Source organism: Emydura macquarii, unplaced genomic scaffold, assembly GCF_026122565.2.
Source record: "Emydura macquarii macquarii isolate MOO-44397 ecotype Brisbane River unplaced genomic scaffold, CSIRO-AGI_Emac_v2 contig_1045, whole genome shotgun sequence".
Taxonomy (NCBI): domain Eukaryota; kingdom Metazoa; phylum Chordata; order Testudines; family Chelidae; genus Emydura; species Emydura macquarii.
In genome coordinates this window covers 7,835,704-7,907,792 of record NW_027131182.1, presented here as the reverse complement: position 1 = coordinate 7,907,792, position 72,089 = coordinate 7,835,704, and the positions used below count along the sequence as shown (strand labels likewise).

Genomic DNA, 72,089 nt, shown 5'->3' with positions numbered 1-72,089 from the left:
AGTAGCAGGAAAGCAATTGTGCATTGTGGCGTTGCCCTCTATATATAGTGCAGTAACCCTGCAGAGTCTGATCTGGTTTTCTCCTTAGTTAAAAATCTGTTTCATTCTAGCTGATGGTGGAATTCATACTGAATCCACTGTTGGGAATTACGGCTTGGGCTATGCTCTGGGCTTGGATTTTCAGGCAGTGGCTCCTGGCATGAAGTTTGCTCAGCCAATGGTCTAGAGCAGATGTACTTGCAACCAGCCAGAAAAGTATCTGTCATTTAAAACCCTCAACCTTCATCTCAGGTCAGGAGAGGCTCTTGTATCACCTAACAAATCTGCATCCTTTATTCAAAAATTAGAATTTAAATTCTATTTGTCATACTTTTTATGGGTTTGTAGGATATATTTTTTTTGTTTGAAAGAATTGGTGCAAACAGCTGTGCAAACAGGATAACAACTGTGTCATTTTTGTGCTACCTGATTTCCACACCACACATTTAAAGTGTGACTTAAGTTATTAATCCTGTTGCAATGGCCTCTTCCAGCTGGATGCTACAAGAGAAGGAGGTGCACAGTCTCTAAGACATGCCTCGCAAAGTCTATACGAGAATTACTACTGTCGGTCTGAAGAACTTAAGAAAAAGCATGAAGATGATAAACAGCGGATGCAGGTACAGCACTCTCCTGTGTGTGGAAAAGGCCAACCTTGGAGCATATAGGGATCAAATGTTCCTTCTGTCCAATGTGCTGGCAACTCCATAATGTCAACATAACAAATCAGTACCTTGGATATATAAACAGAGGCCTAATTTTTTTCAAACATGACTTTTAGGGCCCAACTTAAGATTCCTTAAAGGGGCCTGATTTTCAGAGGATTGCTCAGCACATTCTAAAAACCAGGTACCTTTAAGGTATTGGACACCCAGTGTGGAGGCATCCAAAATTACTAACCACTCTTGAAAGTGTAGGTCAGGGCTTCTAATGCAGATTCCCATTGTCTTATAAGCTTATCTTTAACTACAGTACAATAGAAAAACATGGAAAGCTTAAAACAAAAATCTTGTTCTATTTTTCCTGACTTCAAGTGTCCAGTCTCAGATTTGTTGGGTACAGTGCTCAAAATGAGGCAAGTATAAAGGGGTAGAATTTGCCCTATCCTCTCACAGCTCACTATTGGGGAAAGAAATGTGGATCTTTCTTGACTACGAGTGGTCAGGATTTCCCTGGGTGGAGGGGCCCACACGTGTTTGATTCCAGGACTGGCTACAGCCCTGAAGAATAGCAGCAAAACAGTTTTGCTGAAAATGGAAATCATCATCTTCATTCATTTTGGGGTTTTTTTGGCATTTTTTTTCTAACCACAGACTTGCAAACTTGAGCAAGAAAAAAAATTCAAACAAAATCTAGAAAATGTCAATTGTGTAACTGAAAGACTTGAAGAAAAGTACAGCCGGATTGGAGATATGGAGAAACTAGTGCAACGGATGGAAGAGGTATGCTCATACAGCCCATTCATGTTTCTTGATAAGCAATAGGAGTCTTTCCTATGCAAGGATCAGGGCCACAGTCTATGAGGCTATTACATGGATTTTATTAGTATCTGTTGTACAATACTGAGGCCTGACCTTGCAGGCCGTTGGCCATGTGGATAGTCCTTGCTCACTTGCATATTCCTCTTGATCTGGAACAGATCCTGTGAGTAAAAATGTTAAGGTTCTCTTTGGAATTACAGTAAATATCAGTTTCAATTTTATTAGCTCCTACCTCTTAAGTAATAGAACTACAGCATAAAGGATATTCTAAGCACACTTTATTGTCAGTCTCATGTTACTTTAAAAAGTTTTTGGCCCAAATCCTCGACTGGTATAAAAACCCCCTTGATTTCAATGAGGCCATCTCAATTTACATCAGTTGAGGATCAGGCCCTTTAAATGTAAATGAAATGAGGGTTTGGTTTTGTTTTCTTTCAGTTATTTAAACACTAGATTTTAAATCAGTTAATTTATGGTGGTTAGATTAAGTAAATTAATTCTAATTTATGAGGCTTGAAATGTCTTGGTTTCCAATGGTTTCTAAGCAGAAACACCTTCAATTCCTATTCTTGCATTGTCAAAGGACCGTGTATAGCAATATGCTATTAATTGCCTCCCTTTTGTAGTGAATTCCTTTCCAAAATCCTTCCTAAGTTCTCAGCTGATTCAAAAGCAGTGAGTGTTTCCAAGAACAATTTTCCAATTGTAATAAATAGTCATTAGCGAGTGAAAGGTATTGCAGTGAGCATATTACGTAAAATTCAACTTTCCTCATGTGTTCTGGAGTGATTAAGAATGCAGCAAGACTACATATCACTCATACTGCTCCTGCCAAAAAGTCAGATGAAAAGCATTTAAATGTGATGCGCTTTTGGGATATTTTTCTCACTTGTCGTGCCACTCTGTGGTATGATCCTGCCACAACTAAGCTGCAGCCTGTGATGGGGAAGTAGGCAGGGCTGCAGAGGGGTTCTGCAGCTGTGGGAGTTCCCCCCAGTAATTATGAATGAGTCGTGTAGAGATAATCGGGTGAGGGAGCTCATTCTGCAGTGGCTGCTGCAATGTCATTTAATAGGGTGTCACCATGTGCACTCTCTCTCCCCCTCCATGTCAGATCAATTCCAGTACCCCACGAGTGCAGAAGCAGGAAGGTGGGCCATGTCTCCACCCTAACCGCACTCATCTCTCCATCAGCGCTGCTAGATTCTCTCCTTGTTCTTGTGTTTAGGGTCAGGAGGACTGGAAATGTGGCTGGCTTATGTTCCTGTGGCCAAGGATTGGGACAGCTCCTTCTGCCCTCCCTTCACTTTCCCTGATCCCTATCTTTGCACACCTGTGCAGGGTCAGCCACAACAACTCATCTGCAGATATTTTTAATGTACCTTTGAACTCCTTCCTCCCCAAGCTGTGCTGTCCCTTACTGTGCTCCCCAAAAGCATTTCTCAATGGTGTTCCCCAGCCCTGCCCTCTGTCACATGCAGGCAATCCTGCAGTAGGTTGCGTGGGTGTAACTGAATGCAGTATTTAGCCTCCAATTTCTTACCCCATGCACTGAGGCTTTCAGAGGTGCCTCCTGTAGCTCACCTCTGATGGGCTAGGCTGACAGCAGCAGGTGTGTGTGTGTTGCACTGTGGAGCTGGCTGAGGAAACGTGCTGTGGGTAGAACACGCAAAGCCTCATTTTCGTGGCTACATGCACCACAGCTAGGATCCCCGACAGCCAGCTCCATAAGCAAACACATCAATTTGTAAACCTTGTTTGACTCAAATCACGTGCTCCTAAAATACTTAGGGTGAAATCTTTGCCATATTGAAGTCAGTGGTAAAATTCCTTTTGACTTCATTAGGGCCAGGACTTCAGCCTTATAGACTAAGAAGATACATCATGGGGTGGCTTTATGTATTAGTATACCCTTTAAATTTTCCACTAGCAATTATTGTACTCGGGTCACTAAATAGTTAGAGGTGGGTTACCAACATTTGTTACTTAAAATGTATTCAACTGGAAATTTTCTTCTTAATCTCTTGACCCTCAAATCCATCTTTACAATGCAAATTGCCATTGTCCTTTTAGTATAGTTCCTGGAGCAGAAAGTCTTTAAACACATATCAGTCAAAAAGCTAATCTAATTTACTGACCGGCTTTCCTTATTTTTTTTAAAAAATATAAGATTTCTAGCCTTTTAAATTGAAATAATTCTTTTCACTGTAAATCAAGACACAGATGCTCCCTGGCCAAGTCAGAATGACGACAGATCTTCGCAAGGGGATGAGGGTATACCTTTAGGTAAATTTCCAGCTGGTTACAGCTGACTTATCTCTAGTGGTTTTGTCTGGTTTTGGATAGTGATTGGAACTCTAGTCAATCACTTCATATAAGTTATATATGTACATTATTACTACTTCATTGTTCCATAGGAAAAGAAAGCTTTGATAGAAAAAAAACGATCATTTGAAGAGAAGCTTCTAGAGATATCAAACACTGAAGATACTAAGAGGTGAGAAAATAGCACATGAAGAAATGTTTTTTCTGTTCAGTAGGATTGCTTCATGTGAAATACCTACCAATAACTTGGCTAAGTTCTCCCTAGTAGCGGATACATACATGGTGTTATGCCTTATGCCAGCCCTGTCTTTACTTTTTCAAGAAGAATAAAAGGTCTCCTGTGACATGTCCAGTAGGGTTTCCAGACCTTGATTTATTTAGAGAATAAGTAATCATTCTCTACTCCTTTAACATATGAAGGCACGTGATCAGGTCTTGCTGTCCTTACTCTGGGAAAACTCTTGTTTCAATTAACAGGAATTCTGAGTAAGAGACTAATTGCCGGATTTGGTCTGCAGAGAGGAAACCATTCTACCCATCTCAACCCCCACCCTGTTTATCAGAATCAATATCTCAATGGCTTTTGGGGCCTCTCCCAAACAATATATTTTAATAATGTCTATCTTAGGTGCAGTTCAATTTCCTTATTCTCTTCTTTGCTTGAAAGTAGGCAATCATAGAAATGCAGGACTTGAAGGGACGCCTGACCAGCCACCTGCACTGAGGCAGGACAAAGTAAAGCACCTGACAGGTGTTTCTCCAACCTGATCTTAAAAAGGCAATGCAGTCCTGGGCACAGGGCACTGGCCAGGAAGTTAGTAGACCTGGGTTCTGTTACTGACTCTGACACTAACTTTCTGTGTGAGCTTGGACATGTTGTTTCACTTCACTTCTGTTTTCTCTCTCACTCCGTCTTGTCATGAACATCTTCCATTTTAATTAGACAAGGCCTGTCACTTACTACATGTTTGTACAGCAGCTTACACAATCAGGTTCTGATTTCTGCTGTGGCCATTAGGTTCTACTGTAATACAAATAAGATGATGAGGAATGGAGGATTTCTTTCAGGGATTTGTGGATTGTTTCGCTTTTTCTCTTTGCATTCACAACTGTAAAGGTTTCCATCAACTTCTGATTTAGATCCACACATCACCTCCACTCCTTCCTTAATTGCCCTTTTCTGTCCCAGGTGAGAAACTTTGATAAGGTTGCCATCTATTGTTGAAATTTTGCCAGTCAGAAGAATTTCACTCAGCTCCACTGTCTAGTGTTCATACGTTATATGTGCCAGTACAGTTCCCACTGATTTTTTTTGTTCAGTAGCTAGTGTGCCATGTTCGTCTACAGCATGGATTTGCAAATACTCAGTTTACAACTGAAAGACTAAAAGGCCTTTGGCTCTTCTCTCTCACATACCTATTGTGTCCGCCATATGAGAGAGATGCTAATCTCAGAAAGGCTCAGTATTGGTTATGGGCCCTGCTCCCTTAATTTCAATAGGCATATGCCACTAAAGGTACCTCTGCACAGCCCATGGCAGTGAGCCTCCTGACCAGGATTGATAGACTGATGCCCATCTCCTTCCTAGGCTTCAGGGCCCAAGCTCCAGCCCAAGCCACAACTTCAAAACACTGTTGATGCAGCTATTTGTAGAGTGCTAGCACAAGCCCTGCAAGCCCAAGTTGGTCAACTCAACCTGGGAGGCTTACTGCCATGGGCTGTGTAGATGTATCCTGAGAGAGCAAGTTACTATGCAGTGCATCACTTTGGCAGTATGTCTGCCATGATAAACTGTTGAACAATTCTTCCAATATATTATGCCCAAACAAACATTATTCTTCCAGTATGAAGGGTGCTGTTTTTCCTATCATTGAATGTAGTTATAATGTAAGAAATAAATTACAACTTTTCCTGCTTTTATACCAGATTACGCCTATTATCTGTGAATTGAATTAGTTAATGTACAGCTGCTATGAGTTGAGGCCAATACAATGAATTGGAATCCCATATGCACTGTGATGGTCCCATGTGCACTAATCTGGTCACTAAAGAAATCTTAATACCTATATTTACAATTCATATATATATAAATATAACTTTGGCCAAACCCAAAAGGTTGGTGCTTGGATGGCTAGTTTGTATATTCTTGATTCAGAAAGCATATGTAAGACCATTCAATAGATCCTTTGGGAATAATATATACCCTTAAAATAACAACTGAAAACGTTATTGGTAATCTGTCTTTTCCTCACCAGCTGTCTTGATCTTCAAGTGGAGATTTCCACTCTACAAGAGCAAATTTCTCACTTGCAGCATGTGATCCAGTCCCAGCATCAAAGCCTACGCAGTGTGATACAAGAGGTCAGGTTAATAGAGCACGTTTAATGTTTAGGGAACAGACAATAGAGACGTTTTTTAGTGTTTCTGTCACTTTGTGAAGTGTATAATTGATGATGTGATCTCCATCACAGGACATGCAAAACAGTTAAAAATAGATGTGTAATATTTTATATTTCTTTAAAAGAAAAGAAGGTGGCATCACTTTAAAAAAATGGGGGGGATTCTACCCACAGGGTGACAGTTATTGAAATAGAATGTTTCAAGGAAGGAAGGTTTTCATTTCCTTCAAGTGGGATGGAAGGGTTGAGGTAGCTGCCCAAGGAGCATAGAAGAAGAGGCCTCTACCGTAGGGGCTACATCAAGACATACTGAATCCCCAACCAATTTAAGGTACATTCAGAATACCCCTTAAATGTGGGATGTGGTAGACCATGGATACTCACTCACCAGAACAAGACTTAGTGTAGCTTCTGAAATAGTGGTTAGCTATTGCTTCAGAATACAAGAGATGCAAACCTCTTGTGTATGTTCCACAAAATGAATTACCTTTTTATGGGGACCACTGAGTCTCTAGTAATGCTTCACTGCTGCAGTTATAGGCACTGTGTAAGACAGATTCCCATACCCCTGTTTATTTTATTGACTATTGGCCGTTCCTCACTATAGACTCAAAGCCTGCTTGCCTGATGCATACAAGGAGTCCTAGTGAAGGCAGAGACTGCTCGCGTGAGCAAAGCAAGAAGGATCTGGTCCGACATAAAGCTGGAGCAAATCTTGAAGCCATTTTAATATTTATTTCTTTACATCCATTTTAAAGAGGGTATTAATATGAGCTGCTGTTAGGAAGAGTATCAATATGAGTTCAGCTAAATTACCTGTACAACATTTAATTCATATTTTGTGAATCATCATAGGATGGGAACTTCTTTCATCAGCCTTAGCTAGCTTAGGCTAAGGAAGCTGCCTGTGGGGAATAAATGTGTGTTTGGGCACATATACCAAGAATAAAAAAGGCAGACATGTTACCATAAGTGAATGTGCAACTTCATGATCTGTTTAAAAAAAAAAAAAAAGTCAGACAATCAATCATGTCATCACACTTTCTCTACAGCATTTTATCATGTAGATTTCAGAATATATCTACTTTCTTGATCCCCATGCTTTGATAGGGTATCCCCCTAGTTCAGGTTTGGTTATCAAAAGTATATCTAATTGTATTACAAGGTTTGAAAACCAGAGCTAACGTTACTTTCTAACTCCTAGATCGAAGAACTGAACAATGAACTACAAAACCAAGATAAAAAAATTAAGAATATGAAAGAAAAGATAAATATACTTCAAGCTCAGGTAAAGGGAAAGAATGTATCATACCAAACTCTACAATTGTGAGCCCAAAACTAATTATTTAAAATCTGCATGTTTTTGTGTCTTCTTTTTTCTTCATCCAAGTAGTCATCACGAGATTTATACCATCTTCTTCAGCCAATTGTATGGTACAATAGTATTCTTTAAGTATTTTCCGAGGACAGAGAAGTGGTTTGTACAGTGAAGGTGGGATTTCAAAAGCACTCAACAAGGGTCTAAGTTTGCTCCTATTGAAGACAATGGTAAGTTAGATCAAAGCAGAGTGCTTTTGGAAATCTCTCACTCTAAATATCCCCAGAACTATTTTTATTCAATGTACAGTATTGGTGAGTTGGAGCGGGGCGGGGCAAAACAGCTAATTTCTATTTAACAATTATTAGTTGCATTATGGTAGCGCACACTACCTGCCAGGCACTTTCCAAATATATGCTAAGACATTGTGCCTGGCTCAAAGAGCTCAACCGAAGAACATAAGCATCGTATGAAGACATAGAGATGAGGAATGAAAGGATAATCATTTTTGTGTGTTCACTTTCCCTAGCCAGCCCTCTAACTAATAATTATTTCTTAGTGATTTCTTATAAGCTACAGGCTGGAAGTGGGTTTTAGGGAGGAGAGGGAACATGTTCTGCATTTCATAGGGACTGGAGGAAAGCAGTGTGGGTTTTGGGGTCGCTAGAGAGGAAGAAGTTGCAGTAGTGAAAATATTAAATGAATGCCTGGATGAGAATTTTAGCAGTGAGGATATAATTTAGGCCCCCCTCCAGCAAACACTTACACATGTGGTGAACTTTACACACACAAATAAAGTGAAGCATGGGTGTAAATATTCTCAGGGTAGAGCCTATAATATAGTATGTTTGGATTTTCGAATAATGTCCCTGGCTCGCTTTCAGCTTCTGAGGAAATATTAAATCTTGGTACTTTGTAACCTAATACTTTCAAGTGAAGAACTGTGCATTCTTTCAAAATAATTACCCCATATTTTCATCATTACATGGAAATTAGCTTCTTGTCAATTTTACATAATCTTCAACAGCAATATTGTTGTTTTTGTGTGTTTTTGGCAACATTTTACAGTTTGTGACAATCTTGTGTAATGAAACAATATAGTTCCTGATATCCCATTGTAAACACTAGTCTATAATCCTGTAATTTACATTGGTACAAACATTAGATATATCACAAATAAAATGCTTTTCTGCTATTCAGAATTTTAATTTCAGTTTAAGTAGATCCAGTAAATTGATTATAATTCCAATATGTGAGGGGGATTATATATAATACACACACACATACACACACACACACACATATATATAACATATTATATGTATTTATTGTATTTTTATATGTTAATTATAACTAATTGAATAGTTCTATACATTTTCAAAGTGACCTGTACAAGATAATTGGTGTTACAGTATCCCCATTCACGCACTGTATGTAAAGCCATCCCTGCCCCAGGAATCTCAATCTAAATAGACAAGACCAATCAAAGGATAATTATTGCCATTTTTTAGACAGTCCAGAAAGGAAGACTAGTGCATCAAGGGAAATATTGTCTAGCTGGAGTGTCCAGGCCATTGAGGAGAACGGGAGTATGAGGCGCCACAGCAGAAGACCCGAATCAAAATATTCTGGGGCATTGGTTTTTTGATGGAATATAATTATATAAAAAAAAAATTGGTGAAGTCAAAACCCCAATTTCTATTAGAAAAACAGTTTTGATGGAAAATTTTCAACCATCAAAAATACTTTTCAATTAACAAAAATACTCCTCAACTTCAAAATGGCTGTGAGGGATTTTCTTACGGGTAGAGCAAAATCCAAACAGTGACAATAATGCTGGGCACAGGAACTTGATGTTTCTTTGGGTTTTGAGGATCAGCCAGCATGCCAAGATGTATGGACATTCTGGATGACCTATAAGGCCAAATCTTCAGCTGGTGTAAAGTGGAATAGCTCTATCAAAGTCAATGTACTAATTGGACTTGCTTCAATTAATCTGTGGTGTTGATTTATACCAGCTAAGGATCTCACCCACAAACTGTATCTTTGACTTCCTTAAATGCTATATTTTAGTGGAAATGCAATTAATTTTATGTCTCAATTTCAGAATAAAGAACTTAAATGCAAAGTGGAATTCTGGTCTGGCCAATCCAAGTTGACAGTTTCAAAAAGCGTCTCAACAATGTAAGATTCTTTGACGTTATTACCATATATCTGAAAGCTCTCTGCCTACACCATCTAATGTTAATCTTAAAAAATTGTGTTGAATGATTAATAGGTGCTATTTGTGTGTTAATGTCAAATTTGTTTCAAACTGCTTGAATTAATTTCTATTTTGGTCTTGTTGGAAATAGTCATAACATTTTTACACTGTAGTTTCTTTATAAAGAAAGATAACACAAGCCTCAGTGTCAGAGAGAAGGTAAGTAACTGTCATTCTAAATAACAGGGGTCTTAATTGTCAAATTAGCAATAAATCCAAAAGTGGTGCAACCATCTGCCTAAATCTCATTGCATTCTGACTTGCAAATGGCGGTGTCCTCAGTTGTGAAAGAGATGTGATGTTTGTCCTATTTCCTGAGTCACTGATGCAGTCAAAATCATACAACTACACTAACTAGTTAGCATCTGTACAAAATTGTAAGTCAGATCAACACTAAATATGAAGAGGAGCTTTTAATAATTGGTAAAGAGATGGTGAGCACTGTGATTAGTATCAGACTAGGATTAGAGGCTCGCAGTTTCAACCATAAAAACATCTTACAGTAGAGGAATGCCATCTCCATTAATGCCACTTCAATGATGTATGTAATTACATAGGAGAGTAAATGACACATTCACCAAAACAAATGACATGAGGAAAAAATATTAAGATCCTTTCAGAAAACAAAAGGGAATGTTATAGCTACTTCCATGGGTCTTGTGTGGGATCCACCTTAATTGCATTAGAGGAAGTGAATTGTTCATCCAAGGACCAGCATTGATGGTTGCTGGAATGGAGAGAAAGTCATTACTACTGATGGCAGATAGCCATGATTCAGGCCTCTGATAAGAGGTTGTAAGGGAGGAAGAATGGGGGTGTGTGGAGAAAGTGTATTTCACACCAATATCTGAGTACAGTAGAAGTTGTTGATGGCTATACTAAGTTTGTTTTATATTTGTGTGCTTCATATTCTGAGTAATCTTTATCTTCTTTTTTAGTTCTTCCAGGATTGATGTGGTATCTCCCTACGCATTGCTAGCTAGGCTACGGAAGCAAAATGGCTAGATAAGTCCATTATTTTCCAGCATCCTCAGAAGGAACTCTGTGTCTCTCTGCTAATGATCCTCCATTCAGTCCTTTTATATACCCAGAAGTTTGAACACTTGACGTGCTTGACCACCAGGATTGGCGCTTGGACAGAAAAGGCTGCATAATGAAAATGAATAAACAAATTTGGATTTGAACTGAAGAGACACTGTGTTCATTAAGGTATAGCCAAATGACAGCAGCATCCTGTGGACATTGCTGAATGGTGAAATATACGCCATTGTAACAGCTTCTTACCTATGAAAGATTCTATCTTCAACAAGCATTTTATGGGTCCTGCTGTACATCAAACAATATCTAAGAGCATATTCAGGATGTAGCAAATGAAAACTTTCATAATTATACAGAAAAAACTGGTATTTATCAAGTTTTAACACAATACTGTAATGTAACTTTGGCAATTAAGAAGTTGATCATTGTAAAGGACTATTGAATAAATTATATTTAATCTTTTTAATCTTGCTATGTTAGCATCTTAAACTTATTTCTAAACATCGATAGTAATGGTGTATGGATGGGCTTTTTTTCAGTTGTCAGAACATGATATAGTAGCAGGTTATTGAAGCACTGTCAGACTTTGGGAAAAATCTAATTACTGCTTTAAAAAAGCTTACCTTCTCTGGCACTTAAAACAGAATTTATTGCTCTTCCAAGAAAGATGTTAAACTGTTTGCAATCACCATATGTAGCCTAAAACGGTCATCTGACTTAAGTGTTTCGTACTATGGATCTTGGAAGCTTTCTAGCACAGCTATTTATATTTTGAAACTTTTCCAAGGTAAGCTATATTCCCAGACTTTACGACTAAATCTTAACTAAGCTACTGCTACCATCTATAAGGAGAGAGAGTAATAGTTACTGTACTCTTTCACTCACTCCTCAGTCTCCCTGGCTGTTGTTTGTGAGTGAATAACCCTTCTAGGACCTGCGATGAGACTGAACTACTTTCATATTGGCTCTTTTAGCTGGTAGTGACCAGAATTCAGGGCTAAATGAGCTAGATTCAAATTACTGAGCTAGGTTCAGTAACTATGATGCATTGTACCCGTCTACTGCCACTTACAAAATTATGAAGAGGGAGTAATGTAGTTTGACCATCCTGATTTGACAGCTGACAGTCACCTTGCTTATTTTCACATGGTAGACATTGCTTATACCACTACAGTGATGGATGTAGTATACAAACTTAAGGAAAACTATTACAAACCCATACATTTTAATGATGAGGACAGTGAAATATCACTTTGCTATGATCAATGCAAAGCTCACAAAAATTGTAGTGGTTAAAGTTAATTTCTTTTTAATAACTAACTTGTACTGATACATTTCTATAGGTGCATAAAGCTAGTGTATCCCTTGCAGCCAGCCTAGCAGGAACCAGCAAACAGGCTAACTTCTACACTCCTGACATTGCTACATCTTAGTCATCTTGTATGAATTCTGGTACTTTTACTTTCTGCTGGGCACAGACTTTCCTGATGTTTAGCCTACAATGACAAATAGGACTTCATTCAAGTTACTAAATGTGGGTGCTTTAGGGGTTATTCTTTCCAGCCCAAGTTTACAATGCGGTAGAGCCTCAGCAGGAAACACTTGCACAGGAGCTGAAGATTTGTGTTACATACAGGACTCCAATATAAGCACCTGACAAAGGGTATTTTGGTGCTCGGGCTTGCTGGGGATTGTTGGGTAGCTGACAGTCTCCACCCTCATCTGCTAATTAGAAGGTTAATTATACAGACCAGCCCTCAGGTTGTTCATCTCTGTTAGAGAAGCATTACAGTGGCACAGCTGGTGAAGATGCTCTATGGTGATGAGAGAGGAATCAGGAGAAAGCTCAGGAGGCAGTAGTTATGTCAGCAGGAGAATCTCTCCCACTGACAGTACTGTCGACACAGGTGCTTAGGTTGCTGTACCTTACAGCACTCCGGGGTGACTTATTCATACCCTGGGCACTATAAGTTATACTGACAACCTAACTGACAAACCCTCAGCAAGATAGGGGCACGATGCTGCAGTGTTGCTTTCAAAGTTTAAAACCAAGATGCAAATAAGATCAGTTCCCAGGCTAGATACCCTGTGAAACAGCTGTTTGATGGGAAAGAGATTGTTGCAGAGCTCAAACCAGTACCCTGCCTTGTAGAAGGCAGAGCTCTGACAGCTCAGCAGAGATGGGAGTTGTAGGCTATAACAGTGTTTTCTTTCTCTAGCTACCTCCTACACCACAGAAAATAAGCTTTGTATACTTTAGTAGTAGCATAATTTAATTAGGTATACTCATTACTCATGAACCTGGTGGAAGGGAAAATACACACTGAGTAGAATGCCCCATAATCACTATTTTGGAACAATTGCAGCTGCCTCTGGTCATCTGTCTTAAAATGAATCTAACTTCAAGTAGAGCTCAACCCTCTCTGACTTAATGGACTTTATTTGCACCCCTCTCCCCCGTGGGCTAACCCTAAAGTGAGAAGCTGCATTAATGAAGTTTACCTGCTTGCTAGGCTGGCAGTTAATTCAGCTAGTAGCTTACACTGCTGTACATGATAAAGCATTTAGCCAAGTATCATTTTTCCTCTAACATCTTTGCATAATCACTAGAACAGTTTTAGAGTGCTAGCTTTGTAAGCCATATCACACCAATATCTCTGCCCAATACAGGTCAGTTGGTGAGGGTGCAGTCACATCAAGCCCATCTCTTACACGCTCCCTTTCGGAAGAAATGAGATTCTCAGTGGAAGGGTGTACACCTCTGTAACTAGTAAACAGATGTATTTGCATAAGGCTTTCCAGCCAATTGTAGGATTCAGAATTTGGCTCTTTGTATGTCACGTAGCAAACTGCTACGCCACTGAAAGATTTCTGCTGGAAATTTCAACTGACCCAGAAAAGAATTTGGCAAGCCGATCAACCCTCTCTAAATTGGTAGAACATGGTGTACTATTGGAGAAGGCATACTTTCAATGTCACAATGCTCTGTTTCAAAATGGGGCAGGTTGTATAGTGTCTGTCATTTTCAGTGATCCTACCGCCATATTGATTTAGAGTAACGAGCTGGTCTCACCCTTAGTGAAAAATCAGGGCCTACTACAAGGAAGCAGCTGGTAAAATAATAATAATGAGTTGTTCCATTCTCTTCTCCCTTGATCAGTCATTCTAAACCAGGAAACGTTCTGTTGCAAACGCTAGACAGTGGGGTCACTTTATTGATAGAGGAGCTTTATTTTCTGCCCTCCCCCATAGCCAGTAGAACTGATTTAAAAATGCATTTTTATTTTGAAAAGAACAGCGCAGAAACTGAATCACAGGATTATATTCCTTGACCATACCCTACAAACCCAGACACCAGAGAATCGTTTGACAATATATTTTGAAGCTGCCCATAGTTGGTACAACAAAATAATGTTAACATTGTTATGCAGGCACCAAAGTCTATCAAGGGGCATATATAATAAAAATACTATGTTCAAGAGTTTCAAATCACATTCATATCACTAGGCATAACACTTACAGATCTGTTGCAAAGACCAACATAAAACATGCTTAAGGGAACATAACAGAGAAAACCTTTAAATGTAACAGTAAAACATTATTAGCATTTGTCAGATAGGTACCTTTAACAAAATCAAAACAATTTAACTTCCATAAATAAGTCTGGTAAGATACCTATTTATCAGAGTATACGGTATGTACATTAAAAGCCCTATTGAGCTATGAGGCTTGACAGCTTTTAGATAGGCTTTCTAAATAATAGTATTAGATTACTGTATGGGGGGGGGGGGGAAGGGGGGGAGTACACAATGAAGAGTTACCATCTGTATTTCCCTAAACTGGAGAAGATAGAAATAATAATTTAAAAAAAAAATCTAAACAGATCTGTCCAACATCCAGAGGGATGGTTCTCAGCAGATTGTCCGGGCTCCTGTCCACAAATTGTCCTATATGTACTGCAGCGAGGGATGTAGAGCAGATGATTTACACGCTATTAGTGACAGGAATGCAACTATGAAAACTTATTTTCCTGTTGAAAATACACCCAAAATAGTGCTAGCTTGGTTTCACTTGATTCATATGGACAATGCTGGATTTACAAAAGGAGGCCTGAAATTTCTATATAGTGTTTTGTACCTGTATTAGAGTAGTGATTGCTAATTTCTGTTTTCTGTCTAATTACCAGGATTCTTCAATTATGGCACCACTGATCCAAGTGGCTCCATTAAAAACTGTAGAATTAAGTTTTTTTAAAAGTGTCTTTAAAGACTTAGTTGACAGCTAGGTTTGATTCATGTTGGAAGTACGGTTCTAGAGACATAGAACCAAAATATCCATCTAGAGGCTGGATGCTGATGAAGGGATCTATTTAAGCCTTACAGTGTTAGTTTTAGGAGATGAACTCTCCACTTTGAGTGAAACAGGTTTTGAAATAATTGCTATCAAGCAAGCATCAAAATCTCATCTGTTACTAAAGTCAGTTATTTCGCTCCGTGATATCTAAAATCTAAACAAATCTTTGATAATTTTTTTACATATTCAAAGTCATACTTAAGATTTAGCCTTCACAAAATAGTTCTAAGGCAACAGATTTTACAAAATTAGCACTATAGCAAAATGGCAGTGGCTCTCAACTACATGTTGTAAGACAAGTGATTTAATTGTGGATTTTTGGTACAGCATATCCAACAGTCTCATCTACAGGTCATGGAAACATAGGAGTAATAGCTGAAGAGGCACCTTTGACCCACTACAAGAAAAACGGAAACCTTTTCCCACCTTTTAAAGAGAGAGTCTTTATTTCAAGCTGCAGAAAAGTGCTTTCTTTCTTCAACATCTATGGTACCATAGACAAGGAATTTTATATATGTATGTAGGCAAGTTTTATTTAAAGACATGTTTAGGCTATTAGCAATCCGAGAATATATTTGGAGACCCAATATATTTTCAGAGAGAGTAGTATCTTTTTAAACATAAAAGGGTATGTGTTCTAAAAAAGAAATCTGGAATTTATGCTCCTCAAAGGAAGATAGCATCTGGGGCTTACATAAATTGACAGCCACCCTGGTGCTAAATTCTTTGCCTTGTGCATTTTGTTTGTTTTGCATTCTAATTTTGGTGGAAAAGGTCAGATTTAGAACAAGAGAATTAGCACTGAAAGTTAGACCCATGGATGTCTTTTACAAAAGGGAAGCTAGTATTACTTTACGTCATTATGAAACTTATGTAAATTACAAAATGTAGAAAAAATATTTTAAGTTCAGGCTTTTTCTTGCTGTCATCTTCAGGAGGAGTTTAGTTTTAATCCTGGTACAGTTCAGAATCAGCAGTGCTGTTTCCACAAACAGACAACTGGCTATACCCTTTACCTAGACATCAGTAAAAACAAAACAAAAAAAATCTTTTGAAGCAAGCTAATGAATACGCTTTTAGCATTTCCCCCCATTACTGATTTAATTTTTTCTCAAATCACTGGATTAAAAAAAAAACCAAAACCAAACCACAAACCTGTTCACAAGCTTCCACAATTTTAACAACGATTTCCTATGCAATTGCATTTTTAAGGATTATTTGCACTATGGCTATTCTACTCTGGCAGTACTGCTTCTCTGCATAAAGCTGCTCTAGCTTCTGATTCAGCAAAGAAGTTAGGCATATTCTTAAACGCTTTGAAGACCTGAGCAACATTTTATGCCAGCTCTGTTATGTAGGGGTGGTTTCTAGGAGTAGTCTTAGCGACAGAGAGACTCAACCCTCATCGAGATGTCCCTATGGGACAACCTTTGCACCACCTATACCCTGCTTAAACCCTTATAATTTGGGATTTAAGTGATGCAGGGGTCCATGTTTGGGCTCCTATACTGCGGAAGATGTCACCCGTAGAGGATGCCTTGTAACACGCAGATTACAGAGGTGATAGTGAAGGATTTAAGAAGCTGTTGGTCACAGAACTGGCTGAGAGTTTTTGAGCAATGCAAACATGGCCAATGTAAACTCTCTGCAGAAATGGTTTCTATGTTTGAAAAGAAGTTTCTCATTCAGGTTAAAGTGCCACCACATCAGCCTTCCTTCGTTTTACACAGACCCATTTGGAACGTCATTAAAATTCAGGCTAAATGAAAAAAATAAGACTAGTTTAGAACAAATAAACTGTGGAAATTGAGAACGAGGATAAAAAGGGTAACTTTAGCTAAGAGGCTTTCAGCTTTCGGGTACGGCTCGGAAGGAAACTGGTCTAATATTTACTACATGTGTTTTGTGAACTCTCAAAATGGCAGTTTTCACGCAGCAGAGCACCCCTTATTTCAGAAGCTTAAAATGACTAAGCATATTTACCTGTCTGCACTGGTATTTTTCTTACCCGTTGTTCCATCTCAGAAGATGGAACTGAAGGCTGGGGTGAAATTTAAAAAATTATTTTCTGTAATAAATAAATACATTCTCATTTTTACCATTCTAAAATAAATCTTCATGCAAAGATGTGGATGCTTAGTGTATTAAGCAATGTCACACTTTTACATTCATGCTGGAGATTGGGACAACAAAATACTTGTACATGAGAAAGAAATAATGGATTAGCACCTGGAGTTAAGGAATGATTTTCTGACACTATAGTAGATCAAAAAGTTAATTGAGCATGAACAGAGATGAAAAGAAAACAGATGTAAGACAAAAATCTGATGGCCTCTGATTTTTACGAAGCCTGGGGGCTACCTAAGACATGCTTGATTCAAATCAATTAAAAAAGAAATCACATTAAACCCAGTAAGAGTGTGTCCTTGGAAATCAGAACTACATAGGTTTGGCTTCATCATCATCTTGGGTGCTGCATGTCATTGCTTGGTTAAGTAATTACCATGCTCAGGTTTGGCTCACACATAGCACCATGTGTAACTACAAACTCAGAGATGATCATCGCCTATAGGAGTGTTACAGAAAAGGTATTAAGGAGGGGGAAGATTGGAGGAAGGCACACATTTCCAGGAGAGAAGGCAGAGAAACCAACAGGAGACAGAGCTCAAGTGTAGTGCTCCCAAAAGAGTGGGAAAAAATGGTTTTGCAGCTGCTGCATTCTGTAGCTGGAGCAGTTCAGAATGTAGAAATAAGAGTCTGAACAGGTAAATAAGAGTGTCATGGCAAGGGGCTGAGTTCTCTCCATTTCATCCTTGCACGTCTTGAACTATTCTATTAATATCTCAGCTGTAATGCAGAGATTGGAAACTAACTGGTGCACAGTGAGACACAACCCGGCACACATCATTCGGCATGGTCAGCTCAGTAAGTCAGCAGTCTTGAAACCAGATTGAAGGGGATCTGTGCACAGTTAGTGAAATCGGGGAAAAAACGACTTAACACTCCAACTGCAGTCATGCCACCTCTTTTCTTATAGGAAGTGGTTAAGGGAGGGAATAGAGGTAGGAGGTTAAGGCTTCACTACATTAGAGTTCCACTGGATACAGGCACTTCCAAGAGCTTGAGAGAGATTGCGCTCAAGATAAGCATTTACGGTAACCTAGCCTGAAAAGGGCAACATCAAGGTAACTCCCATTAGACTACCTCAAGCATGGGAACTTTCACACTTCCATCACCGCCAGCAATGGAGATACCTTCATTGACTCAAAGGGAGTGATCCCATGAGATGCTGAGCTTCTCAATCACCCATTGAGGATTGCAGCTGCTCAGTACCTAGGATCAAGACCCAAAGGCTATTACACAGCTGTCGCTGCCTTCTCTCCACTAGAATGTGACTGTGAAAACAGTAGCTATGAGGAACAAGAAGGGCGTGTGGAAATGGAAGCAAGCTGAGGAGACTTAAGAAACAGGCATGTGTTAAAGATAGCCAGTTTGTTGTGAGGAAAGTGAATCTGGAGTTCTACAGAGCAATTAGTAGCTGATTGGAATTTATTTTTAATATAAATTGAACACTGCTCTGCAAGTCTGCCAGTGTAAGGAAGGGATAAAGTACACATTTATTTTTCTCCACCCTCCCTCCAAACTATGGTTTGGTGGCTACCAGCCCGGTCCACATCCATATCTGAAAATAATTTATGACAGGGAGCAAGACAGTGATCGTTAAAACTGGATGTGGGCTGTTTAGATCAGCTAATACCTTAAGGCGATAGAGACTATACCACACTCAACAGCCTACATTTCTCAATTCGTGTATGCAAGCAGTGTCACCACTTGCAAGTGGTGATTGTTACACATTCCACCCTCGGGCAGTGGAATGTCTAACTGTTGTTAGGAAATGTAACTGTTCTGCAATGGTCCTTTCCCTTATGGGTTGTCAGGCACTGGAGTTTAATGGGGAGAATTATAAGGTCCTGCTCTAGATTAGAGCAATCTGTTTTGGATAACAAGTGCAAGAGTCACTTTTCAAGTGCTCTGGCCTAAACAGGGAAGATGTTAAATGATGGTGATTTACCATTGTTAGGCTGCTTTGTAATTTGGGGGGGTATAAATTTGGGGGGTATAACTCTTCACAGCTTTGCATGCAGTAGTCTCCCTGCCTCATTACTCTGCTAGGCTGGCAACAGCCATTAGACTCCTCTAACAACTTCAAGTCTAAACACCAAGTTATGTCACTTTTAAGAAATTTAATTTACTTTCAGTACAGAAAGTCAGCTATTCTGAACTAGGCTCCTCACCCTGTTTGAATAAGCAAAACCAGATAGTGTAAATTAAAGTACTGATTCTACATGGTGGAGGATTTAAAAAAAATAAATAAATAAAAATAAGAGGCAGGAAATCCCAGGTTACAGCCATTCCCATCATCCTCCAAAATCTGTGATGAGTTAACTGAACAAAGCAGTGTCAGTATTTTTAAAGAAATCTCAAATTCCTCAGCTCTGAGCAGCCCATAGAAAAATTAAGTATTTAGTATATAAAAGGAAGAAAACCAATCCTCTAACTCCCATTTCCCTCGATGTGTTCCATGGGACTGGACTTGAAGTTTAAAAATAGCCTACTTTAACAATTTATATTCTTTGCTTAAGTAATGTAACAGAGGCTCTCTTGCATCCATTGAAGTTTATGCATAACATGCTTTTTACGAGCTATAGAAAGATAGTGGGTATTTCAGAACTTGCTGTACAGGGTATGTCTTTATTTAGACACTTGGCAAACTGGATTTTTTCTCCAAAGCAGTTTATAGTGGCTATTTGGTTACTCACCCTACAAAAACTGCTACTTTTATGGTCATATCATCTGCCCTGTTGTCTACATGCCACACCTTTCAGTAAACATCATTGGGAGGGAGGGGCAGGAAGTGTGCTGCCCATTCATGAAGGCAGCTGGTAAACTCAATATTTTTCAAAAAATGTGTTGAATCAGTTTTTGGACTGGCCACCTGTTAAGCTTACTGATTCACAGTCACAGTGCTTCAAAAACAAACAAAAACACCTCATTTGGTTTAAAATTTTAAGTAATGGAAGTCTGCCTTCCTTCTACCATCTCCCCCAACCAACCAACCAACCAACCAATTTAGTTCTGCTCTTTGGTAGAGCTCCTCTGTGAAATATTTTCCCTGGAGGGATTTTTCATTAGTCTGGAAGTACAGATTCATGGACTCCTATGAACGTGCGGATAGATTCTTACTTGTTCATATAAGAACAGTATGTTACTCTACATACAGGGAAAGGATGGGCTGAATGCAAAGATATATTTGGATTATAGACCAGATCCAAACCTACACCAGAGTAAATCCTAAATATTTTCTTGTATACCTTGCCTTTAAATGAATAAGCTGGTGATGAGAAACATGTTGTTGTAGCAGAACTTTCTCATTCCCTCTCATCCATACTCAGATATCAAGACAATACAAAAAAATTACTCACATTTTATCTTCTTGCTCTATTTTTTAAATGCAACTGGCAGTGCATTCTAATTACCTGCCATACCACCCACTTCTATAGGCTCTACCAATACAACTGCATCTAGTGTTAGATCACATTTGATATGTTGGCATTCCATATTCCCACACAGCAGTATTTTACAAGAGGATCGCTTTCTAGTCTATTTTCTGTATGAGAAAGTTGTGCTTCTTTGAAGACAAAGCATCACAAAACTACTGAAGGTGCTGAATCCCCAGTCCACTACTGATTCTCCAAAAAGTTATACAGTAAGTGCCATACAATTTTGCAATTCTAAAACAATTTCACAATTTCCCCTTGCACACCCTACCTGATGAACAACCTAGTGTCTGGTATCAAATACTGAATTTTTCTTACCAGCAAAGAGTGCTTTTGCTTATGGTGGAATTTGCAAGACACTCCATGAAATGCATTCTGCTGTCCTCAAAATAGCAAGTGTTGCTACTTTCCCTGGAGTGCTAGAATTTGAGCATCTCCTTCCTATCCCCTAAACCTCCTGAATAATTGATTAGCAACACAAAAAATGTTGCATATTTCCCTGGTTTTCTTTTCTTTCCCCACCTCCTCCCCCCCCCCTCTTTTTTTTTTAAAAAGAGCCACACCCCTTTTTCCTCATACACTAGCTTATCAGTAATTCAGTCAGTCAAGAGAGCTTCACACCATTCGTTGCTTTGTGCAAGCAATAAGATGATCATTCTTAATACACCACATAAAATTCTATTTACTTGAATCTCCACTTTAGCAAATGTATGGTCTCTGATGTAAATATGAAGTAGTATAAAGAAACAGGATTCAATTAAAACATACAGAGACCTATGAAGGTACCCCCTTTTAGTTTTTCCACAATGTCCAATTTAATTATTTTCCTCCATATAGAAACAGGATTTTCTCCTTCCAAGGAAGGAGGGAACATCTAGCCTGATTGCATGTAAAATAAAGATGAGGGCTTTTTTTGGATCTTCCATGGCACCATATCAGGAATATTTGTTCCAGCACAGAAGCCGCTCTGAAAACTCAGTTCTCTGGAGAAGAACAAAAATCCACACAAGACAACTTGGTTTCTGTGCCTGGCCAGGTTTGAATTTAGTGGTAAATCAGCCATTTTCAGATCAAATATTCTTATTGGTTCTCACAGTTTAGAGGTGAAATCTAGCAGGCACACTTTTTCTCCTCTGGTTTTGCTGAATCTAGCTTCCCCGAGCTTCCTCCGTTGGCTGTGTCAGGTACTTGTGTCTTGTCCACACATTGTTCCATGCGCTTCATTATCAAGTCCAGGAGCGTTTCCACAGCCTTATCCACATTTTGCCCAGTAGCCGCACTTGTTTCAAAGTATGGTATGCTAATATGTAGGATATATAAAAAGTTAAAAGGCTCATTAGAAATGGCTTAAAATGAGAGATGGGTCCCCCAGGCAAAACTCTTGATCCAAACATCCCTGAACAATATTCTTGGTGAGGGATCCATACCAGTATAGACCTGTGGTCTGTCTCCAATAGAGGCTTTTATCTGAAGCTTCAGGAAAATGGTGCAATAAGGCATCTAGTAGACAGTTATGGAGTACGCTATCCATTGTGGGATAGGAATACATTTTTCCTGTCAGGAGCAAGAGGATTTTAAATTTCTATTTAAGATTTTATTTTGAGATCCTATTTAATGTAGCTGTGGACAGTATGATCTTTGCCTCCGATTTCCTGCGTCAGTGAGTTCCATAGGTAGATTCCTGTTTAACAAATTTTAAATTGTTGGCCTCTTGATTTTAATGAAAAAAGGACAATAAGAACAAGTAAGTAGGAGTGGCCATGAGGTACCTCTTTTGGGTACCCTCATATCTTATTTTTTCAGAGAGGAGTTTAGTCTCTTCATATGGACGTTTTTTTCCATGTTTCTGATCACTGGTCGTTACCCACCTCCTGAACTCCTCTGTCTACTTTTTGACATGAATGACCAGAATTGAACACAGTACTCTGGGGTGGGGGCACACCATTAGTTTATGTAACAGCAATATATTTTCAGTATTGTTTTAATCTAATTTTTTTATGCATTCTAGTATTGTGCAACAACTGTAAGTGAGTTGTTACAGTTCATTTAGAATGCAGCAGTATGTACGAGTAGTTCAAATGATCCCTTTCAATGTGAATGAACTTGCATTTCATAACGTCATTCCACCTGCCGTTGAATCATGAATTAAACAGCACTGCCCTATCATGGAATGTTGGGTTACATTACTCTTCGCATGCTGCTGTAAAATTGAAGTATACTATTCACTCTTACTCATGGCAATCTCAGACAGAAAATGAAGAAAGAAATGGTCTTGACCATTTAGTCTCCTTAATAGCCTCTTGTGAGGATCTTTGACAAAGGCATTTTGGTGGGGGGGAAAAAAAAAAAAAAAAGGGTCAGGTCAACTGGTTCCCCAGTTTTGTAGACAAGCATAGAATCCTAATAGATGAGGCACACAGTTTTTCTTTACAGAAGCCAGGCTGCGTGTACTATCATGTTCTAGATATTTTACAAATCTACTGATTTTGATTAGAGTTGCAACCAGTTTACCTGATTGTGAAATAAGCAATACTGATCTAATATGAACAACTCTTTTGGAAAAAAAAAAACCAAGATAGCAAATGTTGTACCTACTTCCCAGTCCTCTGAATTACTGACTATTTCAAAAAGAGAGAGATTGCCCAGTTATGTGCAAACCTTATTTCTTAAATCTCATCCTGAAATTCAGAAGAATGCCTTCCAATTCTGTTGCTTTTTCTAACAAGTAAAATGATCAGTTTGCTCCTGTACCTCCTCTTTTGACGCCACAAATCTTTAATACCTCACCGATCTCCCCCAAATACTCTTATGCAAGTTGATGCAACCCATTTAGCTTCTCTGCAGTGTCTGTACTCCTTAATTGACTAAAGATTGTGTGCCTCTACCAAGAACTATCTTTGGCTTTCTACTTCTGATGTACCTAAATAAGAATGTGTGTGTCTGATCGCCTGTCTTAGTCCTCATTTTTTTTTGGACTCAGATTCTCTATAAATAGCTTCATCAAACCCTAGTGAATCAGATGAAGAAAAAAAAATGATGCTTTTTATCTATTTAATGACACACTCAGAAAATAGCACTGAGTGTAACAGGGAGTTCAAACAATGTAAGGGTTTCTCTCATTAACTGTTCATACTATGAATCCCCTAAGTTCTAAAACGCAGGGTATTTTTTGTATTAAGCATTACCCATTCGAAAAAAAAAGGACAGGGCATGATCATGTGAAATCTGACTTGGAATTATCCAACAGAAAAGGAGTTGCCACCATCAGTGTGTTACCCTGTTCAGTGAAAAGCCTCTACTTAGGACATCTTGTGGTCACCAGGTGCAAGCATGGCAGGTAGAGCATTTTACTCTTCTGACAAAGTTTTAGGGGGTATGCTTTTGACATTTTTTGTCCTAATTCTCAGGACTAACTAGCTTAATTAGAATGTAGCTCTATAGTAATTATATTTTGCTTAAGTATCAATACCCTATATCACTATTCATCTTCTACAGTATTATATAACCGGTCATATTTTGAAATGTGTGGACCGCTAATTTCAAAGTGTGACAAGGTGGACAGCACTATAGAAGATTTTGCACACCAGATTAATTTTTATAGCATATCCATGTTTGCAAATCTCTACCCAACTTAACTGGTTTCCCAAATTTCAAAGCTGTGTGGTGGCAATCTATGTTTTAAAAACACTACAATGATGTAGAGATCAGCTAAAAAGTGGTTTTCCAATCACAATTTACTTACCCATATTTATCTGCAAGGTCTCTTGCTTGCCTCTCATTGACTTCCCTCTGATCTGATAAGTCAGCCTTGTTACCAATTAATACTATATCGGGATTTTCACAATATGCATTGGCTTGCAGTTGACCTAAAAAAAACCCCAAACAGAGTAGAGTATTGAAATGCCCCTAAGGGACAAAATCAGTTAAAAAAATTTGTGTACCATATGGACTTTTCATAATGCTCATTAAAGTAATTGTCTACAGAGGAAAATGGAGCAGATGTGATTAGAAATTTATTTCCAGTAAACTATTCATTTCCCCTCCATACAACGTAGATAGAACATATATTTGCATTTGATTCTCCTCTATATATAGTACTTCAGTCTACAACTAACAGCCATCAGAACATTTTGGTTAGGTTCTCTTTAATATGAACAGACATTTTCCTATTTAAAGAAACCCATTAGAAGATCACAGAAATAAAGAATTTCAAATGCTTTTCATACGCAATTATTTAGAAATTTGAGGCCAGACCTTCAGCTGGGGTATAAACTATGCGGACCCATTAGTTTCAATGGAAGCAGGCAGTTTTATTCCAGGGGAGCAGAGGTGTTTTAAAGCAAAATATTTGAGTCATTTGCTTAAACTTACCCCAATTTTGAAGAAAGAAAAGATGAATGAATATGTGGAAAACATTTAGAGGAGCAGTGTGGCAAAAAACCACTTGAAGCAAAGATTGTCCAATGCATGAGTTTTTCATTCCACTGTCCGGCTACTGAAGTGGGAATATGGCTATAGTTATGTCTATTACTAAAGCTCTACCTTGCTATGAAGGGATTTATTTGTATTCCCATGTTGCCTTGCGGTGTCCTTGTAAACACAGGCCAGCATACTCCCAGCTAGCACGCAGAAGTTTGTTAGCAAACTAACTGCAGGTCCCAATTATGCAGAATCTGAAATGAAGCCTGGTTACCTTTTGCATATTTTTTCCCCCCTCCAGTAGAATATCTTTTCCAGTACTGGAGAAGAGTACACACGTGCATGGGCACACATCTTTTAAACACCTTTATTTTAATCTGGATGATCCACGCTCTCTAGCAATTTTGTTTTAACCCTTTCTTCAGGATACCTATCAGATATTCCTGCCTTGCCAAATTTTTTTTTTAAATAAATAAAAACATTTTAAAAAGCCATAAACCCCTCAACTCTTCATTTTTAATAACTTGGGTCCAAATCCTGGTCCCGCTGAGGTCAGTGGATAACAGGCACAAGATGCAAGTAACCATATTGTTCAAAATGCAGAATTTTAAAAAGAGTGGGCTTGTTCTTTGTTAAGATTCAGAATAAGTATGGTCAGTTGTTAGGAGTTCTGAATGTGCACCGTGCTAACACTGCCTCTCAAGAGTCTCAACATTCAGTGTTAATTAAGCCTCCAAGACAGGATGTAATCCCTTCGTGCCTATTTTAGGGATAGGAAAAAGGAGGCACAGAAGTTCAGTGACTTGCTGGGGGTCACAAGTAAATCAGTATCAGAGCTAGGAATAGAAGTCTGAACTCCTTTAGTGTTCCTTCACCCAATTGTATTCACACTGCTGCCTCTTGGATGTTGATGGAACTAGATTTCTTAATAGGTTAAACCAAATGCAAAGCAAGAGGCTATTGAAATATGCAGAAGATACAGGTTGGTCTTGTTTTTGTTTGGAAGATTATCTTTAAAATCTGTTCAAGAATCTAACCAAACCTTAGGCACTGTACAGTATTAAAGACAGATAAATATCCTTAATACAAATAAAAATCAAGAACAAAAAATCAGGACAATGAACAGTGATAATACATAACATGGTAATCCATAAGACCACAGTATGCACATATGTTTTGTGATTGATTTTGTTTTACAAGTCCCAAAAACTGACCATCACAAATCCCTGCAAACAAACACCAACCCCTCCTAGAAAAACCCAGAGGACCAGATGTGCTTTGCAGAATGTTCTTTAAAAGGTTAACAAGTTTATGGAATTTTCCAGAGCTGGGACTTCAGAGCCCACTTACCCAAGTCTTAGGTTTATGGCTACCTGAAAATATTGGACCAGGCTTTGAAATTAACACCATGCAATACACAGTAACCTAAAAAAAAAAAAAAAACACAAGAAGCTGCTAGCTATCTGATACATGCAAGCTGTTCTGTTTTACTTACTCATCCAGTTTCTGACATTTAAGAAACTCTGTTGACTGGTGAGATCAAACATTAATAAAAAGCCCATGGCATCTCTGAAAAATGCTGTGGTGAGACTTCGAAATCTGAAGGAAGGAACAAATAAGCAGCTCTGTTAACAGACTGAACTCTAAAATTACTAGGTAAACATTTTTAGTGCACAACTTACTGGAGCAATAAATAATCAAAGGGGAGATTCAGTAAAACTTTTTATTTTGGTGTCTCTTTTGCAGCAAACTGTTTTAAAAAATAAAATCGAAACCCAGAGAAGTTGCACAATTTATCAGCCAAATGTTCTCGAAATAGTCAAAAGCCTGTGACCCGTCTTTCAGCTATGATGCATCATAGCCATCAGTATTTAACAAACAGAATGTGCATAATTTACCAGAGGATGCTTAGATGTGAGAATGTTATGTTGTCAATGACAACTCCACTATTTCAAATTCTCTGTCCTTTGGATTACCCTAAAAATTAATGTGTTGCTTATTTAATCACAATGATACAGACACATTGAGTGCATCCCTGATCACTGGGACAGAAATCAATTCAATTGATAAACACAGAAAAAGTGCTACCAGGAAAATATACTGGATGGATAAATACTATCAATATGGCAGATATGGGGGGGGAAAGAGTATTTGGCCATTTAACCATAGCTTTTATTCTAAACAGTTTACTGGGAAGCTCAGTTGAGGGATGGGCTAGCATCATCTACAGAAGCCACGATATTCCTGTAGTTTACAAGTCAAACTGAATGAAACTCATTTGATCTGTGTGCATTCACAGATGATACATTCTGTAGGTTTTCCACAAAAACCTATGAACCCATCAGTACAGCCTAAGTTTGCTGCCACAGGATCACAAGTCACTCTCAATTAAATTAAGAAACCAAACACATCAAGAAGCTTTCATATAGGACTAGAAGACTACAAAATGGATCTGGTGCTCTGTCTTGTGCACATGAGGATTTACCACAATACAAAAGCCATCACATAATCTGGCACATCTGTCAATAGCAGATGTGGTGGATGAAATATTCCAGGCACACACATCAAAACAAAAACAAACTGCTGCTGCAGAAGAGAGCCCCACACTCATGAGGTTTCCCAATGACAAGTTAGCTGCAAGAGTGCTACCATAAAGTCTCTTTTGTAGAAATGATGCCTTGTATACAGTACAGCTAATTGTGGTGGTCAGAGAGACAGTGGGACAGATTCAAACCAGAAAAATTGATGCACCTTAGTAGAGACCAATTTTAATATAGCACCATAATAAATGTGTTCAGGGCCTACAAAAAAGTATGAAGCCAAGGTCCCTGCCTTGAGGAGTTTATCATCTAGACAGATAACACAGACTATGGACACAGGGATGGGTGTGACAAAGAGTGCTTGACCAGTGATGTTTATCATGTATCCAGTTCCTTGTTTGCCAGTCATTTATTGTGACCTCTCTCAGGGGAGGTCTAGGGCAATGATTCTCAACCAAGGGACCGCGAACTGGTTTCAACGGGCTGTCGGTTGATGCCCAGAGCTCCAAGCCTCAATGCTCCCCATGGGGCTAAAGCCACAAGCCCCCCATCCCTACCTGGAGCCCCAAGTCCCCCTGCTCCAGGGCTGAATCCCTGAGGTGCACCCCCCATCCAATGACTGAAATCCAGAGCCCGCCAGGCCTCCCACCATCAGCAGCTGTAGCCCCATGGGGCACAGGGCTCGGGGCTTAAGCCCTGAGGCTCCTTCTCCACCTACACATACCCACGGTGGCTTAAATCAGGAGTCCTGAAGGTCCCCCACTTGGCCTTGGAATTTGTATAGTATGCTGGAGGTAGGGGGGCCTTAGAAAGAAAAAGGCTAAGAACCCCTAGTTAACTACTATAGAGCCTGGGCGCTTTAGAAGGGCTTGAAAGAGGAATGTGGAGATGTGGTTCAAACCAAAGTTGGTCTTTCCAAAGGTAGAGGGCACACACAGAGTGATGAAGGGGCAGACAGTGTAGTTGCACTTGTTTTCCTCTGATCTGATTTTCTTCTGCTATCAGTTGCATTTTGCAGTAGGCATTTTTCTCCAGTGTTTTTAAATGTTCCCCTTAAAAGCAAAGAGCTTTTGTTAAAGGAAATCCTGCCTCACCAATCGACTGGAATTCTTTGAGGGGGTCAACAAGCATGTGGACAAGGATGTTCCAGTGGATATAATGCACTTAGATTTTCAGAAAGTCTTTGACAAGGTTCTTCACAAAGGCTCTTAAGAAAAGTAAGCTGTCCTGCGATAAGAGGGAAGGTCCTCTCTTGGATCAGAAAGTGGTTAAAAGATAGGAAACAAAGGGTAGGAATAAATGGTCAGTTTTCAGAATGGAGAGAGGTAAATAGTGGTGTGCCCAAGAGGTCTGTGACCAGTATTGTTCAACATATTCATAAATGATCTGGAAAAAGAGGTTAACAGTGAGGTGGCATAACATGCAGATGATACAAAATTACTCAAAATAGTGAAGTCAAAAGCAGACTGCGAAGAGTAACAAAGGGATCTCACAAAACTGGGGGACTGGGCAACAAAATGGCAGATGAAATTCAAATGTTGATAAATGCAAAGTAATGCATATTGGAAAACAATCCCAACTATGCACAGAAAATGATAGGGTCTAAATTAGCTGTTACCACTCAAGAAAGATCTTGGTGTCATTATGGATAATTCGCTGAAAAACATCCAGTCAATGTGCAGCCGCAGTCAAAAAAAGCTAACAATGTTGGGAATCATTAGGAAAGGGATAAATATTTACAAAAAATCCATGGTATGTCCACATCTTAAATATTGTGAGCAGACCTGGCTGCCCCATCTCAAACAAAAAAATTGGAATTGGAAAAGATGCAGAAAAGGGCAACTAAAATGATTCGGGGTATGGAAAAAGCTTCCATATGAGGAGAGATTAATAAAACTGGGACTTTTCAGATTGGAAAAAATATGACTGGGGCAGGACATGATAAGGTCTATAAAATCATGACTGGTGTGGAGAATTCAAATAAGGAAGTATTATTTACTACTTCTCATAAAACAAGAATGAGGGGTCACCAAATACATAATAGTCAGCTGGTTTAAAATGAATAAAAAAAAAGAAGTATTTCTTCACACAACGCACAGTCAAGCTGTGGAACTCCTTGTCAGAGGATGTTGTGAAGGCCAAGACTATAACAGGGTTGAAAAAGAACTATACAAGTTCATGGAGGATAGGTCTGTTAATGGCTATTAGCCAAGATAGGCAGGAATTGCTGTTTGCCAGAGGCTGGGAATGGCTAATGGGGTGGATCACTTGACTACCTGTTCTGTTCATTCCCTCTGAAGCATCTGGCATTGGCCACTGTCAGAAAACAGGATACTGGGCTAGATGAGCCATTGGTCTGACCCACTATGGCCGTTCTTATGTAATCATGGTTTCCCCTTTGCCATTTTATGATTTGTTTAGTCTGCCGTTCCCCACCCCAGCGCTTCAATAGTGTAACAAGAAATGGAGGGGGGGTGGGAATCAGATCTTGTCTCTGGGCACAGTCAATATTTAAATCAAGAGTAGACCCAACCACATATTATATACTAGCAAACCACCGTGAAATGTACTGATGCTCCAGAACAAGGGAGAACATTCAAAAGCAGTGAATACAGTATTTCAGTATGATTACAGCAAAGCAGCAACAGTTTAAAGTTATCCTTCAGGAACCAGTAATGGATTTTCATTTGTTTAGACACCAAAATCTGTGCCAGAAGATGAGTGTTTTTTCTGAGTCACCTGAATAGGACATCTGTCTAAATTTTAGAAAATTGCATTTGGTTCTAATTAACTGAATACGAGATTCTGAACTCTGTGCATTACCTTTCTTGTCCAGCGGTGTCCCAAAGCTGTAGATGCACCTTAAAGGCTTTTCCTGGAGATCCATTTGGTCCTCTGCTATTGTATATCTGACAGATACAGAGTAAAATCAGCTTACTGTATAGTCAAAGAAGTAGTCTTTCACTTAGTTTATGAATGTCTTGATCATAACTAAATTTTCATCCTTAGCTCATATTGCTGTACTAAAACCATGCAAAAAACCCCAAACATTTAACAAATGGAGAATAAAAGTTTTATTAAATATAACTTATTCCTAATACAGAGATTCAGCTTCACTAATATTCTACTTCAAAGGGCCTCTTACAAACAATATTTCAAAACCAGAAAAACCAATACTGTCCTCTGAAGATGACTGGTGTGCATTTAACACTTTCACTTAGACCTTGTTTCTGCTAATCTCAGTATACAAATGTGCTGAAATCACCTCCTAGATTAAATTTCTTTGCTGTTCTTACAAATGGTTATTACAGGTGGATAAGATTAATTTCTCTATTCAGAGAAATAGATATTTTCTTAAATAGTTTACTAAACATTTAGTGACTACCTTTAACAACTGGAATTTCAAAGCATTGTGCATGAAGAAAGTATTGCACCCTTTTGCTGGGGTTCAGTTTTTAATTGTCACTACATTTCTTTTCAATGAAGTGTTACAACAGGAGATATTAAAGCAAACACATGGGATCTGTTTCTCTTGTCAGAAGTAGTTTAGCAGATTCTGCATCAGAATTTATTTGCCTATAGACTGAGTGGCTATGTATCAATATGAATACATAACTACTATAACTTTAATGCATGTAGTCCTTGATTACATGGTGCTGTTATTTCCTTCATGTTAGTTTACCATGGCGATGACCATGGGGCAAAAACCTAAATAGAATGGAATTCATGCATCAACCCCAACCACTAGAGTGACAGATGTCCCGATTTTCTAGGGACAGTCCAGAAAGTCTGGGCTTTTTCTTATATGGGTGCCTATTGTGATCCATCCCCAGGAGCTGTGCAAACAAATCAGATGTAGACTCTTTTATTGTGTAAGCGAGACAGAGGTACAGAGAGATTTTTCCTTTACTCTTATGATAATGGTATAGTACTGTTTAGTGTAGCATAAGTGAACTCCATCTTGTTAGTTTCTTGAAGTGAACTCTTTCTTGAAACTTGTACTATTGAACCTAAAAATATCTTGATGAATTCTGTTTGTATGTGTGAGTGAGGAATGTATGTGTAGGGCATAAAGAGACTCATCCTAAACTACTCCCCTTTCTGTTGTCAGAGCAAAGACACAGATTGTCCTTCAAGGTCAGGATGGCAAAGAATGCATATCAACAATCCTAAAGTACAGAAGGATCCACCCTCAGAACAAAGTCATGCTTGCAACTGACTGATGATTAACAACCATACTGAACCTAGAGTCAGCATGACACAGCAAGGCCCGTAGACTTACATGAGACCCAGCAAGTACAAAAGATGGGATAAGAACATGGAAACTTTGGGTCTTGTTCTGCAATTGTCATCTGGAGTATTGGATTCACGACCGACAGAGGGCCGGCTCCCTCCTCGTGCCCACTCTGGTTGGCCACTAGGCTGGCTCGAGCAACGCATGAAAGAACTGGTAATCATAATCACACCAACTTGCAGAACTTCTTGGATATGAATGTGCGTGTGAATGTGACTGCTTTTTGATATTCTTACATTTACAATGAATGTGGCATATTGCCTTGTCCCTCTGAATAAGATCTTACTAGTCTTTTGTTTTACAAGTAAAAGACTATGACCTTCCACCCCAGTCCCGATTTTTCACACTTGTTATCTAGTCACTCTACTAACCACCAAGTTCGGCAGAATCCATTCTGAACTTAGTGACCCACTAAGGGCACCAAGACTGCCAACATATCATTGAAGGAAGACTCCGGCTGTCAAAAGCTTCATTACTGGTGATTACATATGACAAACAAAGAATCCAGCTTGGCTTGATACTGAACCCAGCTTGAGTTTGTAGGTTCAGCAGGTAAAAAAGAAAAGATAACAATTACTTGTAAGTGATCACATTGTGTGTCTGCCTCCACATCCAAACATGAAAACTACAGTGCCATTTTTACAAAGTGGCTTTTTAAGAATACGATTGTATTTGAACAACACATATCATTACATTTAACCCCCAAGAAGTCCCTTGTTGAAAAGGATTTGGTCAGATAGACCTTAAATGGAAGAATTTGAAGGCTAACAAGACCCCATATGGTACCCAACTTCCCCACTCCTACAAAAAACAACCTTCAAGTTCCATGTCAGGGTAAGGAAAAGGTGTGCTAGAAATTTGGATGCAGCTTCTAACAAAAAGAGTTAAGCTTTCTGGTCCCTTTTTGACTAAGTCCACTATCCATGCTAGGAATACTTTAAACGTTTATCTAAAAGATATGCTCTAGTCTGCACTAGAATTAAGGAAATCCTCTGACCTGCGCTATACAGGTCAGAATAGATGACCATCGTGGTCCCTTCTGGCCTTATAAGCTATGAAAGTTAATCTACTCTAAAAAAAGTTACCTTTGTATAAATGACACCGTATTTCAGAGATGAGCCTTCTGTCTTTTCAGAAGAGCGCCAACTCAAATTAGTTTAGTGCTTCACACTGGATGGCTCTGCAAAGCCACCAACTGTGGGAGAATTAACTGGACTAGTCCAGCATGTATATCAGATTTGTTAATCAAGGGCTGTCTGTCTAGCCACAAACTTGCATTGAAATAAAGCACGAATTCAAAACAGACTGTCATTTCACTGCGTGTGTGTGCGCGCGTAGACAGGACCCTTAAGGCCAGATTCCGATACCTTTTTCATGCTGGATTGTACTTTACACCACAAGTAGTCCCATTGTACTAAGTGGGAGTATTGCAGAGTGAAGATACTGTGTAAGAAAAATAAGGGTATCAGAATATATTTATGGAGCTGCACCAACTAGAAAGAACCTAGCTTGACTGTGCAGGGTTCATGGTTATTAGCAGCAGTAACTTTTTCTTATAACAGAAGGCAACAAACATGGAACCCCACGACACACTAAACTTTAGCTACAAATTCACCCTGTGGCTGGTTAGTTTTGACACTAGCCTCTTTAATGAATAGTTCCAATTAACTTAGAACTGAATTTAAAGATTTAGTGATAGGCACTAAGCAGGAATTTGAGGGTTTACTTTTATTTTTATAAATACAGGTTGACCCAGTGAATCACAGAGTGCTTTACTTTTATATAGAAAGGCTTCTATTTTTGTGGTATCAAAACTCTTAAAGACAGTCAATCATTTGTCAGATTGCAACTGTACTATGCATTCTCATAGGGAACATATCTTTCTTCCTCTAAAATGGCTAAGATTTTTACTTATTTAATGCTTTTAGCACTAGAGATTTTAAAAGATGTACAATCATTATTTTAGCACCTACACAAACACTGATCACACACAAGTGGACTGGGGAATACACACAGCTTTGTTTAGAGTCAGGGCTGCAAGGGTTTTGTTGAAATTTTAATTTCTTCAGTTCTGAGAGGCTAGATTTAGTACTCCTACCTCTCCGGGGTTGGAAAACACTTCACAAGTAGCACCCTGGTTTAAGCTGAGTTGTCATTATGGCCTGCTGTGCATTAAAGAGCTCCTTTTTGTAGATGCTCCATTCTGGTTATGCAAAGGACACTGCAATTTCATGCAAGACTCTCGAAGCACTTTACATACACTATTGAATGTAAGCACTTCCCTTTGAGTTAGGCAAGTAGTAACACCTTTTGTCAAGCAGAGAGCAAAATTATTTGCCCAAGGTTAGAGAGCAAGTCAGCTGCAGAACTAGGAATAAAACCCAGATTTCCTGGCTTCCAAGCCTGTGCTTCATTATGATTGCTATTGTGCCTCAGGCAAGCCATGAGCATTCTTATCTGAAGGCAAAACGTTTTTTGTACATTGTACAATAAAAAATACCATCAATTTTTGCCAAGACCCGTGGATATGCATAGTAGTTGGGTTCCATTAAAACAGTGGAAGTGAATGTTAATACCCATGAAAGCAATCAGGTTGGCAGCACTGAAGATTGTGTTGTTTCTTCATATTAAATAGAAACAACACACAGTGCAAGCTGGCCCACACTGTCCTACAAGTGTACCACAAATGTAGTTTGAAAGGGTCACCTATAGAGGCATGATGAGGGTAGTTCAATCTACAGACATTACTAGAGTAAGTCAGAGAAGTAAGTAGTTTGTGCTTTAGACAACTTGGGAAGTAGTGTTATCTAATGGACGGAGCACTGGGTGGAAGTATGAAGATATGGGTTCTGCTTCCAGTTCTACCATTTACCTCGTTTGTGACCTTGGGCAAGACACTATCTCTGGGCCTCTTTCCCCTTCCACTCTTCTTCTGTCTGATCTGTTTAGCTTGCAAATGATTTGGGGCAGGAGCTGTCTCTAATGTATTTGTACATCAGCTAGCACAGTGGGCCCCACTGGAGCCCTTTGCTGCTATAATATAAATATATAATACCTCACTAGGATGCCCGCAGGTGGTTGCCTGGTAACAGCTTCTCCCCAGTCCCTTTCTAATATTGACTGGACTCAAGCCAGAAACTAATGTGGAAAAGGCATTCTGAACACACCTTTCAGTAAGAGGAACAGTATACATTTATGTAAAGCATGTTCTCAACACTAGTGGAAACAGGAAAAAGTCCAGACATTGACCATTTGAGAAACTTACCACACGTTTTTCCCGAAAGTCTATTCCTACTGTTGTGATGAACTTTGGGTTAAATTTGTTGTCTGTGTATCTGTAAAGGAATGTCGTCTTCCCAACCCCAGAATCCCCCAGGGCCAGGAGCTTGATCAGATAGTCATAGTCCCCATCAGTCATAGTGCTGATCTTTATGAACCTGTGGAAAGAGGAAGAACTGGTTTAAAAAACAGTGGTGGACATAAGAACAGCCATATTGAGTCACCAATGATTCCACTACCTCAGTATCTTGTTTCTGACAGTGGCCAATGCCAGATGCTTCAGAGGGAATGAACAGAACAGGGCAATTTTAAGTGATCCATCCCCTGTTGGCAAGTCCCAGCTTCTGGCAGTCAGAGGTTTAGGGACAGCTAGAGCATGGGGTTGCATCCCTGATCATCTTGGCTAATAACCACTGATGGGCCTACCTCCATTAACTTATCTAATTCTTTGTACCCAGTTACACCTTTAGTCTTAATTGTTAGTATACTTAATTTAAAAATACTTTTGTTGATTTGACTGAATTAATTGCTATTGTCTGTACTCAAGATTGCCTGCTAAAAATGTTTACACAGAAAGAGTAGTGGAAGGAAAGAAACCTTTAGTTTTAGGTTTTAGCCCCTGTAACACGAGATCATGCATCTGAAACTAGCATTTGAATTAACAAGATTCAAAGTTTTAGGTTATGGCCAAGGCTGGTCTAGTTTTTAAATCTTGTGAGTTGGTGGAGGCTGGGACAAAAATTCCAATTTAACTTTCAAAAGACCTCAGAGTCAGAGTTTAAGGCCAAAAAGGACCACCAGATCATCTAGTCTGACTTGCTGTATATCACAAGCTAGGCCCCACCACCTAACACTTGCACACTAAAGCAAACCACCAAAATATTACAGCCCACAAGAGACTAGACTATTATGTGCCAGAGACAGAGAACAGGAGGTTCCTTCTGGTACCTATAGGTTAACCACAAAACTCAGGGATACAACCTGCTAATCAACCCATTATTTTACTGTGAATTAAAAGAAAAAAGGCAATATAGATATAGTTGTATGTTCTCTAAAATCCTCTAGTAAATAGTAATCCTACTGATTGTTGAATGGATATGCCTCGTTTCTCTCACAGTAAAGAAGCTCCCATCCACTAAGGTTTACACTATTTAAAAATCAACACCACTGTAGGAAAGTCACAAACACAAATAAGTCATAGAAGATTACAGTTGGAAGGGACCTCAGGAGGTCATCTAGTGCAAGCCCCTGCCCAAAGCAGGGCCAACCCCAACTACATCATCCCAACCAGGCCTTTGTCAAACTAGGCCTTAAAAACTTCCACCACCTCCCTAGATAACCCATTCCAGTGCTTCAGAACCCTCAGTGGAAAAGTTTTTCCTAATATCCAACCTAGATCTCCCCCACTGCAACTTGAGATCACCGCTCCTTGTCCTGTTGGGAACTTCCCCACCCTCTTCAAGTAGTTGAAGATTATCAAATTTTCTCTACCTGACTTAGAATATACTTGGTAACAGAGGAACACAGTATCATCTTCTACTGAAGATTTGTTATGTGATAGCTCTTCCAAGCTAAAATGAAACTTTCCTCTGGATTGATCCTACAAATGGCTTTGTATTGTTTTGTATAAAGTGTGGCCTGTTCTACAGAGACTTTGGGGAATGGGGTGTGTGTGGAAATCCATGTTATTTTAAAAACTTTTACTAATCTCACTACTGTATGGTCACCACTAAAGAATCAACATTTACCAACAAACTCCTATTTCAAGTATAGTGAAGAAATCAAAGAACTGATTCCACTGTAGTTTTCACTGTAATGGCAGCTTTTTTTACTGCCTTTACTGAAGTTCATATGCAGATGCCAACAGACTTTTTTCTGTGAATAGTGAAATGCCTGATAGGAATTTGACTGTAAACCTTTCCAGTCAAATTCCTAACTCACATTAGAAGTTCTGTTGAAGTCAATGAGACTGTTCAAACAAGTCAGGACGATCAACATCTGTAAAAGTGTACAGATCAAGCATAATGCTTATATATAGCTGCATTAACAAGGAGAGAGAATTCAAATAAACTTCCAATGCAGTGTTTCCAGTTAGGAATACCCTCCTAAAAGAGAACATTCTGTACACATGCAGTTTCTGGTCACTTTTTACTTATATCTGATCTATTTGGATGAAAGCATGTCAGCAACCAAGGTTATCTAACAGAGGGCACAGATGTCAAGCAACATAGGATATAGGTGAGCAACCTGGGCAACAATCTCACAATTATTCCATCTAGAGAAGCAAATTATTTCTACCAGATGGAACCTTCATGTTCCAAAATGGAAAACAAGTGTTTTGTTTAAACTGCAAAAATACAGATGTCAACCAAAATATTTCATGGATTTGTGTTGAATTCAAATTGTTTCAGTCCAGTCTGGCTCCCCCCCACCAAAAAATTCTAAAAAGAAGTCTAAAAATATTTCATTGATATTTTAAAATGAAGTATTTTTATTTGATTCAAAATGTATTTCAATTAAAAAAAAAAAAAAAAAACCCATGAAGTAGAACATTGCTTTCAAATATTCTCTCCCATTCAGATAGCGAACCAAAAATTCATTTTCTGTTCAGCTCTAGTACCTAGCAACCTACCTATTTTGGAGAGCACCAAAAAAGTGATTTTATTTTGGAAAGCACCATATAAATATGATCCTTAGTAGAGCAGAGCAAAATTGCTTCAGCAAACAGCATTTTCATTAAAAATTGCACTTTTGAGGCTCCAAAACTATTTGTGAATTTGGGTTGAATTTACCAAAATAGTTTTGGCTGATTTAAAAAAAAAAAAAAAAGGAGGGGCGGAGGCGGAAGTGTGAAAAATGTCAAAATATTTCATTTCAAAATTATATTCCATTTTGGAATTTGGCCAATCTAAACCAAGAGTGAAGCATCCTAAAATGACTGAATCAAAATGCAACACCTAAATAGTTTCAGTTTATTCAAAATTAATATTTCCCTCAAGCTTTTAAACTTGAGAAAAGGTTTTAAAAAACAAAAACCCCAAAAAACCCAAAAAACACCCCACTGATTTTGGTTCAAAATGAACTAAATGTTTTTGGGATTTTTTTGGTTCAGTCCCCAAATAGAAGGGGGTGGGGGGAGAGATCAGTTATTCACTGACTGGAGTCCCTACCTTCCCTTTTCTCCTCCCACTGTCCTCCACCAAAAAGAACAAATGAAGGAAACAGTATTAATAAAGTTTTAGTTTAACAGTAATTGGGATGAGGAAGATCATAGGTTACAGTAAATTCAGGTAGTTTCTTGCTCTGTGTGTGTGTACGTACATGCACCACTAAATTTCTTGGGGTTTTTTGTTTTTTTTTTAAATGGTAAGTTATTCCTTTGTTGAAGGTAAGGAAGCATTTTGCAGAGACTCCAAGTAGGTAATATAAACAGTGGGTGGTTATGTTTACATTCTCAGGATTTAATGTTAACTGTGTTTTCATGTCTAAAGAACAATGGACCGGATCTATGGATGTTGTATCACCATACACCTCTACTACAAATATTTAAGATCATTAAGGTATAGAGGATAGCACAGAATAATGCAAGAGTGAGAAACATTGAATAAGGTCTGCCAGGCCTGTTCTGCTTACTCTGAGCATATGTTCTTAGAACTCAATAGATGCAGTAGTAACACTTCTGAGGGACTTCCTTAGCCCCACACAACAGCTGTCTAATCTTGTTACTTTACACAGCAGACCCTTTGCAGGTTGGCAGAGTTTATTTGGGGAACCCAAATACAGCTTAAGCAGAGAGGAATGAAGGATTGTGAAGCCTCATCCATCTGTGAAAAGGCATATTTTATTTCACTTCTCTTTGTTTGCCCTCTTATTCAGCCCCCTAGATCACTGTTTGCTGAGGCGCACTACCCACAAACAGAAGAGTTATTCTCCAAAACGAGGACAGAGACTAAAGCATGCCAGTAATCATTACCATGAAAGTAGCATAGTAACTGCTGAAGTGCTGTGTGTACGAGCTTTGCACACTTTTAGTTATAGAATTTGAGATCAATAGCAAATGCTAACTTGGGATCTGTTTGATAATACAAAGCTGCCTACATTTTTTTAACACTAAAAATATTCATAGGAGCGGACTGATTTTCCTCTTCTTTTCATAGATTTCAAGCCCAGAAGGTATCATTGTGATCATCTAGTCTGACCTCCTGTAGGACATAAGTCACAGAACGTCCCTGAAATAATTCCTAGAGCAGATCTTTCCAATAAACATCCAATCTTGATTTTAAAATTGTCAGTGATGGAGAATCCACCCTGATCTTTGGTAAATTTTCCCAAAGGCTGATTACTTCTCAACCAAGGGCAGAGATTGCCTTTTTTGTTTACTTTGCAGTAACTGGAGTTACTGGACCTGGTTGACAAGAACTTCGAGGTATTTTAGTTACTTCTTTATACTTCTCCATGCCACTTTTAAGTTATTCAGTCACTCCCTCTCCTTATGACGAGAGCAACCTCAATACCAGGAACTCTCTCCGCCAGCAACAGGGAAAGATGCAGCACTGGGTGGTATTTGTTCCCACCTCAGCAATGCAGGTGCACACTAGGTGGCCTAACATCTTTCTGTACTGATGAATAATCACAGCAGGTCCTGGGCAGTAGGACGCTGTGCGGTCAGAGCATCAGAGTGGTGTGCAAAGATCAAGTGCCATTTGTTAGGAGCTTAGCGTAGCCTTGACTCCTACTGGCTTGGGAAAGAGATTGGTTGGAACTACTGTTATGAATCATGACAATCAGGGTTCCAGCTAGCTTTCTGTGTGGTTAATGTGCAGGATGCAAGCCCAGATGGTGTTGCAACCAGAAAGTAAACTCTTGATTGGTTGATGCTACTCTAGTGTATTTGCCTGACAGCTAAAAAAGATTTTTGCAAGATATAAACATGTTCACCATCTGTTTTTGCAAAGAAGCACTTATGGAATTTAGACATTGGCTCTTGTTCCAAGTCTGACAATTTTTTTTTTTTTTTTTTATAAATTATCTTCAGATTAGGATCAACTTCAAATTTGAGGCAGCATAGTCTAGCAGTGAAAGTAGGTGAGAACTGAGACTCAATGGATCTGGATTCTATGCCAAGCTCTGCTGAGGACTGGTTAATTATTTGAGCACTTAAAGCCATCTAGAACAGTGTTTCTCAACTCAAAGGTCATGACCCCCAGAGGTCACAAAAGGCAAAGGGTGGGGTGGGGGGTTCTATTTCAATCTAAAGCAAAGAAAAATCTTGTTCCCCCCGCTCTGTGGTATTCTCTGTCAACCTCTCAAAAATACACAAATGAATTATATGGGCCTACTGTTATCAGATATGTTTTATTCTTACTTTTATAGTAAATGAAATGTCTTGACTTTGAATAAGGGGTTGCCAACCTGAGGGGGCTGATAAACACTGATCAATAAAATAGGGATAACAAAAAACTTATCTACTTTTATAAAATGCCTTGATATCATGAGATGAATGAGCCTATGTATGTGCAAGCCATTTTACATTGCCTCTCAGTCTTCGTACTCTTCATAAATAAAAGCTTTTGCTGTCTTATCAACAGGTCTAGTGAATCCTTAGCGCAGGTTCTATTCTATTCAAATTCTTGTATTGTGCCCATCACTGTGACATCTGAGCTGGATTCCCTAGGTCAGATTCTGCTCTCAGATACTCCTATTTATATCAGTATAATTCCATTAGTTTCAATAAGAACAGAATCCATCCCTCTTAGTGTTCGAATAAGGAAGTGCCAGCTTGCTTTAACTAATTTTGACCAACCTGAATTTGAATTAGTTATCTGTATAGCTGTGAGAGCTTCCCAAATACAATACAATTTCACCTGCATACGTGCTCTTTGACAACTATGAAGCATCCAAGTGACTGCAAGAGGCTAAGCGCATCTTCTGACTTGGGAAAGATCAAAAGAATTTTTAAAAAAGTCTAACAGCTTCAGCTTTTGTGACAGGTCTATTCACAGACAACTTGCTGTCTCCTTTGTTCTGTACGCTGTAGAAAGAGGACAGAAAATTCCTTGAATAGTTCTAGTTCTTGCTAGAGTACGACAAGTCAATTGAATGATCAGAGGTTCCACATAGACCAAAAAAGGAGTACAGTTTCTCTCTTGCCAACAGGTATGTCAAAACATGAACCAGAACTACAGTGCCGAAAGTATTGTTCTTTACAGCCATCATCTCGTATGTGACCCATTAGTTAAAGCAAAGAAAGGCATCTTGGGAGTGGCTATCAGTCCACTATCTCAAGTTACTTTAAATGAGTAATGCGAACCATCTGTCAATTTATAGACTAAGTATTAGCCCCAAGCTTCATGTTGCTTGAAAGCGGTGTTTTAAACTTCTCTATCAAATAAAAAGGTTTAAATATACAAAAGTGAATGGTCAAACTTACCAGGATGGAACTACAATTTACTACTGTTCATCAGAATGCATTGTCCAGCACCTGTAGATCCAAGAGATGCTACTGGATTAACAAATTAGGTATAAAAACTAAGTTTATGGGTCTAGTGCATATCGAAGACCGCTACCAATGACATCAGACTGAGCAAGTCTGCTGATAAGCACACTAGAGACTGTGCTGACTGAGGGCACAGGTGCTGTCAGAACATGAAGAAACCTCAATAGCTCTAGTCCTAACAATAAGAAAACTGAGCAACCACTACCCACAATCACAAGGCAAAGGACTAGCTGAGTGCAGCGTCAGCAACTCATCTACTATGACCCTCCCTCAACAAAGGGGCAACGTGATCATTTGTCAAACATGTTACGGTTTTGTTTTTTCACATTTTAAAACAGGAGCCACTGGGCTAAATTCATCCCTGCCATCGGTAGAAATTTCCTCCTGAAGTTAACATATCTTCGATCAGGCGGCTCGATTAGCTGTTTGATGGGGAGTTTTACACCTTCTTCTGAAGCATGTTTATCCAGTCTCCAATGACTCTCAGACTAGATTGCCCTACTTCTATCACCTGTCTGAAGGCTATTTTAACACTGTGTCAACACTTGTATTGCTTGCTGTGCTAATTAAAGTGTTATGGAATTGAAGTTAGCCATTGGTCTGTGATACGGAAGTCCTTACATTCCTTAATTAGAATTATTCAAGATTTGTCCTGAATTGTGCATTTTCTAAAAGTTGCTTTAAACCTACCAATTTTAAAGTAACTTAACTGTATTAGATTCAGCACACAGTGTTTTACAACTCCACTTTGGTTTGCTGCTACAGTTGCACTACTCCAGTCCATTTATGTTGAGTGCACTCAGAACAAACAATGTTTTATTTTGGTTTATGTGCACAGTATGTGTTTTGCATTACACAGTACAATCAACCTAATGGATTGTCTTTTATGGGAAAGGTCTTCTCTAAGAGTTGCTAGCCAATAATTTTATAATCTTAACAGCAGTGCTAGATGACAGTGAAGGTCACACATATTCAACGGTGCACTTGGATGATTTTTTTCACCTGAACTAAAACACACCAGAAAATGTGAATTATTTAGCTGAATAGCATTTAGAATTAAGCAATTAACAGTGGTTCTCCACTGGTCATTCATGAGTAACTTGGAAGAGGCATGGCCTTGTGTCTGAATTGTGATTCCTAAGTCATGTCTCCCAGACCTGCAATAAATGAGTGCAGTACTGTTCTACTATCCAGTGCGTACAAGAACCACAGCATTTCAACCTCATTATAGCACTGCCAGGAGCGGTGTTATAGTAATTAGAACTGCAGCATTTAGAACCCATGGCTATCAGAGCCACATCACTAACTTGCACCCATATTTCCACTTATTTGCTCGCTGATTTCCTCCTAAACCCCTTTCCTCTCCCATTCACACAAGAAAAAGCCAACAAGATCCACTGTTCTTCCTCTAGTCTAGTTCCTTCCCTGTTACTGACTTGTGTACCCCATTCTTCTAGTGCAGCATTTCTCTTATATTTTTAAATTGCCCCTTCGACATCTCCTTCCTTCCTCCATTCTGTGAGACCTTGCCAGGTCTTCCTCTCCCCAAATTCCCCCCCCCCCCTTCCCTTACAGCCTGACTAGCTATCTCATTTGCTCACACAGCTTCAAACCAGCACCTATATATATATATATATATATATATATATATATATATATATATATTAGGTGGAGTTGAGAGACATCTTTTACTCCTCACCATGTAATCAATCCTTCCAGCCAATTCCTTATCTCCTCCCAGATGGCGCACCACCAATTAAAAAAATGTAACATGCCTCAAACTGACCCCCTTATTTTTCCTCCAAAACCCTCCTGTCAATCAGGCCAATAACCAGGGAGTGGTGCATGTGTCATTTTTGACACTCTTCTTTCACTCCCTACCCCCACTCAGACTAGAGTTTAATTCAGAGAGGAAAAATGGAGAAAAAAATCAGATCTTTTCTTTCCATAAGACAGTGAAGGCTCTCATCCAGCCCATCATCCTCTTGTCTTGATTACGGATCATTTTTCTCTATCTAAGATTCTCTAATGTAGTGTGGGAGATAATTGAAAATCTGCCATTTGTCAGCGGATATTCCAGAGTATCTGCACTGTATCATGATTACTTATAGTGCATAGGTACTGCTTCAAATATTTCAACTGAATATTCAACTGAAATTGAATTATAAAATTACAAGTGAAAGGGCTTTTGCTCCTTTTATGCACTGATTGATGTGTATATCCATCATTGTAGTTGAAGCAGAGTACACAGAATTGTCTTTTCAAAGATGTTCCAATGCACAGTTAATATGTCCTGTTGTACGTTGCCACATTGAAGAAATTGGTGCCTTGATTAATTTATTTGTGTACGCTAGTCTATCAGGGAGCTTTCTGATCCCAATGCTCTACAGAAGATTTGAAACAATGAAGTTGAATCAAACCACATAATTTAGGTGAAAGGGGTCAGAGTCTGTTCTAATTACCTAGCCTTTCAAGATTTTAAAAAGTCAGCTTGTGGTCAAAGACTACCTGTAGGTTTGGGAATGAAGCCAACTTGTTATGAGGATTTACCAGTGTTTGAAATTCTACCTTTTCAGTTTCAGATCAGACAAAACGAAAGCTGTGACACTAATTTTTAACATAAAAGTGTCTCTTCCCAGCCAACCTCATTCCTCTGGCTCTACATGCTCATCACCTTTTCCGCCCTCCTCGCCTTTCCCCCCTTACTCTTAATTTTTCCCCATCCCTTCCATGACTTAACCGGTACAAAGCAGCAATTCTATCCTTCCCCAAAAATCCTAGAAGTAACATTTCTGCTGACCACCACTTTTTTTGCATGTTGCATCCCTGTCTCTCACCCTCTCAGTCTTACCTAGTCAGACTAAGCTATTCAGCTAAAGAACGGCTGTACAAATGCATGCAAGACAACTAGCCTCAATCCTGCTGAGCTCTCTAGGTGCTGCTGTCATGAAAATACAACATGTAATTTCAGGGCACTGAATTTGAAACATTTCTTCCTAGAGTAAAACGACACCGTTTAAACAACAACCTGGTACCGTGCTGAGCAGGTGCCCCATATTGCTGTTTTTCTATTCAAGGAGGGAAAAGGAGTGAGGGGAGGAACACTTACCAATTGGTTTGCTTCTTCCAAGTAAGGCTATACATATATATTGTTTATTCCTACTATCATCACAGAAGCTGCTAGTTACCAGCCAAGAACCTAACAGTAAACACCACCTGGTATCTCTCGTCGGTAACAAAACTTAAGAAATAAAATGTACTTGTCAGATTTTCTGTTGGTCCCTTCTTCCCTGTGAATGGGGATATTTGTGTAAAGACAGGATCTCTTTATATTCAACCCCTGCAGTAATTATTTGTGATGTTGCGAAGCAGAGAGTATTCCTCCAGCAAGAGGCAAAAATGTGAGCTCTTAAAAACCAAGAGATCTTGTGCTTGTCATTAGGAGGAGACAAGGGAAGAGCCCCACAAAACAAGAACCTACTGCATAAACAGGACAAATTCCCATAGACATACGGGGGCAGGTCACTAAGTGCACAGGCAGCTGTGCCAGTAGGAGACTATCCCTTGTGGGGATAGAGACATTGGGTTCTGCCAATGATGGTAGCTTCAAGTTTCAGCAAAGGCATCATGAGAAACAATGCATGAAAGACTCCCCTGGAGATGCGCATGTCTCTAAAGGGGTTTTCCTACAGTACACATCCAAAGTTAGTATCTCCTGGTCACATTAGGATGCCCTGTTTTGGGAACTACACTGGCCACCTCTAAACTCTCGGCTGGAGAGGGGGTTGTGGCAATTTGCACTGCTGTGTCCCTACTCCGGGTGGACTTTCTTCTGCCTTGGGCTCAGAATCTGGTTTTCCCTAGCACAATCAGGCCTTCACCTCCACCGCCTTTTGGGTTTTTTTTGTTGTTTTTTTGTTGTTGTTGTTTTTGGTTTTTTTTTTTAAGTCTCTGTAACTTGTACAATATCAGCAGTTGAAACAAGTTTGAGGCACAAGGAAAATAATAGCCAAGATACAATCAGGTGTTCTAGGTGGCCTGACAATTAGCCCTCCAACAACAGCACAATGCATGCAGCATCATTAAGGAAAAACAAAAAACAAACAAAATTAAAATGAACACAGCCACCCTGTGAGAGTCAACCAAAGTAAAAACACCAACCACCATGTCTCCTTTCTTTTCCCCAGCCATCACTGGAGCATACCCTCAACCTTCCTCAAGAGCTTGAGCAAATAAATATTTTTAGGAGGGTTCCCATTTTAAAAAAAAAAATCTCCAAAATTTACTCTGCCCTCTTGCCTTCAGTCATCAGCTTTACAATGAGATGCAAAACATGGAGTAGTACATGCATATCTGCAAATTCCAGCTGATTGTAATTGAAATGACTTGTAGTTCTATTTAGCAACTGAAATAAACAGGACCTGGAAGAGATTGGATTTAGAAGGATTAGAGACTGTTTATGCAAACATCATCCTTAAATCATGCCTTTAAGAGGAGCTGTCTTGGATTCCCTTTGCCAGATAAATCAATAGAAAATAAAATATTACGGAGGAGTCTCCTCTACTCCTCCCATTCAGAAGCAAGAGAATTAACTCCTTAAAATTAAAAAAAAATAATCATACAAGATACAGCAAGAAATTACATCAAATTATTTCTTCCTCCCCACCACAAGGTACTAATTAGTAATAATTTAGAACTCCTGCAAAATACAAACTATTGGTAAATTCCGTACAGCATGCACAAGTTATTCTTTATGCTCCACTGAACGAGCCAACAAGCAACTTTCACTTAGAGGAAGACTGGTGTAGAATTTGGAGTTACGCATGGATTTCAGTTTTCAAACAGACCTTGGCAAAGGCATTGCCATGCATTTCTATCACTGAGGTAACTAAGTGCCCTACTACAAATCAAATGACTACCAAATGACTTATCAGGATTGCCCCATAACAGAACTTTGATCACCATTCAAAAGATCTTAGTGCTCAGTGTCTAGGATTTAGCCTCAAGATGGAGTTGAGTAGCATATATAAGGTTCTGGACTTTAGATATAGCCCAAATTTAATTCTTAGTTCAGAATGAAAAGTACTTTAAAAAAAATAAATAAATAAAATACATTGAACTCCCCTCCCCTCAATTTTTTCTCTTCCTGATTTGAGACAAGAAAAGATAGAGGATGAGGTCACAGTTGCAAAATAGGGGTGCAGAATCCAGCTTTTATGGGTTTGAGTTTCCCAGGGATGGTCTCAGGGCTGCTTCCTGAAAAAGGGGGAATAACGAGATAGAATAGAAAGGTGAGCGACAGAACCTCACGACAAAAACCTTTTCCACCAATCATACCAAGTTCACAGTACTTCATCTAGAATTGTATGGCCAAACAGGAAAGTATCAAACTTCCCAAAACAAAATTAAGAACCTTTGTGATGAAACAACTCCTTAATCCTTCTTGATGTCATACTCAATTCGTTGGAATTGCACCAGAATCATATATGGGATTAGAATCAGCGCCACTTCTCCCACAGAAGGGAGAAAACCAGAAAGAGATCCTAAAACCACACACACTCACTCTACACTGAAGCACCTTCAATCCAAACACATCAACCTCATTCCAATTTTCTGTCAATAAGAAAGTGAAATGGATCTCTTGTCATTTTCCAAGCTCAGAGAAGACAAAAAAGTTCTAAGAGTACCAAGCAGTAAGTTTGGGTTCACTGGGCAGCACATGGGACCTCGCAGGGAGAAACTCAGCACATGTATGCACCACTGAAATCTATAGGTTTCTGCATATGAAAAGCTCTCTGAGGCTCAGGAGCATAGACTACTCACTCCTTCTGGACTGGAGTAAGGAGACAAGGTGTTATTTATAACAGTTGCATATATAGTAAATAGAAAATGTCCCTTAACATACCATACTATCAATATTCAGAAGTTTGAATGCACTTTGACAGCCCATCAACAACAGAAAGGTAGACACTCTAAAGTACACCCTGTATTCATTTATTTCAACATGTGCCAATTTAAAAGGGCCAGTTAATTAATTTAGACTGCATAGTGTAATACACAGACCTGCAAAGAAGCCAGCAGATCTGAAGATTCAGATCCTACTCACATTACTCATGCATGTAACCCCACAATGAGTCTGTTCTTGCAAGTAAGACAAGCAGGATTTGGCTCTAAATTTAGACAACAAACAATTACAAACACCACTTAAATGTGGAGGTTAAACAGTAAGAAAAATGTAACAATTACCCATTCAAATTCACTTTTATTCTAAGGGTCATTCATAATGCACTATAAAACATGTTCTGTATCACCCAAACTGATTAATATTTCCTAATCACATACCTGCAGCTTCTTGGGCCCTTGCTTTTAAACAGTCTTCTCTATAACCTCAGGCCATACTTAAATAGGGCTGGAGCAACACTGAATTCTTTCCCCAATTCCCAAGGCAAAAGTTCCATGCAGCACTGGTTCCCCTCACCCGACATGCACGGAAGGTCATATATGCACCTCTTGCATTAGGCAATTGGACAGTTTTTGCAATGTAATCATTTTTTCACTACTAAAAAATATGAAAAATAATTGAAATAAAGAAGATAGTGGATTGTTTCTTAAGGTAATCATCATTTAGAAATACAATTGGCATTTTTTTCCCCATGTTGCGTTCATAGTAAGGGATTAGTTATACCACAAGGGACCATATAAATTCTTCTCTGTTTCAAAAACCTACTCGGTACATATATGATTCAGATTTGTGGTTGACTAGTCTAGGATATGCCTGCCTCTAATATGCAATCTATTCTGTCACATTTAAGTGATTGAATAGTGTAACTGACTACTGACAATATAGAAATATTTACGAAGATTATAAAAATGCTAGGATTTTGCCAATATAAGAAGGAAATTGCTACTGAAAAGCAATGAATACTTTCAGTTTTTCCACTCACACTGCAGAAGGAAGGAAGAAAGAAACAGGCACAGAGATTTAAATGGATCTAACAAGAGGAAAAGAAAAGGGAGAAGGGGACTCAGGCTTATTGTACAGAATCATATCTACCTAATCTAATCCATTGGCAGTCATATCATCATAGAGACTAAATGTTGTGCAAGGACTAAACAGTATAATAAGATCTGCCTGGGGTAATCAGATCTAGCCTAGGTATAATCAGGACACTTACTATAAGCATGATGTGACCTCTCCTTTACACTTCAGGGGCCAGATCCAACTTAATGGGAGCCTTCCAAAAAATAACACTTTACCTGCTTTTTTGCTGACTTGCAATTTAGTTGCTGATCAAAACCTCTAAATCCCTCACTATCAAAGTGAAAACTACTCTGAATTTTGGTATTTATCTTGCCAGAGTGCCAGGAAAAAAAAAGTTCTGTGAAATCTTATGACCTAGTGCAGTTATCTGAAAGACAGGAACTGGGTTAGACTTCCCTTTTAACTGTATACACGATAGTTATGGTCAAACAGATGAAATATGGATAATACTAACTAATATTTGAAATCCGAAAGATTTTAATAGGACTTCTTTGTAAAGACAAAATGCTGTACTTGAGACTAAGTACACTGGCTATACCACACATAAAACCCCCCAGAAACATGGTGATTAAAAAGTTTGAAACATAGGTGAAAAAATCCAAACCTAAACATTTGCCAGCTCCTCTTCCCCTCCCTCCCCCATTTAAAAAAAAAAAAAAAAAAAAAAAAAGTCTTCCTACCTCTTCCGGTAAAATGAGTGCCTGGGTGTAACCAAGGGTTACAGACAGATAAAAGGAATACACGCTAAACCTAGAATTGGTAACTGAAATTAAGCACTGTGTTTCAGGCCAGATCCTCAGCTAGTGTAAATATAAGGAGCTATGCTGATTTACACCAGCCTAGGATGCAGCTCACAGACTATACACAGATACTCCTTGCATTATCCTAAATCTCTTTTTAGGGGCTGTTTTTCTTTTTTTTTTTTTTAAATTTGGGTTTTTTAACTACTTCCTTAAACAAGTTTTTGGAAGCAGCTATGGTAAAGAGGTGCGAGTACAGCGATAAAAATGATGAGGCCTAGTGATCCACCTAGCTAGGCACAAACTTGCCCCCCCACCCATCCTCACATCAAGACTTGGGAGAGGCACTTTATTATTATTATTTCTATTCAGTAGTGCCTAGTGGCTCCAGGATCACTGTATTGTCTCAGGCAGTTTCAGTGCCCTGGCTAGTCCCATAAACAGTAGCATCCTCCCCATTCATCCCAGTTTCAACTTCCCGCCCACCTTCTTCCGAACCCCTCCTGTTCCTGGCCTGTCCGACCCACCTTTTAATCTTAACTGTCCCAGACCTTGCTGCAGCTGCGTTGGGCCCGAAAGACTATCAGTCATAACTCCATTGTGCTACCCACACTACGTTACATGTACAATCTGAAAAATACTCTACAATCCATTGAACTGCAGCCTCACTATGGAGCTAGCATGCATATCAGCAGAATCTACTATCACTGGACCTATTAGGGCTCAAAGCAAGGTAGAGCGTCAGGGAAAGAGGAACTATAGGAAAGGACCTTGGTGGTATGATAGAAGAGGAAGAGTAGAACTGGTGACTTGAGAAGTCAATCTCATCCCTTCCTCCCATCCCTGCTCACCCCAATTGTTAATGCTTGATCAAGGGTGCATTCCCTAACTCTCTGCTCCTTTCCATCCCATGATAGGTTTCCTGGTTTGCTATTTTAAAAATCTAGTCACGCCATACCCCACACTCCTGGGGCTGTGCAGATTTGTGAGGCTCCATTATTTCCAATAATGCATCTAGCAGCTTGTGCTGTGTCAGCTGTGTCTAACAAACCCCCATCAGGAGTGCAGCAGGAAAATGCTGGGCCAGAGCCTGAACTCAATTCTCATTCAATGGGGCTACTGTCCAAGCAAGGTATTCAGCAAGGTGAGTACAGGAATTTGGCCCTTAATAAATCAAAGAAAGGAAATATAGAAAAAGCATACGTTACAATAAAATGGAAGTGTGCATGGTATTTTCAGAAATTGCTGGTGGGACCATTGAAAGATTAATTTTACTTTATTTGTATTACATTTTAATTGTTAAAGGATATTTAAGAGTTATTTTTGAAAGGTGGATCTCAGTTAAATATATCTTAGCTTTTGTTCCTATAGTTGTTACAGTGTGGTTCTGTTCTGGTTCCCTCTGTATGAACTTTGATAATTTTCTATGTGACGTGCTTCTGTAACTGAGTGTTCAAAGTTCCCAAACTTTCTGCCTAAAATGTAAGTAAAAGAAAAGGGCAAGTCCCATAGTTTATCAGCTGTTTGTTGGATCAGGGAGATAAGAAAGGGAAGGCACCTGAAGCAAAATGCTGCCTTCCGATAAACCCAATGGAAGAGAGGGTGTGTGTGTGTGTGTGTGTGTGTGTGTGTGTGTGTAAAACAGGAATTATTTAGGAATATCTGAGCACAGAATTTGGCCTCTAGTGACAAAGCTTGACATTTGCCAAATGAATTATTGCAATTCAGACTACAGTCCTGTCAGCACTAACCACAGCCTTCTTCTCTGACAAGAATTTTTTTTTTTTTTTTAAGTTAAAAAAACCCCAAAACCCTAAATTCTCCTCTTGCTCCCTGACAGTGTTACCATTAGAACTGGGTGGAATTCCATTTAGTTTGAAAAGGCCAGTTCGTCAAACCGGAAGTTTCTTGTGAAGGCAAGATAGATTCAACTTTTACTTACTAATAGTAGCAGTGACACTGACAAGAACATCAATTTCACGCAGCAGCTGGGAGCATCCTTGTGAAAACACCATGTGCCAGTGTTTCTGAAACAAATTTTTGGAGGGATTTCAGGTTTGCGGCAAGCGTCTAAATAGCAAAAGTTCCCATGATCAGGAAATCCCACATTTCAGACATCTCTGATTACTACACTGACTACAATGCACTTAACCTAAAGGAAACGTGAAGACATTGACCTCTGTTATACATTTCTTTATACCAGAATCTTTACACCAGAATTCTAAATCCAGAATCACACCACATTAGCCTTTAGTCTGAAGTTATTGGCAGCCAGTAGCCAAAAGAACAGTTACATGGCCAAAAATCTACTAGCGCACATCTGCAATATTTGTGCACAGTTCCCATTGGCTTCAATAGGAGTTGTTCCCATCTACAGGAGGGTAGAATTTGGCCCATGATATTTTGATTGGCTGATAAAAGTATGTTCCTGCTTTTAGGAGCAAGAAGTGAGGAACAGAACAGCCTCTGCTCACAGACTAGAGAATGAAGCAAGGAACAAAGCCCCTAACTGGAATCTGGGGGGATCTGACATATTAAGGCCCTTCTGTGTGCCTAAGGAGGAAAACAGAAAAGGGGATATTAGCAGCAGCATAATCCGAACTCTGAGAAGATTGAGTGTAGCATTAAATGACAAGTTGGGTAGGAAACAGTCTTTCATTCAGGGGGAAACAGAATTGATTGAATAGAGGCAGAACTGATTGTGGACAGATTTAACTGGACTGGAAATAGACAAAATTGACTGGGACTGAATGGGTTTATTTGTTGTTTATTTGTTTAGTGTATTGGTATCTTTGCTACAAGTCAGAAACTGTCTGACTTTCCAGCACAGATGCAAGTTAATTCTTGGAAATGTTGTGTAAATAACATTTCATTTTATTGTTAGGCTGTGGATACTTGGAGATAAATTAAGTGGCAAAATTTTTTAGAAGTGGCCACTCCTTTTGGAGTTGTCGTTTTTTCAGTGCCCAAATAGAGTCACCTGGGGCCTGCGTTGCAGAGATTTTCAGCTGCAGCCCCTATTGCCTTCATTGGCAGGGATAGGTGCTCAGCACCTTTGGAAACCATGGGGTCTCATACTGGGCATATCTAAAAAATTAGGCATCCCAAAATCAAAAGTAACATTTTAAAATTTGACTGCAATTCTAATAAATACATTATGGATTAACACCACAACCAGCAACCTTCTGTTCTAGAAATATTGCATGAGCCGTGGCCAGTTACCAGCTTGACCCGCTGCATTTATACGTCGTAACTCTTTTCCCTACTTTTTGGCCTGATTTTCAGTTCCTCCATTCTTGACTTCGGGGCAGGGACAGAAGATGGCAAAGGCAACCATAAACTCATTTCCAGTATTCTGGACCCATGCAGGGTCTTATCCTAGGTTAGAAAAGTCTCCGGACTACTCTGAATTATGCTGTGCTTTGCACGACCCCTGGGGATCAGAGATTGATTTTAGTGCACTGACCATGTCCCTTATGTGGGGGGTGGGGAGGGTTGGAGCCAGGCTGACGCAGAACTCTTATGTCACCTGCCTTCTGAACAGTGTTTAATTTGTAATGAAAGAGGTGCTGGAGCTCAAGCAATTTTTTTTTTACATTCATTACTGATGTGGCAAGCCCAGAGGTGCTGAGGCTATGAACTGACAAGCCTAGAGGTGCGAGGCTCAGCCCAGGCAAGCCCTGGCACAAATTAAGCACTGCTTCGGAGTAATTTCCATCCATGTCAAGGGATCTTTATTCTATCAGAAAGGCACAAAAGGGCCTTAGTGCAACTAAAAATCAGGTCCTTCAGCTCAGGCTATATATTCTGTGGGGTGAGGTAAACATCTTTAATGTTTGGAAAGCATCTAACGCATTGTAAATGCTACCAGAAACAAATAGTAATAACTAAGATAAATCATACTAGTTGATGCCCTCCTACAATATGCTCACGCAGATGCATATTTCCTGTATTGTTCTGTCTAAACAAACATGTACAAGAGCGATGAAAATAGTTTGGCTTGTCAAACAAACAATCTTCTCCCATTTAGTGTGACTCTTTAAGGACATGATAAAGGTTTCTCATGGGTAGTGTCACAAATAGTAAGGGGTCAATTCTAAAGCATTAATGTCATTTATGCCTTTAAATCACTGCTTTTGAAATAGTCACTTATTTCTCCATTCTGTGGGAGGTCCAAGTGAATATTCAAGCAATTTGATTATTCCGTGGAAAGTTCTTAGGAGTTAAAACATATTTCACACTGCACACACAAATGATTGTATCAGAATGGCTAACTCTTACAGTGCTGAGAGGAAAAAATGCTCCTTCCCTGTGAGCTGCACATGGACAATAAAGAGGAGTAAAATCTGTCAGCGTATCCTAGAACTCCCCATTAACATTTTCACCATCCTTTCCTTCACAGGGGGAAGATCAACTTTACCCACCAACCACTGCAACCTAAACTCTAATCTCTCCCACCCACACCTTCCCAGCTTTTTCTACCTGCTGCCAGCCAGATTCCTGTGCCTCGTTTTTTCTCACTTCTGCCAGTTTTACACCACTGGCACTCCCGTGACTTCAGCAGAACTACTGCAGATATATACTGGTGTCAGTGTCAGGAGAATCAGGCCTCTGAAGCTGGCCTCCAGCTGGCTCTTTCTCCGACCTCCAGAAACACCCATTTCTGGTTTACCCAGCTCACGCTGCTAACTTGCCCAGCCCAAGGGTGGAGATGCAGGTTCCTTGGGGCGGGGAGATTTGAGATCAGAGAGAGGTTTTGGCTGCAGGGAGGTGAAGTGAGTCCATCTCCCTACTGCCAAACCTTTCCTGACACCTACCACATGAACCTTTGTGATACAGGCACTTAATGGTTGTTAGATATCTGCAAATTAGCCAGTTCCTGATGGTTTAAATGGAAGCTTAGACACTCTTTTGGCACAGAAAATGTAGTCTCTTATTTGAATTTTACATGATTAACAAGCATATTGTCCATTATCTATTTATCTATCACTCCACTCAGGAATCATTCTTTGCATTGTGAATTTGCCGTGGTTTAAACAATCCTAACGCCTCATTCTTTCTGGTCAGTGATTTAATCTGCCATTTAATAAAAAAAGACATTTGCTAAAATAAAGACACTTTGCAGATTTGTATTACAATATAGGATACTAAGTGATATACAAAGGGATAGGGATAAATGAGAAGAAAAAAAAATCAGACTCAATCTTTTCTAATACATGTTAAGGCCAAATTCATCCTTGCTATAAATCCACTGATGTGAATGCTGTTGCATTATCTTTCCATATACACAATGCAAGACAAATAGTCATTTTAGATTTAAAGTATCTCCTCCTTCAATCTAAAAACTGACCAAAAAAAACAAAAGTCTCCATGAGAGAGCACTGTGTGTGGTGTGTCTTCTCTACAGTAAATCTGAGAGCAAAATATAGCTGCACTGTGCTCACTGAGTGAGCTTATAAATTTAAAGATTCAGCACAGAAAAAACCTCAAAAGGCTGTAGATATTCTTGTGACCCGTCCCGTGCCCAGGGCAGCCACCTGATAATGCCAAGGTCAGGGCAGGTTGTAAGAAGACAGCAGATTCTCCCAACACTGGTGGGTGACACTGAAGTCAGGCTTCCCAACCAGCCACAAACTGCGTTTCTGAATCCCCACAGATGCCAGTATACAAATACACACAGCCCCCTTTACTGCATTTCAGCTTCTGGCTGCCAAATCAGCACTAGGTCCAGTAAAGAGTCCAGTTATTTAAACTCTACGTTCTTTACTAAAAAGGTTCCCTCTGACCCCAAGGGGTCAGCCACAGTACCAGATCAATATAAGTTTGGACCTTACCTAAAATACCATGCTGCCAGCCAATCCTTTAGTAACTAAACTAAAGGTTTATTAAAAGAAGAAAAACCATAAGAGAAATTTTAAAGGGTCAAAGCAAATCAGATACATTGAAAGTCCATATACATCAGGTTTCTAGAAGAATTGTGGAGTTGCAGGCTTATATAGTTCCTCTAATATACATCCAGTAATTGGATGGGCCTCAGTCCTTTGTTCACAGCTTCAGTTGCAGATGACTTGATTCAGAGGGATATAGGTGTTTGAAGCTGAGTCCTGACTGAAAGACTGGTGACTGAAGACAAAATGGTTTCCCAAGGTCTCTGCTTTATATACCCTTTGGCCCTGGCCATGCGGTTTGTAGAATTTTACAGGGACTAAAATGGAGTCCAGAGCCACATGGGCAAGTCCTGGTGCCTCATCAGGCATATCTTTGGCTTCTCCCCCTGGGCCCCTTGCACCTGGGGGACGTCTTAATGGGCCATTAAGCAGGCTATCGTCCTGCCGCCATCCTGTCTGGGGTGTTGCCCAGGCAGCACAATTTGAAATACAGATCTCAAATATATCTATGGCTTCCATTTCACATATTACACATGAACATAAGTATCATCATCTGACTTAGCATATTATAACCTAACAGTACCTAACATGGCATATCTCACATGAATTATTCTGATTTTGACATATTGATGTTAACCCATATGTTAAATGCCCCACCCCCCAATCTACCCAGCATGACACCCCCCAACACGAGACTGGTGTAGAAAGGAGTAATCAGAGCTCCTGAATACACATCAAGGCCCCCCTTAGTCAGACAGCGTGACAATTCTCACATCAGGACTTAATTTACACATAGTGAGTTAAAAGCCACATTAATAGCATATAGAAATCACAGGTGTTCAAAGGCATATGACATACCACATGGTGCACAATTGTAATTTCTTATGGGCAATGTATTTTACCAGTAGTTCTTATCCATGACATTTACTAAGTAGCAATATCTACATCTAAATTCATGTATTCTGGTAGCAAGCATATTGTGTATCCTGGAGTGGCTATCCACAGAGTTTCTAGGGAGGATTTATGCATACATTTAAATGGGTTGCTACACCCTGCTGCAGATTTGTCAGCAGGTATAATATAGTGTTGTTTCTCTGAAGCAAACAAAAGTGCAGTGCCATGTGAGCTGTCACTTATCTCTACAGCTGTTCAAACTTTCTCACCCTCAGAACTGAACCGGACCTGCAAACATTTTGTATGCAAAGCTACCCGTACAGGCTTCTTGAGCATTCACAAGCAACACCTGGTTTTTGAGAGCATTGCACCATCCTGAAATTTAAGATTTTTTGCTCGGTTGAGAGTTTGGAGCTTGAGAAAATGGTCTCCTATTTTTAAAAAATCTGAATCAAGGATTAAAAGTGTTTTGGGGCAGATCCTCAGCTGGTGTAAATGAGCATAGCAACAGGGTTCAACCCTTTATTTTCACATGCCTGAAAGCATGTGATTTATTTTACCCTTGGGCCAATGCTTTTTCTCTCCACAGACTGATGTGCAAAATTAGTTTAAAAGATCCTGTGACAGAGTTCAGGAGGGAAATAAAATAATGATCTAGTTCTACACCTTCCCAAACAAAAACAGACTGCAGAATGAGATTATAGCTAGGAGTTCTGTTTTGTTATCATTTAAAAGGCTAAATATGTTTCATTCTGGCTGCAAGTGCATGAAACACTAACTGAAACTATGTCAATTTACTCTAAACTGATATGCTGTAGCAATAATATTTCTGAATTAGCTACATTCTGAATGAAAAGCAGTATATTTTCTTGTACACGTCACACCACATTCTAGCCTTAATTATTCTCCCAGTAGTGGGGCAATAGGTAAGTTGACGACAGCAGAATTTGGCAGTCTATGGGTTTAATCGACACAGGAATATTGATTCAGGAATAGCTATTCTGGAATAACTCCTTGTATGGACAGTTTTATTCCAGAATAAGAGTAGCATGTTCCATTTTTGTAACTACTGTCTCTTTTGCCTCTAATTCAGAATGACCCTGAGCCTCTCCAAGTGACTGTATTACAGGTTTCATCTCAGCAGAACAGGAAATTGCTTCTTCAAATATGCAAGTAGCCTCCCTCCCCCTTTTTATGGATCAACTGCTTCAAAGGAATGAATTGGGCCGCTCAAAATATCTTACAAATTTATCCACCTATAAAACGGACTATATTCCATATCACCCCCTTTAATGAAAAACTATCAACCTACAACAGTGCTAAAATCCCAGCTCTGAGCTGCTCAGCACAGGGCACTTAGTTGCACAAGTGGATTTGCATCTTTTCTCCTGTACTCCCGGCCTGTTCTGCTCCTTGTGAGCCTGTTAAGTGAAATTGACAGGTGATCCCTAGATAATTCCTGTCAATTTCAATCTCATCTGCCTCTTCAAGAACAGAAGTCCAAAGGAGTAGACAGCTGGCATGATATGCATATAAATGTGTCCACTCCTGTCTCTAGAAGAGAAAATAAAATTAGTTATATCCATAGATATACAGACTGGTCCAATGTCCCGTACTAAAACCCCATGATGCTCAGTCCTGTCCATCCCACACTACGATTCTGACTCTCAGCACCTAAGAGATTAGTGCATCCAATCACACCAAACCCAACACTCTAGGGTTATTCTAAGTGGATCAATGAATTATAGTTTATTTTTTATTTGGCAAGCTAATTGAGAGGAAAAAAAGGAGGGGATAGGAGGAAAAGCGTAGGCAAGAGGCATCTTGTTCATGTCAGCCTTGACGGTGTTCATTTAGGCCTGGTCTACACTTGTGACGTTTGCCAGGAGGACAGACTAATCCAATTTCTGCTGAGAGTTTGCATGGTCCCCTCATGAACAGTAATGGTGAAACTCAAAAACAACTTGCTATTGATTGCAAGGAATCCTCTCTGCTCCCCAGGAAAACCTGTTAGTACAGTGAGGGTGCAGCAGCAGAGTTTACTCCAGACACAACATGGGGAGATGGGCAAGATTTTAGAAGGCAGGAATGGGAAACAATGTCAGTTTCGGTATGCAAGTCACAATTTGACTTGCTCACATTTGATATACAAAAACTAGCCACTATAAACGAGAAGCAGATTTCCGCTCCCTTTTATGCCAGTGTAAAACTTCCTGTAAATCCGTTGGCATCCTTGATTTGAGGTAAATCCAGCCTACCCATCAGCAGGCCTTGCCCTTAAGCGTCTTACATTTTTAAATAATTCAGCAGAAGGAGAGAGACCAGTTCTGCTCCATTTACACGTTGTGCAATCCTCCTGACTTCCACAGAGCACAGCTGAGGACAGAATGTTTCCCAGGTTGTCTAGTGCTAGAACTAGAGCCACCTTTGACAAAGAGTAAAAACTGCTGCCTGCCCTGACAAAAAAAATCCTTTTATTTAAAACCGGAGGTAAACCATAAAGCAAACATCAGCCGTAGCCTTATTCTAAAGTCAAGCAGAACCTTATCAGCCTCCAGAACAATACAAGATTGCTCTTGGTTATAAAACCATCTGCACGATCAAACACTAAAGAGGGGGGGGCAAAGTGGCCGAGAACAAAACCACAGCTCGCCCCAGAACAGCAGTGTAAAGAAAGGTTGTTCCCCCCAGCCAGCGTGGGCCGATCTCTCCGTCTACCTGCGAGCTCGTCGGAAGGGACACGTGTAATTACCTCTAGCAGCGATACAAAGGGAAGCATGGATCCCGATGCTGTGTGATATGCAAATGCCAAGCAGAGGGCACGAAAAGCAAGTTTCCTGGTGAGCGGTCACTGCAGAAGATGTAAACCTGGCACATAGAAAAGTGTGATGGGGGAGGGGGATCCCTGACACCCTAATCCGCAGCGATAACCCGGGAGAAGTGGCTCAAAATTAAAAAAGAAGCGGTTTGCCATGGCCAGGCCCCAGCGCTCCCTTCGCCTCGCTAAGGTGGGTTCAGCAGCGGTGGCGAGCAGCTGGGAACACGCCGGCTGGGCGTGAGACGTTCCAGCCTAACGCGCCGACACTCCCCTGCCTCCCTCCCTCCGGCCAGAACTCAGCAGCGTGTGAACTTGTTCTCCTGGCTGCGCTGAGGATTTTGGTGTCGGGTTTCAGGGGGGAACCGATCTTCGCTTTACCTTCCTGTGCCGCATTCAACGCCTCCTGGGCACAAATCAGATCCCCTCCCCGCGCCCGAACAGCCCCGTTCCCGTGGGAAATGTTGAGAAGTTCAAGACCGGGAAACTTACTCTGGGAGTCCCGAGCGAGTAGGTTTCTCCCCTCTGCTGTCAGGCCGGAGAAGTCTCTTGGAGCGCCAGTCTGGCGAGGCTTGTGCCTGAAAGGCTTGTCTGAGAAGAAGGCGTGCCCTGGGTGTCTCTACGCGGATGTAAGGAACTAACCCCGGGCAAATCTTGCTTGTGACTCAGCTGCCTGCACTAACTGCTAAATACACACTCTGCCCTGTGTTAACGGCGCTGCCCGGTTTGGTGTGCTGCACACTGCCTAACAGCTGTGTGATATCAATGTCAGGCTGAAGAGAGTGTGATCAGTCCCTGCAGCTGATCCCCAGCATTTTAAATCCCTTTTTACACAGAGGGGGGTGGCAGAGAGTAACCTAGCCCTATAGATATACTAGAGATACCACCTAGTATGTTTGGAGTGGTATTTTTGCACCCACCCATTCATTCATGGTTACTTTTTGTGTTTGTTGTACTCTGTGGTGCTTTTAACACTTGTTTCTCTGGAACTATAAGTTTTGTTGCATTGTCCTATTACCACAAGACCTCTGAGCCTGTCAAAAGTGGGGCACAATGGGTGACAAAGATCCAAAACAAGGGACACCAAAAGTTATTCATGCAGGAAACTTAAAATGCTGTGAGATCCCTTTCTTTAGTGTAAATGACTCTTCTGATAATCTCTGGTCCCTGTCTGTTTACGTCCGATTTAAATAATTTTCTGTAAGAAAAGCAAGGGGGTACCAAATTTGTATGCAATGTCAATAACTTTGTTGGGAGCAAAATGAGAAATTTCTCTCCAAATGTGGTAAAGTTGAGAGATATACATATCATCGGCTCCACAACTGGCACTAGGTTGTGTTCAAATGGCTGCAGCTTTAGCACCATAAAATAGTCAATAAACATGGTCCTGGCCTGCTATGTGCCCATTAAAAGGAACATAGTCAAAAAGTCTTCAAATAGCAGAGCAAAAGACAAACTTATTTCCTTAAAGGATTTACCTTTTGATCGGCTAATATGGACCTTTTGACTATTAATTTCATTGGGTGACCCCCTTCTTATATTATGTAAAGGGGTAAAATAACACTTCCTTATTCACTTTCTCCATACCATTATAGACCCCTGTCGTATGAGTTGCCTCTTTTCCCAGCTAAACAGTTCCAGCCTTTTTAATCTCTTCTCATATGTAAACTGTTTCATACCCTTAATCATTTTTGTTGCTCTTCTCTGTGCCTTTTCATTTCTAATATATCTTTCTTTGAGAAGAGGTCACCAGAACTGCATGCAGCATTCAAGGTGTGGGTTTACCATGGAATTATATAGTGGTATTTTGATATTTGCTGTCTTATCTGTCCCTTTCCTAATGGTTCTTAACATCCCATTAGCTTTTTTGACTGCCACTGCACACTGAGCAGATATTTTCAGAGAACTCTCCACACTGACTCCAAGATTTTTTCTTGAGTGGCAACAGCTAATTTAGACCCCATCATTTTGTATACATAGTTGGGATTATGTTTTCCAATGTGCATTAATTTGTATTTATTTACATTGAATTTCATCTGCCATTTTGTCACGCAGTCACCCAATTTTGTAACTCTTCCCGGTCTGCTTTGGACTGAACTATCTTAAGTCATTTTGTATCATCTGCAAACTGTGCCAACTCACTGTTTATCCCTTTTTCCAGATCATCTAAACTCCTAAATGGAGTCTTCCTTAGCACTAAGGTAGGTCCTTGAGTTGTTCTTTGTAGTGTCCCAGAAGGAAATAAGACAGAATGCAAACAGAAAGGAACATATTGCAGCTCAGTCTCAGAACAACATAGTTCCATGGTTAGTCTCAGTTTGCGAAAGACCCAGCTTTAATGTCCGTGTTTCCAACATTGATCTGTGATCTCTCTGGGGGTGGGTGGCATGGTTCTGTAGTATAGGTGTGTTTCTGAGAAAGAAGATTGTAGTATTATCAGAAATAAGGACTGGCAGATTCACAACAGACACTGCCCTAAATATTCAGCTTCTTCGTCTCCTGCTTTTCAGTCTCTGAAATTATTAGGGAATCGCAGTCTTTTAGATTACAAGATCTTTGGGATACAGATTGTCACATACTAAATATATATACAGTATCTAGCACAGGTCAGGGGTCTTGACCTGCTTAAAGGCTCCAGAAACTTCTACCACACTGTAAATACATTTCTATTTGAAGTGTTGTCTAACTTTCCAAACTAGTCAATATGGGAGGATAAAGCATATTCTGATTGAATACCGTCCCACTAAGTATACAAAGTCAATAGTTAGGCATGGATAAGAGGTTTGTATATTGTATAGCTTGACTATATTGTGATCAATCAACATAACTACTGCATTCAGAATAAATCAGGGTGTCATGAGGAACTCAGTCTACATGATCATAGTGGTCTCTTCTGGCCATAGAATCTCTGAATAGTTTGCTTTAGGCCACATTATAAAGTTTTTACAGTATGGTGTGGCCTAAAGCAAACAATATGACAAACACTGGAAGTATGATAATAACAAAAGAGGAAGGGACAGGCTCACAGAGGCTGGGTTACACTATGAGTCAATGCACATTAACTTTTTAACTTCTGAGACCTGGGTTCAAATCCATCTCCTAGCACAATTTAAAATGAATTTGCTGGCCTCACCACTCAAGTCCACTCAAGAAGCAGCCCAGGATTGAAACAGAGAAATGTATTCTAGATCTGCATGTTATACAGTGCTGTGAAGAGAAGTTTGGTGGTGGGATGAAGAAACTTGCATTACACCACTACTAATTGATACATGTGAGACCCTGGCCAAAGTTATCCTCCATTTTAAAAATAAGAACATGAGAAGGAGAGAGACAGAGCCATGGGAAAGGAAAAACAATAATATAGTAAGTAAGAAATAAGTGTTTTCATTTTCTCTCTTTCTTAATTTTTTTTTCTACTTTCTACATAAAGGAAATGTATCTTGGAGCTCTCCTGAAAAATCTTCACTCTTAAGAGTTATAGTTTCCCTGGAACTCATTGATAAAGTTACAGCCTTCTGTATAATAGCATAATTGTCTATATTATCTTTGGTGTGAGTTCAGAGCTGAGAATTGATCAGAAGCTCAGATACCACGGTCATGAGCATGGTATAAATACCTAGATAGATTGATGAGGACTGTACTTATAATACAAAGGTGTGTTGGAGATCAGAAAACTAACTACCACATTCATTGCTGATTTATTAGTGGAAAACCCCCTTAGTATCTGTTGATATTTGCCTATTTATGCCATTGGTGAAATTGGCTTTAACTAGCATTGATGAAGTACTTGAATTTTGCCTTTTTGCCTTTTCTATTTACAATGCTAGTCAATAACCGTGCGTAAGTGGTATCTATGATCCATTTTTGGTCTCTATGAAAGTCTTTTGGTGTTTTATGCTTTGGGGTCCCTTAGACTGTGCCATTCTGCCACCCCTCCTTGCCCTGAAAGGGCCAAAAAGAGTGGGGGGAAAAAAGAGGTGCATAGGAATTGCCATACGGGATCAGATCTTTACTCCATCTAGCCCAGTAGTCTGTCTCTGACAGCAGCCAGTACAGGATGCTTCAGATGCCTGCATTAGGCTGATGTGGGATAATCTGTCCCCCATGAATGTTTTATCCTAATCCCTAATAGAGTTTGGGTAAACACCAGAGCATAAAGTTTTGTAATGCTCTATTTTAGGATTAACTATTACAATTCTTGATTATCTCATTGAGAGAGAGAATAATGGGGCACAAACTAGGTTGGGGAGGAAAGGAAGTGTGGGGTTACAAATGAAGGGAGAAAGAGACAAAAGAGAATGGGAGAAGTAGGGCAGGCAGTGCAGAGGGGAGCAAGAGAAGAGGCAGATAAAGGTGGGGAGAAGTGGGACCAAGGTGAAAAGTGGGGGTGCAGAGAAGTGAGAGAGTAGGGTTGAAAGAAATGAGGGATGGGAGCACACACACAGAGTGGAAAGAACAAAACAAGAAGGATGTGAAAGAAATGAGGTGAGAGAGAAACAAACAAATACAATGAGCAGAGAGGGCAGTTAAATGCTCAGAGTAGGAGGGAATGGGGCAGAGACAGTTCTCAATTTGTGCCAGAGCTTGCTAGGTCTGAGTCTTGATACCTCTAGGCTTGGCAATCTATAACGTTTGGGCTTGCTACATCTGTTTTAAATGTAAAACAATTGCATGAGCCCCCACACCTAATTGCTTGAGCCCCGGCACCTCTGTCATTACAAATTAAGCACTGGGCAGAGACAGTCAAGGGGTAGCCTTCAGGTGGAAGGAGGGCTATAGGAGACAATGTGAGGCTGAGGTGGATGGACCTAGTCACCGAAGTCCGAGCCCACCAGCCCGCCCCCCAGGTCCGAGCTCTGGCAACTAGCCTGAGTCACCAACCATGCCGCACCGTCCACACTGCTCTTTTTAGTGCACTTCCTTGAGCAAAGTTAGCATGAGTCTGTCTACCCATGCTGGGAATCACACCTTCCTGCTGCAGTGTAGACATACCCATAGAGGCTCCACTTATTCTTCATGTCCCAGACTTGGCAGTTCTTGGCTGCGGGCCTGGATAGATTTACATGGTCAACTGTGTGGAGCAGCTGCTCTTGTTTTGTTGAGATGTGGGGTGTGGCTGCAGAAAGCAAACGTCTCCGATGGCAGGTGGGGCTCTAGCCTGCAGAGGGGCAGAACAGATGGGGGAAGGTTGTAGCAGGGGGGGATCTCGGTGCACTGTTATATAATGTCTAGATAAAATAACTGAGAGCTCCATGCCTTAGGAAGAAGCACAAACAACATTGTGAGGGCTGGTTCTTGTATGCAGCTTGAACATGCAAGACCCCTGCTATCTTTATTTGTTCTTTTGTAATTGGGTGGGTCCAGAGACACATGCACAAGTGGAATAGCTGCAAATAACCCTTCTGGGCAATTGTTCAAAATGCACTCCCTGCTGCGTCCAGAACCGAGGGATTACCCACCCCTTATAGTGCTGTGTAAATGGTATCTGGAGTTTGTACACTACCACGGGCAGAGGGTCTCTCGCCCACAGCCTGAACAGCTTTATTCTTTTGGTTGCATTTCTCACAATTGGGCTTCTATACCTAGAACTGTCTTTTTTTATGGCAGTTCCAACGCAGCTCCCCTGTGAAATGACAGTCATTAGCTCAATGATCAGCAAAAGCTATTCAAATTTGGCTGCTCACTTCCACTTATGTGGCATGCATCACTCTTTCCACAGGTCATTTCTTCTGGCACTTTCTTTTTCCTGTGGTCTCCACTGATCCAGTAACAGCCAGTGCTTGCAAATACATGAGCGCCAACTCTGTTGTCAAACATTTCTTTAAGACCCCTGCTTCAGAACAGACATGCTTAAATGCTCTATGCTTGCTTAAAGCAACCTCCAAATTGGCTTAAAATTCACAGTGCTGGTTTAACTTCAATTCTGCCACCTATACACTTACTGACTGCAGGTTTACTGGTTCCATTTATATTGCTGGAAATGTTCTGCTATGACAGGAGACTTCAGAGACAAGTATGTTCATAAAAGAGTTTGAATTTCTGGATAACTTTTCCCTTTTAATTTGAATTGGCTGTAAGCAGATACAACAGTACATATGCTCTGTTTCCTTTGGGTACCTTAAAGGAAAGGAATGTGTCTCACTCAAGGACCTCTGTTTCCTGCCTATACCTCTGCTAATTAAAATTAAGCATTATTTGAAAGAACAGGAAATGTGTATGGACCCTGTTCTTTCCAGATACAGAGAAATGTCATACTGTACATAGCAGTAACTAAACAATTACTAAAAAAAGGATGACTATAGTAAATAAAAAAAAAAAAAAAGCGCACCCCATATATTGAATGAAACTTCTCTTAGAAGAATGCTTTGAATTTGCATTTATCATCCCTCTGAAAAGGATATTTACATTTACTATTACATTACACCACACTAAAAACAAACACTTTATCTCACCTCCTCTTCGAGTACACACACATATTTGACTGAGTGCCCCTGGCAACTGCTGACTAAATCCTGAGATATGTTTTCCTTCTTTCTGAGAACAGCTTGCAGACCCTTTTATATTAGTCTGTCTACTACTTGCCCTTTATCTGGTCCAAAACACTATCTTCTCTCCATTCAAATCCCTCTTTAATGCTTGCTCTACATTGGAAAAAAAAATCACACGAGTAATTAAATTAAAATTAATTCAATCTAGTTAAACCAATGCAAACTCCTTAGTGAAGACACACATAAATAAATTTAATTCTTGCTTAAAGTAGTTTAGCTTAATTTTGTAATTCGCTGATACAAGCTAAATTGATTTATAATCAATCTAGTTAAACTGGTGAAAACTCCTCATGCAAACTTCTAAAACTGGTTTAACTCTTGTTTAAATCAAGTTAGCATAAATTACTAAACTAAGATAAACTAATTAAGCAAGAGGTGAACTAGTTTAAGTGCATCTACATTAGGGGTTTTCACCAGTTTTGCTAGATTGATTATAAATCAATGTAATTAAATCAATGCAACTTTTCTAATATAGAGGAGATTTACTTCTTCCTCAATGCTCTTAAGAAGTAGGTCAATAATAATTATTATTAAAATATCAGTAATGAATTGAACCATCCAGAAGTGCACATGCCTAAACTGAGTAATGACATAACTCACTGATGAATCTTTTATCCTCTCCCATCCTCTCCCATGACTTATACTTTCCTATCTGCCCTTGTCTCATAATCTCTTAAGATTGTTAGATCCTTGAAGCATAAACTGTATCTCTCTGTTTGTCCTGTTAAGCATTTAGCAAATTTCTGGGCACTGTAAAAATAAACAAACAAACAATTCCTGAGTCTCAATCATTATTTTATATTAAATTATTTTAATTTATTCTCTTAAAACAATATTTATGTAATTTAGAAACTATAGACTAGATTGAAAATCAGGGTGAATGCAGAAATGCTGGGTAACAGCCTCATTAGATAGGCCACATTTTTGGAAACCAAAATTTTCTTTCAAAAGCTGCCAAATCCAAAAAATGTTTGGCCCAAAACAGGTTTTTTTTTTAAATTCCCAATGAAAAACCAAACATTTTCAAGGAAATTAGCTACTTTCCATGAAAATTTCCATTTAGTAGAAACCCCAGTTTTCCTCACAAAAAAGTTTAGATGGAAAATTTTCAACCAGTCCTAGTAACGCACTTCCAGCACACATTTTTTAATAAACATTTGTTCTACTATCTGTGCAATATTTGACATTCACAAACATTTTCATGAATAAATCATTGGCTGTCGTGATACTTGCAGATGGGGAATATGAGCCAACAAATAACAGCAGAAAAAATCTGCCATATTTATTCACTGCCATATTTAGATAAGACCTCTTGTAACTTTGCCTGCTGTGACATTGATACATGTCATAATTAGAAACTTTTTAGTGCTTAAACCATTAAGTTAATTAGGACAGAGTAAAAAAGAAAGATACTGAATCATTATCATCGGTCCCTAGCAATTGTCATTAGAATCATGCAACGTGTTATGAACTTTGCTGTAATAAAGGCCCCATTTTGATTAATTATGCTGAACCAAAAAGTTTCCATGTGGCTACAAGACATTCACGTTGCTATCACACTCGAGAAACATTCAAAATCTGAGCAGAGTGCTAGAACTATCATATTTCAAATGTTACATCATTTATCTACAGAGCGTCATAACTTTCAGATAAATAATAATTTATTGTAACACATTTGAGTCCTGATTCAGCACCAGCTTGCACCTTTTGGAGTCATTAGTACTTGTGCAATGTACAGGGCAATAGTTGGCCACCTTGGATACTGTTTTTTAAATTGGTGCCTTCATCCCAGCATCACCCCTCCCCTTTCCCCGCACACCAGCTAGAATAGAAACCACCCCAAAGTGGCTCTGGAACCTTTAAGGGCATCCCCACACCGGCAGCAATGGCTTGGATTAGTGCATCCCCTGGGTACTTTTGTGGCGGGGTTTGCCTCTTTCAACACACAGGCACAGACACACACATCAATTGCAGGGCCAGTGCTGAGAGCTGCTGCACCACTGCAGCTCTGGTCTGGCCACTTCTTCCACAGCTCTCAGGGAGAAAGAGGACATCTGCCACTTTAAGTGTACCCCCTACTCCCCTCTCCAAGACACACACCAGGCACTGCAGCAGAATGTCTCTTGCTCGGCTGCCGCACTCCTCCAATATCTTTTTGAATTGATAATTTATGACCATTTTTATTGGAATAGATGACTACACAAGGTGCAAGGCCATGGAGAATCAAGTCCAGTACCTAAGTATCTCAAAGCACTTTACAAAGGTGGTAAATACTATTCATTTCCCTCTCTAGAGCAAGACACCGAGAAATTAGGGCCAAAATTGGGAAACTTGAGTGACTAAAGTTCAGCATCTAAATAAACTTGGCCTGATTTTCAGTGTAACATCAGTGTAAGTTATGGGTGCTCAGCAGCTCTGAAAAATCAGACCACTTTATTTCAGGTGCTTATCATTGTCCACTCTGGTTGACAACTTTTGGCCTTAACCTCTCTCTGTCCTAGTTTCCTGCCTAGAGATAATAGTACTTTGGTTGTTCTATGGCACAATTTTCGGGAAGGGATTATACAGTAGTTTAGGTGACTGCAAACCAGTGTACAGACTCATCAACCCAGAAGAGGAAAATAAAGTCTAAGTTACAGGTCTCTTCACATCTCTCTCTTCAGGGCTTGCTATAGTTCCAAAACACAAACTCAAAACCAGAACAATCAGCCCAAGCTACTGGGTAATAATTAGCCAAGGCCCTTTCCAGCTTTGAGAGGAGAAAGGACACAGCCTTCCCCTATGATCCATAGATTCTGAGGCCAGAAGAGATCATCAGATCATTTAGACTTACCTATGTAACACAGGCCACAGAATTTCATCCAGTTGCTCCTGTATTGAGCCCAAAAACTTGTGTATGATTAACATATATCTTCCATAGCCTCCTTTCACCATCTTTCCCCATCCTTTCAATAACCCAGTCCAGATCAGCCATCTAATAGGTGGAAATCTGGTGATCCCTTACTTATAAGTCAACCTCTACACCTTGTCACAGGTGCCTGACGCTTAGAGTATGTCTAGACTGAGTTCGCTGCATTGGGCTCCACGGATTGATGCAGTGGGATTGATTGAGTGGCCAGTGGAGAATTGCTCAATTGATCCCAGAAGTGCTCTCCATTCGATGCAGTAACTTCCCCCACCTCCTCCGGAAGAGAGTAACGCTGCGTCGACTGGAGGGCATTTCCCGTTGGCGCAGTGAAGTGAAGATGCCGCGGTAAGGGGGTGTAAGTAAGTTGACGGGAGATACATATTCTACAGTATGTAGCTTGCATATCTCCCGTCGACCCGATGCGGCAGTGTAGACCAGGCCTAAGGCACTCAAATTTGAACATTTTGGCCAATACTTTTACTTAAAAGGGGATACAACAGGTGGGCTGCTGAGGAGCTGGAGATCCTGGGGCAACTGGGGTTTTTTGTTTCAATTTTCCCAGCGGAAAAATCAAAACTTCTGGAAACAATGAAAATGTTCATGTTCTATTCCAATCAATATACATTTTTATACCATGTTCATTACCATAGTATCTGAGTGCCTTCCAGTAGCGCATTGAGCAATAAATTAAGCAACATATTTTGTGGAAACTGTATTTCTGTTGGAATGGTTTTCCAACAGAAAATTCCTGACCAGCTCTCTTTGGCAAACCAAAGAATCTAGCCCATAGTTTAAAGATAATTCAATGTACAAACAATAATCTTCAGAGTACCCCTATGAAGGAAGTATTACTGTCCCAGTTGTACAGACTGAGCCATAGACAAGTTAACTGACCAATAGAAGGTTAACAAATAGCATACTCTAATTTGGCAAACACCTAACAAGATCCAGTGGCTAGAAGCTGAAACTGGACAAATTCAAGGTACAAATCTTTTAACAGAGAGGGCAATTAACTCTTGGAGCAATATTTCTAGTGGATGTGGATAATGGTTATGGTGGGTTCTTCATCACTTGGAATCTTGGATGTTTTTCTAAATGATACTCTCTAGTTCAGCCACAAGTGATTGGATTTGATGCAGGGATTTCAGCGAGAATAACTATGCTCGGTGTTATCAGTCTAGATGATTATAATTGTTCCTTTTGGCATTAAAATCTATGAAGAGATTTAAGATCCCTTGATGAGTCGGTAGCAGAGCCAGGAATAGAACCCAGATTTTCTTACTAGCAGTCCCAACTGTAACCACTAGAGCATACTAATGTAGCTTTGTATGAGCCATTAGACCCTTTATGTAAGTAGTTCCTCATATCTGCTCCCGTTCACTTTATCAAATAGTGACAGTCTGTACCCTATGTTTACATGACTATGATACATTCTGTACAAAGTATGCCTTGTGAGGTATCATTTGAAAACTCATAATTCACTGATCATTATTGTCCTGGTAAAATGTGTGTAGCAACATTGTATAATGTAAAATTATAAGATTCTACTATGTGGCATTGCTGAGATATGCTCCAAGGTTAGAAAAGCAGACACAAACTAGTTAATCAGAGACAAAAGGCAACCTGACACCTCAGCCAGGTGTTAACTAAATCAGATGGCTATCATCTGAATAAGTGGCCATTCTTTGGTAGGAAGAAGTTTGTAAGTGAGAAGTTTACATGTTGGCAAATAAACAGCTGGTGGTTCCCATACAAAACAGACTTGCTGTCATCTGAACCCCAGCTGTAGATGATTTTCAAAGAAGAGAAATTCTATAAGAAAGGAGAACAGGGGACACAAATCACCTCTCTCCCCTCATCTCTACTCATGGCATCAACAACATTTGAAAGACGAAAGAAGCACCATTGAACTAGAGGAGTGGTCCTGGTTGAGAGATCCAGCCAGACTGTTGTGAGCATGTGGTGACAAAAACCTTTTTGCTTCAAGTCCACTTAGCTTGTTAAGTTAGGTATTAGTTTGTGTTTTACCTTTTACTTGTAATCACTTAAAATCTATCTTTGTAATCTTGTAATCTATCTTGTAATCATTTAAAATCTATCTTTCTGTAGTTAATAAATTTGTTTTATTGATTTATCTAAACCGGTGTGTATTTGGAAACCCACATTTGAAATAACAGGGCTTCTGCATATCAACTGTCTATTAATGAAATGATGGACTTACTATGAGCTTGTATTGTCCAGGAGTGTGCTGGCCAGTACAAGAGGCACATTTCTGGGCACAAATCTGGGACTGGGAGTTTGCTGGTGTCCCTCTGCAGTATAATTCAGGAGTGACTGGCTAGAAGCACTCATATAATTCAGCTGGGAGTGAGTTTTGAATGCTATAGGCTGTGTGTGAAGAGGCCAGGAATGGCTGCTCTCACAGCAAAGCAGTGGAAAAGGCACCCCAGACTGGAAAATGGAGGGGACACAGCTGTTCAGCAATCCAGATTGTACTCTGGGGAATGTCACCCAAATGGATTTAAAAGCATGATGAGTAACTTCTTTGCACCAAACTCTCTCATTTTTGATGGCACATGCAGTTTGGGAAAAAGCAAAAATGCTCTATACTAGATTAAATCTCTAATAGCTAGAAATGGAGAGCTTTTTATTGTATGACTCTAATTAAACTTTGCTGGTCACTGGAAAATATTATTCAGTGTATGGAGTTCTGAGCAAGAAGAACTCTTCACTCATTGTAAAGATTAATCTTTCTAACAAGATTGCCATAACATCATGTTCGCCTTGAAAAGAACCTCTAAATAGATCTATGACTAATTCTGTGAAACTGCTGCAAGATAATGTGATTTTTAACAGAGTCTAGATAATCGTTTGCTGTGAGCAAGGACTACAGTGTAATGTGTGACAAAATATAATGAGCAATTTTGACCTACCTGTCAACACTTATACAAAAAGACCAAACTACTCCCCAGAGTACCCGTATGGCGGAGGTCCTGGATTTATGAATTGGAAGTAATGGATATTGACTTTGTTCTCAACAAGAAGCATAGTGGCAAATGCTTGGACCAACTATTGATCCCTTTTCAACATTCCGAGGAAAATTAGGTACATTGCAGCAGCCAGAGAAGTTCTAGTGATGGAGAAAATTGAGAGCTAAGTGTGAGGAATCAGCAGCTGGAAAAAAAGTCTGTGGAAAAGAGGTTGATGAAGCAATCAGGAGAGTTTGTGAAGGAACAGGAGTGGCAGTACAGCTGGGAGCCCCATAAAAATTAGAGAGGAAGGTGGAGCAATTTAAGTGGCTGGGGTAGGGGTATGTTAGAGACATGGCCCTATTATGAGCTACAAAAGCGGAAGAAGGCTGCTGGAAAGGTGGCTGAGGAAGGCACTTTAGACTGCCCCTGACTATGAGCAAAAGAAGCAAGGGGAGGGGATTGTTGGATAGAAGGAAGTGA

General features: G+C 39.7%; 2 protein-coding genes across 7 annotated transcripts in view; one reads left to right on the top strand and one right to left on the bottom strand.

Moving 5' to 3' along the window:
- The window catches only part of CCDC68 (coiled-coil domain containing 68), a 22,466-nt gene extending 11,137 nt beyond the window's left edge, over window positions 1-11,329 (top strand). For 4 of the 5 annotated variants that reach the window (XM_067545427.1, XM_067545426.1, XM_067545429.1 and 1 more), the window contains 7 exons: window positions 534-659; window positions 1,353-1,481; window positions 3,938-4,017; window positions 6,101-6,206; window positions 7,449-7,532; window positions 9,670-9,746; window positions 10,764-11,329. In XM_067545427.1, coding sequence (XP_067401528.1) covers window positions 534-659; window positions 1,353-1,481; window positions 3,938-4,017; window positions 6,101-6,206; window positions 7,449-7,532; window positions 9,670-9,746; window positions 10,764-10,830 — 669 coding nt within the window. In that variant the 3' untranslated portion in view covers window positions 10,831-11,329. The remainder of the gene's footprint in view (window positions 1-533; window positions 660-1,352; window positions 1,482-3,937; window positions 4,018-6,100; window positions 6,207-7,448; window positions 7,533-9,669; window positions 9,747-10,763) is intronic. The other variant, XM_067545430.1, reaches the window with a different exon arrangement.
- Window positions 11,330-14,224: 2,895 nt separating this feature from the next.
- Window positions 14,225-59,836, bottom strand: RAB27B (RAB27B, member RAS oncogene family). Of its 2 annotated transcripts, XM_067545425.1 has the most exons (7): window positions 59,674-59,836; window positions 59,119-59,234; window positions 35,293-35,464; window positions 30,557-30,642; window positions 26,689-26,792; window positions 24,517-24,640; window positions 14,225-22,074 (listed from the first exon to the last, which is right to left on the bottom strand). In XM_067545425.1, the coding sequence occupies exons 3-7, from the start codon at window positions 35,443-35,445 to the stop codon at window positions 21,885-21,887; spliced, it is 657 nt and encodes a 218-aa protein (XP_067401526.1). In that variant the 5' UTR covers window positions 35,446-35,464; window positions 59,119-59,234; window positions 59,674-59,836; the 3' UTR covers window positions 14,225-21,884. The 2 variants fall into 2 exon arrangements, with proteins under 2 accessions (XP_067401526.1, XP_067401525.1); XM_067545424.1 differs by lacking the exon at window positions 59,119-59,234 and having other exon boundaries at window positions 59,674-59,835.
- Window positions 59,837-72,089: the final 12,253 nt, after the last annotated feature.

Coding starts and splice junctions, on each gene's coding strand:
- RAB27B (XM_067545425.1), bottom strand. CDS start 35,445: ATGACTGATGGGGACTATGACTATCTGATCAAGCTCCTGGCCCTGGGG. Junction 24,641..26,688: donor AAATGTCAGAAACTGGATGA/GTAAGTAAAACA, acceptor GGTTTTTTTTAG/GTCAACTGCAAGCCAATGCA. Junction 22,075..24,516: donor GACCTTGCAGATAAATATGG/GTAAGTAAATTG, acceptor CCTACATATTAG/CATACCATACTTTGAAACAA.